Source organism: Eucalyptus grandis, chromosome 8, assembly GCF_016545825.1.
Source record: "Eucalyptus grandis isolate ANBG69807.140 chromosome 8, ASM1654582v1, whole genome shotgun sequence".
NCBI classification, from domain to species: Eukaryota; Viridiplantae; Streptophyta; class Magnoliopsida; order Myrtales; family Myrtaceae; genus Eucalyptus; species Eucalyptus grandis.
In genome coordinates, this window is record NC_052619.1 from 51,026,422 (window position 1) to 51,098,510 (window position 72,089).

Sequence of the window (72,089 nt, forward strand, 5' to 3'; positions counted from 1 at the left end):
ATCATCAATAGACTTAAATCTAATTCCATTACCTTTCTCATTCTTCAGCTTCAAAAAATTCCTTCTAAAATATCCCCTCTTGCCACAATTTTAATAGACCATACCATTAGTCCTAGATTGATTTCAACTATTCAAGTTTATACTACTTCTACTACTAACATAAGTAAGAGTTCTTTTTCTACTTTAACCTACCAAAACATTAGACATGGGTTTATCAAATTCTCTTCTATGGATGTCCTCACTTAAAATTAAATCTCAAATCCTATCAAACTTAAACTCAAACTCATCGACCCAAAGGAATTGCTAACAATAGTATTAGTAGTATTCCAATTATAAGGTAATGAGGATATTAAAATCAAATCATTTACTTCATTTGCAAAGTCAATGTCAACTAAACTCATATGACAAACACATTGAATTCATTGAGCTTATCAGCAAATGACGCACCTTCGTCCTTCTTTGACATTAGACACTGCATCAAGTAGACATTGTTTATTGTAGAGAGCTTCTCGTACATGTTCGAAAGGGCTTTCATCAAATTCATTATGGTCTTCTCTTTCATAATATGAAATGCAACATTATGAGCTCATGTCAGCAGAATAACACTCAACACTTGTATATCCAACAATTCTCATTCAATTCATCGACTCTAGTTTTTTTCTCAAATAGGGGTAAGTGCATATTCTTCTTATACAAATAATCCACAATTTGCATTGTCTAGAAACTAAAATCATTCTCATCAAATATGTCCATTTTTGCTTTTCCTTCTTCTATTATCATCTATTTGCTTTAACTCAATCGAGTCTAACTTTGATATCAATTATTGTATAAAGAAGCGATCGAAAGGACACCAAGTTTAAGTAATTCAGCCTAGTGACCTCCATACTATAAATGAAACAATACAATGAAGATCACAACCACGCTCAAGTAACCCAAACATTCTCAATATTTCATAGCTCCAATTATACTTAATAACTCACATATTATTTAGCTGCAAAATTCTTTCAGAAATAATCTCTTAATTTTATAAGGGAATTCACAAATGTTACTCATGAGATTTAATTGGTTTCAACCCTTGAATTACTGGTGTAATCCGTGAATAAAACCCACCAGGATTAACTCCTGCCAAGCACTTGAAACGGCACTTCAACCTCTTCACCAGGAATCCCATATAAAAATGCAAAAGAAATCATTCAGTGACCGATTTCCGTATATTTGGTCAATCAAGTCCAAATTTGAAGTTTCCTCTTTTGACTTTCCTTTGGCCGACGTCAGGTAACATTCAGTTTTGTGCCCCCTTATCTTTTCTATCAAGTTCCACAACATGAGTTCATGTATGACGTGATCGATAATATTATTTGGGCCCAGTTTTCATCCAACAAGCTCAAACTAGAAGCATATTATCACCTTTGGCCAACTTGGCTCGATATTTGAGGCAACTCTTAATCACTTTTCTAAAAAAATCTGGACCATTAACTCCACTTGCCCCTCATAGGCTCAACCGCCGTAGACATCTTTCAAGTACAAGCCATGCTTAAACTTTGCTATAACCAGGAACCTCATCTAAACGCCTAACTCCACTTGCACCCTTAACTACTCCACCAGAAATTTTAGACAAAACCTCCTCTACCACAAGTAAAGCAAACCCATCAATGCATCTTATATCCACCATGAGATCAAAGACATACCTTGTCAATATTAATAGTTACATATATTGTTGGCTCTTTAGGCTCCACTTCATTACAAGCACCATCTATGTCAATTACTCCACTAGTACCCACTACCTTAGGAGTTTCTAATTGTAACTCCACCTCGAACTAAACATCGTCAAAATCTGTATAAAAACTACCACAACCACTCCTTCCCATAAGTATTGGAGACTTGTCAAACGTAACTTTTCTGTAAACAATAAGTAAATTTAATTCCAAACACCACAATAGCTAACCATGCTCATCATGTGCATAGCTTTAAAACATGCGCTTTTTTACTCTTCCATCAAGTTGACCATTACTCGCTCTAACAATTCATGGACAACCAAATATTCTTAAAAATAGAATAATTAGTAACATTATCTTATCACATTTCTTCCGGAATCCAGCATCAAATCGTAGTCAATAGGTATCTATTCACCAAATAGCTCATCATACTATGGGCATCCGCTAGTCACTTCTTAGCATATCATCACTAGCAAGCATTTTGTGGACTATCTCTAATATTGTTATGCTTATAAACTCTACAATTTTTTGTGGTTCACTGACACTAGTGCGGTGTATCACTATACCTTCTTCACGCAAGAAATCCATATATTCGGTCAACTAAGTTCAAATTTAGACTCCCCTCTTTTGACTTTTCTTTGGCCGACTCCAAGACCGCTTGGACTAACAAGATATATATTTTGTGTAACCCTTTATATTTCTTTTCAATTTCCTTTTCAATTTCCATGACAGGAATCCACGTATGAAATGACCGATTAATATATTCGGGCTGGGATTTTGTTCAACTGGCTTGCACTCAAGACATATTATAACAACTTCATCATGGCACCAATTACAGGGCCCATCGCGGGTGCTTTTATTTTGTCTTGGGGGGAGGTTTCCAGCTTTGCTACATCTTCTTCTAATGCCGGTATGCTGATCTACTCTCAATAGGCCCTTTGATGAATCGGTGGGGAGAGGGAATGGACACCGTAATTGTAATTTTGATATAAACTAGGTTAAGGGCTGTTCAACTGAAGGATATTCAGTTATCCTTGTTGCCTGTCGGGTACTATAAGCGTCGATGAAGTTGCAATAAATTTGCAGAAAGAGGTTATTTATTTATACTGCCGAACATTTTATCTTCATCCGTGCTTAGTCCAAACATTGCAGCAAACTAAAAAGTCAAACAGACGTTCATGATTAAACAGGACACTGACCCAACTGAGAATCATCGGACAAACTAGCGAATGCAACAACCTCCATCCTCGACCTCAAGAGTGGGAGCAACTGGTGTTGCGAAGCAGGAGCGAGTTGCTGAACCTGAACATCAACGAAGCCGCGTCGAACTCCACCAGATTGTCCTCCATCTGGTGCGCCCCGATCACGATCGCTGTCCTCGGCCTTGACCCCCCCTCCACAAAGCCCAGGCACATCACCTCCTTGCTTACCCTCACCATCGAATTCGCCCCTTCGATCCTCCACTGTGCATCGCTCCGGAGCACCAGCACAATCACCGGCACATCCGGCCCCGCCACCCCACTCCTTACGCTCCTCGTGTCAAAGCATGCCCCGAACGGTGCAATCGGCTCCACTCTCCTGATCTTCTTCTCCGCCGCCTGCCTCGAAAACTCCGCAACCAGAGCTTTATAGATGGTCGAGTGGAGGACCGTGTACGGAGTCAGGGTACTAATTTTGGTCCCGCCTCTTCCGTTCTTGTCGATAGCTAACAACGATGCCTTGAAATTGACCGGAGCAAAATTGACCTTGATGGCGGTCACGTCAATGAAGTACTGGTCGGACGGAGATGCGGAGCCGTGAGAGGGCGGTTGGCTGACTGGATCGATGAGCAGCAGAGTGACGAGGAGCGACTTCGAGATGTCCTCTTTGATCGGAGGCCTAAGGTACGGGCCACCGCCAAGGTAGAAGTCGCCGTGGCCGGAGGAGGAAGAAGAAGACGGGAGGCAGAGAGCGAGCTTGTGGGGAAGGTTGAGGTCGGCCGAGGACTTTGTAGCGAGCGAGGTTGGAGCGAGGGAAAGCGCGATCACGCCATTGCCGGCTCCAGAGATGCCGCGCATGAACTCCGAAGGCACGCAAGAGAAAGGAAGTTGCTGCGGAAAATGGAAGACGACGATGAGTGCACCGTTAAAATTCGTTCCATTTCTACATCACAAAAAACTGACAATATACCAAGAATATACGATTTACGACATTAGAAATTGAGTCCTATTCAATGTGATATCTCCAAATATATATACACTCGGGTATTCAAATAAGAATAAGATAATTTACTAAACTTAGTAAGCTTTTGATATTGATTTCCAGTTGTCTATAATATCATATGCACTTCTTGTGTTCATTCCTACTTTTTTTTTTTTTTTTTTTTTTTTTTTTCTAAAATCACACTTACTATTACTCCTCGCGACGTGTACTTGATCCCATCGGTGTGGTGCACCACCGCCACGTCCTCGCCAAGCCCAGCTTCGATAACCACGTCCGTCAGCGGGTTGTGCACGAACACACTGCACGTGTCATTGAAGCAGCCGCCACCGCGGGCGGCCCTGCACCTGGCCGAGCTGCAGAGGATGTGGCGGTGGGACGAGGACGACGACGGGTTGTAGTGGGCAGCACAGTCGAACCAAGAGTATGAGCCCGAGAGGTCAAGCACCGCCTTCACGGGGGAAGGCGGGGTGCCGAGGGCGATGGTGGTGTAGTATTGGCGGGATGCCTCATCTTTCACGACGGGGAAGATAAGAGAGGAAGGAGCAGGAGGTTGGGTTCCAGAGGACGAGAGGGAGAGGAAGGAGGCGATCAAGGGGAGGAGGAAGAGGCGAGGAGGAGTCACCATCTCTGACACTGAAGATGATGGGCTTGAGAAAGCTTTGAAGAGGAGCAACTTCGCACTAAAGGAACGAGGTTTTTATGTACTTCAAACACAACGTCCAACCCCACTTTGGCCTACTGTCTACGTAAGCACTTTTGCGCGTGTAGCATTGCTCTTCTCCTCCCCCAGTCAAACCTCCTCTCGATAAGGGCAACGTTGCAGACTTGGAAATAGACACTTTGACTTCTGCAGCCTACTATGAATTGAATTGCATGCACGTAGCTCTGGCTGAGATAATCATCAAAGAGGATGCATATCCTCTCTCTCTCTCTCTCTCTCTCTCTCTCTCTCTCTCTCTCTCTCTCTCTACTGCAAGTCAGTCAATGTGCTTTGTTCAGACCAGCAGACTTTCGGGAATCACAGCTCATCCGGGCTTCTCGACGACGCAGAAGATGTCGATGCACGCCGCTTCATAAATGGCGACGTACCAGTACCGAAGTTGACGTCAACTGAATAGAAATGACAGATTCCCGTGCATTCGAGGAGTATTTCATTCATTGAGCAGATGCGGTAAACCAATGCAAACAAGCAACCTATTCACATTTTAGTGACGTTGGAACTCACTACGAGAGAAAATAACCTATTTTATAAGTATGTCGATTAGGCAAGACCAGAACTTTATGTAATTAATTATGTAACGCCAATGATTTTCTCAACAACGCAACTTCCCTCTTCCTCTGTGAGACTTAACAATTCAATTAACAGCAAATTCAACATCACATAAAGATCTGTGTCGATTCAGACATCTAACTAGCACGGCAAATGTGATCTTCAATGAAGAAAAGTTTCATGCGCAAATCGGCAACGTTTTCAAGTGCTTGACACGCATGATTAAATCTCAGACTAAGATCTTTGGCTCATCCCCAAGCCCCTTCAATTTACAAAATTCTAATATTATCTACCTAATAATATTCTTTATCGATCCCACGAAGAAGAAAGTCATGCACCTGGGTATGAAGATCATACCGAGAAGATCAAATGGCGAAAATGCAATGCCCTTTATGCAAGTGTAGATAAAACGAACATGCGCATACTCAAAGACTGTCCCATAACTCGGATTGTCCGGAATCAACTTAGATGGGGGTTCAATGCTTATAGGTTACAGAGCAAAATCCTGGGAATTTCTTCAAATCTTCCTGTGGGGGGTCCCCAAACCTGATCTCCCTCGATCTCGGCTATTGTGTTCAGGTCGAGAACTGCCATTATGGATCGTGAATTCTGAGAAGCAAGGCAAATCTTGTACAGAAACAAATGGATATTGCAGCTATTCTTGTGTGGTTGGTTATCATCGTCCTTCCAATGCAGGAGAGAAGTGGGCTCTGCCGCCAGATCAATGGATCAAGCTCAGCACGGATGCAACTTCCAAGAACGATCGAGCCACTGCAGCAGTCATTGCTCGAGACTCCATGGACAGTGCATCAGGCACTTGTGGAAGATCCCGGGCCAATAATTTAACCATGGACTAAACTCAATCGAGGATCAATTTCTCACTTGAAAATAAATTAATCGAAATTCTCTTAACCCCAGCACCAACCAGCAATATATAACCTCACAATATGCAAATATAACGTCGAAAAGATAAGTAAACAAATCAAATAATGATGCTAATGATTTAACATGGAAAATCCAGTGAGGGAAAAACCACAGACCACCTAAAACATCTACTAATTATCAAAAATAGTAGGATACACAAAGTATTATTTTCTAATCACACAATAGGGACTCAACATCAACATTACAATAATTTTTTTCTTACCACATAAGTAGATACACAAATTCAAAGTAAGAAAGCCCTAACCATGACTGGAGCATTCAAAAAACTTGCAGTCCTTGGTTTCATGAACAACCTATTCAAATTTGAGCCAATTCCGTCAACGTTTGGTCCTCAAATCTAGACCACAGAGATTTTGTCATCTCTCTTCTCCCTTGTGTGCCTATTCTCAATTGGGTCTCTCTCTCCCTCCTTTTCTTCTCTCAGTTTTCTCTCTCTCTCTTCTGGTCTTGCATGAAGCAACTAGACTTCCCTTTTGTCTTTCTCTCTCCTCAACTTTTTCACTCTCTCACACACATTCCCAAAGCAGCCTCTTCCTTCTTCTTTTTGTTATGTTTTCTTTTGTTTGTTTTATTTAACTTATTGGCTGGGCCACAAATGAGGTGCACCCAGCCAACAAATCTCGCCCTTCGCCTCATGTGGGAAGATCCATCATGCCTGCTTTTATTCTACAGGAGTCAAACTTCACCATAGGCAATGATTTAGTCATTATATCGGATCCATTGTTGTCAATGTGGACTTTTTTAAGTGGAAAGAGCTTTTCTTTTAATTTTATCGAATCCAATGATACTTCACATCAACATACTTCGATCTTGAATGAAATACTGAATTCTTACCAAGATAAATAGCACTCATACTATCGCAATATAAAACAAACTTCTCTTGCTTCAAGCCCAACTCTTGTAGGAATTTTTGCATCCATAAGAGTTCTTTACCTCCTTTGGTAATAGCGATATATCCTGCTTTGATTGTAGACAGAGCAATATATTTTTGCAATATTGATTGCTGTGAAACAACTCCCCTTGCAAAAGTCATTATATAACCCGATGTGAATTTTCGAGAGTCAACATCACTGGTGTAGTCTGTATCCAAGTAGCCACTCAACTTAAGCTTCACATTTTCATAGCACAAGCAAAGTCTATGAGTGCCCTTGAAAAACCTCAAAATCCATTTAACAGCAGTTAAATGCTCCTTACCTAGATTTGAGGAAAAATCTACTCACAACACTAACTACGCGAGCAATATATAGTCTTGTACATATCATGGCATACATCAAACTACAAATGGTCGATGCATAAAGAATATTCTCTATTCCTTCTCTTTCTCACTTGTAGAACACTCATTATTACTCAATTTGAAATGGCCCACAAGTGGAGTACTTACCAATTTACATATGCTCATTTGAATCTTTCAAGCACTCTTTCAACATACCTTTCTTGAGATAACCAAAGTTTCTTATTCTTCCTATCACAAGTAATTTTCATACCAAGGATTTGTTTGGCCAGGCCTAAGTCCTTCATTGCAAAAGCTTTATTCAACTCATTTTTCAAACTCTTGATTTTCTTAGTATCATGCCCAACAATCAACATGTTATCCACATAAAGTAGGAGGATAAGAAAATCATTATTTGACAATATTTTCATAAAAACACAAAAATCGGACTTTGTCTTACTATATTCATGTTCTTCCATGATTGATTCAAAAATTCATGTACCATTACCTTGGCGCTTGCTTGAGACCATATAAGCTTTTCATCAATTTACATAAAGATGCTCCTTGCCTTGAACTTCAAAACTCTTCGGTTGCTCCATACATATTTCTTATTCTAGGTCTCCATAAAGAAGGGTTGTCTTTACATCTAGTTGTTTAATTTCTAAATTCAAACTAGCGACCAACCCAAGAACAACTTGAATAGAAAGCATCTTTACAACTAGAAAAAAAATATCTTCAAAGTCAATTCCATTCTTTTGACAAAAGCCCTTCACAACAAGCGTAGCCTTCTATCGTGGTTGAGAATTATTTTCTTCTGTCTTCAACTTGTACACCCACTTATTTGTGAGTGTTCTCTTACCCTTAGGCAACTTCACGAATCTAAATGTGTGGCTCTCATATAAGGATTCAAGCTCTTCTTACATGACTTATGCCACTTATTCTTTTGATCGCACGACATAGCCTCTTCATAAGATTTTTACTCTCCTGCATCAGTGAATAATGCGATTGATTTTTTTGTGAAGGTCTATGCTCCCTTTTAGATCTTCTAACTTGAGGTAAGACTGACTATTCTTGCTCAACTAGCTCAATAAGCTGCTCTTGCTCAATTGGTTGTTCTGGCTGAACTAAAGAATCAACATTATGTGAAGATTCACCATTTTTATGATTTCTATGATTTCCATACACTTCTCCCCCATGATTTCCAGCCACGGCAAGAGATTGGGCTAAAACTAGCAAAACGTTGAGCTATGTTCTTTGGTCTCCCTGGCTTGTCTATGTCTTTAATAGTTTGATGCTCAAAGCACACCACATCTCGATTTCTAACGACTTTCTTTGCAACTGGATCATATAACATATAACCAAACTCTTCATGTTCATAACTCGAGAAGATACACTATTTAGACTTGTCATCATCTAAGGCACCTGTGGAGATCAAATGAGAATCTCGTAGAGAGGAAATATGAAATGAAAATCTATATTGCTTATCTATTTGGCAGTGGATACATTCCTTCAAAGTTTTCTCCTTCAGTGGTAGGAGATTCTTTCGAGCAAGAGTGCAAAGCCCCTTCTCGCTGAGATGATTGAGTCTCATATGCCATAGGTTAACTAAGGAGTCCTCCACTACATTTATCTTTTCCCTGTTCAACTTAGCTTGCATGGTGTAAAGAAAGCATGTCTTCTTGCCCTTAGCCACTATCATGGAACATTTAGTCAATTTCCATTTGCCATCAAAGAAAGAATTGCAATAACCATCATAATCTAAGGCACCTATATAGATGAAATGAAGTCAAATATCTGGAACATGTCTCACATTTTTCAAAAGCAAATTACATTCAACATCAATTTTTCAATAAATATCACCCATGCCAATAACCTTGGAAACACCATTGTTTCCCATCCTAACATGACCAAAGTCAATGCTGCGATAGGAAGTAAAGTAGTCACACCATAAAGTGACATGAAAAGAAGCTGCGGAATTAACAACCTAGCTAGAATCTTAGCACGTAAAATTCACACAACCGTCATCACATATGAAGACAGTATCACCATTGGATGCAACTGCCATGGTAACATGTTCCTTTTATTTCATTCGATCTTCATTTCTATCATGGGATTAATCTCTATTTGGTAATCTACATTCTCTCACATACTGTCCCATCTTACTAAAATTATAGCACTTCAAACTCCTCATCAGCCTTGATTTTGACTTGCCTCTTGACTTGCTCCTATTATCATTTATTTGAAACCTTAATGATTGATTTCTCGCCATGTTTTCTATGACAAGAGCATCTGATGTAAAAGTATAATTCAAGCATTTTCTTCTTATTTCTTCATTGAACAAGCTTTCTGTCACACCCCGATCCTTGAACGCGTGCACATCCCTCACTTAATCGATTTATAGAGATGTCTCAAGACGCATCGCCAACCTTTTTATTCTTAATACGCATGCAGAAGCATAAAATAATCCCCAAATAATAAAACAATAGGATAAAAAAAGTATGGCCATATTTTTCACAACTGAAAAACCACAATGACACTTTTATACAAAGCAAACCTCATAGTATATAATACAATACTATTCACAGAAGTCTGATCTAACATACATCAGTCCATAACTCAGGTTTGCAAACAGGATGGGATCTCAGTCCTCATCCGGGTCGTACTCTAGATCCTCCTTTGGATCATCCTCTTCTTCAGATTCTTCTCACCTTCTTTAGGTTCGTCCTCGAGCTCTTCCTCCTCAAAATTTACCTCAGGCTCGTCCTTAGGTTCCTCCTCTGGTTCCTCCTCCTCAAGTTCCTCGTCTATTGGTTCATCCTCCCGTCCCTCCTCTTGCTCAACGATCTCCCCTTCTTCTTTGCTCCAATTAGCATCTTCAATGGAATACATAGGAGTATGAGAATCGTCCTCGAGTTTAGGATCCTTAGTGTCTACTACCGACCCGTCCTTAGGATATGTCGTCCCTTCTACTGATGCCTCTTCCAATATGTACAAGAGCACATTGCCTTCCGGTATGGGACCCTCTCTTTGCCCATCATGGTAGTGACGGTACCACGATTGATACTCATGGAGTCTCAAGGCATCATTACCCACGTCAACCTAGACAGTTGACTTAATCAATACGTACTCTAGTCCCTCGGGGTGATAATGTATATGGAAGTGATATGTTATTTCTGAGATTTCTTCGGGAATACCAAAATGCATAAGAGGATGAAGAGGTGGAGGTGCTGCCATCTAGGGGTCTGAGATTGTTATACAATAATCAATGAGACAAGGTCTCAGCGAGTTCTACTCTCCTAAAACCCGATTAGGAAACCAATACACTATGAGCTGTCTAAGCCACACGGTAAAAGGACTTACATTGGCCTCAGATTCCACCTATAAATAGTACAGTTCAAACAGGCACCCAATCAAATGCTATCGATCAAAACATCGGTCAATTGACCTAGTCAATTTACATGTCAAACAGATCATTCTTGGTCATTTCAATCAATACTGTCCATTCTCCAAAATAACACATCGAGTTACCGAGCCAGTATTTTATACGATTCCTTCTCCGAAATGACATATTAAGTCACTGAGTATATTCATCATAACGTCATTTCTCCAAAATGACATGTTAAGTCACCGAACCGATATTGCATACCATCCTTTCTCCAAAATGACATATAGAGTCACCGAGCCGGTATATAATATGGTATTCTGATCGTACAATCAATTTGTCATTTTTATCATACCCGATAAAAATAACCGTGTGTGAGTACACGATCGACCTTAGCCAAAATATAATAATTTCCTTTCCACAAATCCAACCATTTTCTGTAGTCCACCAAAACATTTTTGGCGCTATCAACCGACGCCCGGTTATTTTCCAATTAATTATTCAAAATTAATTAATTTAGGAAAATAATCATAAAATCATTAATAAATCAATTCAGCACAATCTAGCACTCAATAAATTAAATAGATTGCATCACAATAATCAACATAAAATTTCGGTCATTAACCATCTCGGTCGAATTTCTGCAAAATAAATAAATAATTAATTAATTAATTTCAAATTTTAATTATTAAATAGCAATAAATCTAATTTAGGCCCGGAATGCCTAATTGGAAGCCAAAACGAGCTTGGAAAATTACGAAGACTCGGTCAATAAATAATAGGACTTGTCTACTTGCTAAGTCTACTAACCATTTGCCTAACATGCATAGATAAATCCCTAATTTAATTATTTTAATCTAATATATCCACCTAATTGCACTTAATTAAATATAATCAACCACTAAGCATCATTAGCATACTAATAAAGGATTAGTGAGCAAAACTCACCCATTTAACAATCTATTCGGATCAAAACATCAGGAACGTCGCGGGGGACTTTTTCTCCAAAGCGGGCCTAGGATCCAAGGACCAGAACACCTCAAATCGAGCCTAGAAACCTACTGGAAACCCACAAAAAACCTGATCTGTTTTAGCTGCAAAAACATAAGCAAATAAGGTTAAGATGGGCGGCAGGGCTCAGGGATGGACAACGGTAGTGGTTTCGGTCCAAACGGGGACTCCGGCGGGCTTCCTCAACCACTTGTAGCACTGAACAAAAGGTTGGATAGCAGGACAAAGCAGTTGGACAGACCCGACTGGGCGAAGAGGAGTGGACGACGCGCGCGGCCTGACGCGAGTGGAGGCGGACGGCGATGAGCAACACAAGTCCGGTGTGGGGCGGCTATAGCTGGTGGCGTTTGCTGGCTCTTCTACTTGCTGGTGGCACACGAAAATGAAGGGGAATGGGAGGTTCGGCCGGCCAAAGGGAGAAGATGAGGGAGAGAGAGAAGTGGAGGGCCCCTTGGCCTTATTTTCCACATTTTTGTCCCCCTCCCAAGCTTGTCCATCAAGCCAAAGTTCCTTGGTTGTCAATGAGCCACCAACACACTCCTCACAACTCATGAAATGGTCCATTTGGCTAAAGGGAAGGGTGTACACAAATTTGTAAGGTTTTAGCTTCAATTGAACTCAATTCCTTCACAATCCAACCTCATATGGCCTTTACAAAAATCAATTGGCACCTCAATTATTAAATTGATAATTTTCCTCACCTATATACCCATCGTGCTTACCAAATTTGCAATCAAAATGATCCCCGGCCTTTTCAAATAAAAACGGTCCCGTGACGACTTTTCCCAAAAAGTCTTGGGTTGCAAAAAAATCTTCTAAGACTGAGTCGACGTTCCTAGCATTTATTGTGATATATGACAGGATCTTCAATTTTTGAAATCAAACTTGAATTTGCGATTAATTTCCATTCGGCACGTTTTTAATGTGACATAGGCTATCAGGTAGTTTTCAAAAAAATTTAGTGCAAATGACCCATAGTCAATTTTCTTCGAGCCACAATAAACCCACTTGACTCAATGGCGACTCTTGATTATCGTAAAAATCTCGAGAATTCAAATACGGACACAAGATACCAAAATGACAAAAGAATCAATTTAGGGCTGGTCGACGAGAATTTTCCAATTTAGTAGTATTACCCATGATTAGCCACACATCTTAATCAAACAGACTTATCTCTAATCTCAAATCGATTTTTAACTGTGTTATAATGGCCTCTAAAGATAAATACGGTCGAGAAGTCGATTCCTAGTTGAATTATCAAGTCTATCACATTAAAATTCCTTAACAGCTCTCCTAAATAGTCTAGTCATCTCGAGAGTGATTGGCTCTGAGAACAGCTCTATAGGTGCGTCAATGAAATACCTGATTTATTCAGTAGAAATAGAAGCGAAAATCCAATATGTCACACTTTCTTTAACAACACTCATAGAAAAGCATACCATAAGGAGTCGAATTCTTTAACGCCATAACCAAGGTATCCTAACTATCCAAAAGAGTACCAAATAATAAGCATGCTTGCAATTCATCATCAAGGTCAATCTTAAGATTTGTCAATTGATTTATAGTATTTTGAAATTCACTCGAGTACTCTGATATGCTACTTCCCTCATTATATCTCAAATTCACAAGTCATTTAATTAGAAAAGCTTTATTTTATGGAGTTCTCCTCTCAAAGAGATCTCGTGATTTCTTCCACAAAGTATCCGTCTTCATTTTTTTAGCTACACGATAAAACACACTATCATCAGTCCATTGCCAGATAAACTTAACCATTTTCTGATTCATTCGCTTCCATTATTTGTCTTCCTTATCACCTTTAACCCCATTACCCTCATGGGATCAAACAAATCTTTACAACATAACATGTCTTCCATTCGAAACTTCCAAATAGAATAATTCAAGGCATTTAACTTAAGCATGGTGCCGCTAGTCTCTTCCATTTTACACTAGAATTTCAACATTTATTCTAATACCACTTTGTTGGGGAGAACCCATGCAACAATTCAACCACGGACTAAATTCAATCTAGGATTAATTTCTCTCCTGAAACTAAATTAATTGAAATTCTCCTAACCCCAGCACCAACCAACAATATATAACCTCACAATATGCAAATATAATGCTAAAATGATACGTAGACAATGCAAATAATGGCACCAAAGATTTAACGTGAAGAACCCAATGTGAGAAAAACCATGGACCACCCAAAACATCCACTAAACATCAAGAATAACAGTATACACAAAATATTATTCTCTAGTCATAAATTAAAGGCTCACTATCAATATTACAATAATATTTTCTCATTACATAAGTAGATAAATAAATCGGAGCAAGAAAACCCTAACCGTGATTAGAGAAAATGAAGGCGGTTCTTGACAAATGAAAACCATTAGCTCATGGCCCTTGGTCTCACGAACAACATACTCAAATTTGAGGACCACAAAAATTCAGTCATCTCTCTTCTCCTTTGTGTGCTTCCTCTTAGGTAGCTCTCTCTCTCTCTCTCTCTCTCTCTCTCTCTCTCTCTCTCTCTCTCTTGTACGAAGCAACTAGACTTCCCTTTTCTCTTTCTCTCTCCTCACCTTTTTCACTCTCTCATGCACATTCCTGAAGCAACCTCCTCTTTATTTCTTTTCACTTTTTCACTTTTTCACTTTTTCTTCTTTTTGTTTTGTTTTCTTGTGTTTGTTTTATTTAACTTATTAGCCGGGCCACACAAATGAGGCAAACCCAGCCAACATTGGGTTCGGCATCAAGTTCTCTTTGAGAGCAAATCTCTATCCAGTTAAAGTTACCACGACTACAAATGGCTCCCCTACGTAGATTATGGTAGGGATCATCTCTATCGAAAAGAATTAGTTTTCCCATTAGTCCTGACTTGTCGAGGAGTTGGATGGGGTCACCCGGCTAATCAGGTGGCACGCCGCTTGGCCAAATGGGCACTCTAGATAGCTATAGACTCTCCACGCTTTCTGCTTTCGTCTCCAACTTATGTGAGAAAGGATCAACGCATGCCCTACCCTGTGAGATGCACGAGATTCCTTTTACTTTATCTATTGTTGCAACATTTCTGGTATCCTTGGTAAAACAATGTAAAATTTAAAAAAAAAAATAGATGCTTTCTCAATTTCCTTTTCTTTTTTTCTTTTTCTTTTGTAATGTTAGAGGTGGGGAAATTTGTTTATGTGATTGCTAACAATTTTTTTGGTGTTAAATATAACCAAATGGATCATACATAATTGGTTACCCTTTTATTGTCAAATAATGGAACAAGTATCTTCCTTTGGAAAGAACCTAATCTAAAATGACCCAGTCCTACTCATCGTGTCATAAATCTTTAATGAACAACTAGCTTATGAACATTTAACTTTCACAAATTCCTTCGTATTTCTAATTAATTCAACGGTCCTCTATTCAGCAATGAGTTCTTGACGATAACTTCTTTAAATCATTTGGCAACATGAGATTTTATGCAAACAGACAAAACATGTTTGGCATCAGTCAAATCATAATAAGAATATTTAATTTTCCTTTTATGCACAGATACTTCATCATCATTAAGCTCATTCTCAAAACTACCACTCTCATCACCGCCACTTTCTTCAAATTCATTTTGATTACCTCTAGTTGGACCTCCTTCATCACTATTTATTAGCTCGGATTCATGTCTTTTTCCAAATGCTGCAAATTTATTTCTCACAAATCCCCTCTGCTTTTGTCTTAACTATGCAAGTTCATCATCATTTTCATCACTTGGGAAATTTACATTTTCCAAGGTTTCATTATCTAATTTACACAATAGAGCTACTTCACATCCTAATTCAATCAATTCTTGATCAACTAAGTCTTCACCAAAGATTTTGGACGTCTCCCTATTTGCTGACCTATTTCTATAATACTTGCTTCCTTCTCCTCCCTCACTTGCCTCTCATGTTGCCCTTTGTCTAATGTAAACTCATTGCCAACTTGATTACTTGGTTGAATACGATCTCCTACTCCTATTTCAGTGCTCTCATCAACCTCATCATCTCCATCATCCTCATAATCATTATAATACTCAATATATAACTTAACTTTATTGTCATGAAAATAATGGTAAATGATATCCCTAATAGCATTATCATCACTAAAGTATCTCAAACCCTCCTTCAACTTTTTCCTAGGAATACAATAATGCAATTTTTGCACTTTGCATCGTAAGTAATACACTAAATCCCTCATGAAATCAATACATGATGACCTCCTAACATCGATATAGATAGTACCTTCATTTACACTTATTTTGGTGCCAATAACAAATTCTCTATCATAACAAACAATGACGGCTACAAGATTCTCCCCCATGCCAACGGTGCACCCAAGGTTAAAAAAAAAATCCATTAGCTTTCAAGACCACAATGTAGAAATGACAACAACTTCACATAAGGGTCCCCACAATCGCAAGTAACTAATTAAAGAATTCATTCCATGGTTGTCGTTTGGTGGAAAGAAACCAACGAAACTAATTTGATCAATTCGGTCCCCATTTGGTCCCACAATAGCACCCAAATTGATTAATTAAAGTGAGGTCCCCACCATTATTTTGCGATCCCTACTCTAGTACCAAAAACTCTTTTTGCCTCTAAGCTGAGCCCTAATTTTGCCCTCGACACCCTAATTTTGCTATCAATGCCTAAAATTTTCCACCTAATTGAGCAAGGGAGAGAAGAGGACAAACTTGAGTGAGTAAGAGTTATGGAGATAGCTAGCAAACGACAGTAAAACGGCAACAATGAGCAAGCGAGCGAGCAAGCAACAGTCAACAAGGAGTGTAGCTTGTATGCAATAACAGGAGATCAATGGGCCCCAATTTTCATCCACCTTATGCAACATCGTTTTGACCAAAGGAGGCTTGTGACATGCTTTCTTTTGTTCAAGCCACATAGGACAAAAAAAACGACGTTCTTTATGATGTCCTCATGGATTGCATAAAAAAAAAAAATATGCCACATTAATTTTTTTTTAATTATGAAAGTTAAGTAATCAATTTGGTTGAAATGTCTCGCCGATGGCACTAGAGTGATAGTTTTTTTCCCGATTTAGCACTTAAGTGAATTGGTAGAAACTTTTGACAACAAAGTGAGTGTTGTTCATAATTTTTAGCACTTATAGTGTACCTATCCCTGACAAGAGCAAAATCCTGAGAATTTCTTCAATTTTTCCTCATGGGGGTCCTCAAACCCAATCTCCCTCGATCTCAATTGACAAGTTCAGATCGAGGACTACCATTATGGGTCGAGACTTCTTAGGGACAAGGCTAATATTGTACAGAAACAAATGAATATTGTAGCTATTATGGTGGGGCATAACGAATTTACACCGAAGGAAATGAATTGTTTATCATTATACTTCCAATGCTGGAGAGAATCGGCTTCCCACCAAATCATTGGATCAAGCTCAATATGGATGCAACCTTTAAGAATGATACTGTAGCAGTCATTGCTCGAGGCTCCATGGATAGCTCATCAGGGACTTATGGGAGGGTAGCAAGGCAATCCTTGCATGGGCAAAAAGCATTCAGTTTGGTGTCAAGTTAATCTTTGAGAAAGACTCCATCGCCACTTAAAGTCACAAATGCTGCAAATGGCTCCCCCTTCTTGGACTATCATAGGGATTGCCTCTGTTGAGAAGAATTCGCTTTAACATAGTCTTGACTTGTCACGGAGTTGGATGAGGTTGCTCAGCTGATCAAGTGACATGCCACTTAGCCAAATGGGCACTCCGGTTAGCTACAGACTCTCCATGCTTTCTACTTTCATCTCCAACTTATGTGAGAAGGGATTGACACAAGCCCACCCTGCGAGACACACAAGATTTCTTAATGTTGAGAAAACTCCTACTAGGTTTTGAAGTTAACAAAACTCTCTTGTTATTATTCTTAGGCTGAAGAATAGTAGACTTATGAAGTTATATCGCAAACTCTTGTCAAAGTCTATTCATTCCAGAAGTCTTTCCCACTCTGATGCAATCCAGACTAAAACTAAGTCCAGAATGAAGATATAATCAAACTTCAGATTTGTTGATATTGCAACAAGGATTCAATATGAACATAACAGGGATTTATTCTTTAATATCTAGCTTTCTAGTGAAGAATCTCACTTACCTTTTATAATTACATTGATGAAATCAATCACAAATTGATGAAATCAATCTTGAAGACAAGTTCTTTTTTGGGAAGCATCTACTTATGGAAACTTAAATTTTGATTGTATGGGCGACCAAAATCAACGGATACTCATCTCAATTTTCAAACAATTACAAGATTTCCTTAATCAATTATGTCCAACGGATTGATTGGAAGAAATCCTCTAGAAAATGCCAATGGCTAGTAAGGTGTTAAGGAGTATGTAAGGAGGTCGTTCGGTCTATTTAAGATAGTACGTGAAAATTGAAATTCCAAAGTCTGAAGCCTTTGCAACCACTTGTTCTTCAACGATAGTTCTTACACATTGTATTCAAAAGAGAAAATTACAAGAAAAGTGACTTAGTGAGGGAAAAGAAATCTTCCACTAAGTGTTTACACTTGAAATATTGTAATTCTCTATTGATACTATAGTGAATTCCAGCCAGAAAGCTATCGGTGTGGGAGAGTAGACGTAAGCTTAAACTAAGTTGAACCACTATAAATCTTGTGTGCAATTTTCTCTTCCCTTAACTCTTTTCATTTGAATATGTTGCATCATTTAAGTTTTACAAAAATTTATTCCATTTATTATCTAATTCTGAATTTTCATTAGAAGTCTGATGACTTGCTTATCAGACTCTATTTGATTCTCAATCCTTGTTCAAAATTTATTTACTTCTAAAAATTCTTTAAAACACCTATTCACCCCCCCTCTGTGTTGTTACTAGCTTTATAAATTGGTATCAGAGCCCTGTGCTCATCTGTTGAAGTGTCTATACTTCTAAGTTAAAGATCTTCAATTGCTAATTGTTTAGTACCAGGACTTGTGGAGGGGCAGAGAAATTCTAGTCCACCTTATTTTGATGGTAAAGAATATAACGTGTGGAAGAATAAATTGAAGGCATTTCTAAGATCCATAAATCTTCTAGAATAGGATGTTATAGAAAGAAGAATCAACCCAAGGCAGCTTCAACATCTGACAAGGGAAAAGAAGTCGTAGATAAGGATGCTAAGAAACCAACCCAGCAGAAATTACTAAGAGACAGGCTCTTGATGCAAAGGTCATCTATTCTTTATACTATGCCTTGTCTCCTACTGAATATAATAGAAATTATTTATGTGAAACAATTAAAGAAGTTTGGGATAGACTTCATGTCACCTATGAAGGAACAAATAGTGTAAAGGAGATAAAAATAAATATCTTATTTGACCAATATGAATCTTTCATAATGAAGCCTGGAGAATCTATAGGAGATATGTTTAGTCAATTTAAAGGGATTGTTAATGGATTGACATATCAAGGTCAACCAATTTCTACTCCAATGAAGGTCAACAAGCTTCTGCAAGGACTTTCAAAGGATTAGAAACATGTGAAAACATCAATCCAGGAGACACGAAGTATCACGCCTCTTTCTGTTGATGACTGATAGGCACTCTCCAATTGTACGAAGTGGAACAGATCAATGATAAATAGGATCCAAAAGGTAAGAAGTCAATTGCGCTTAAATCTAATACTGATTCCGATGACATAGACACAAATGATGATATGGATGACGAGGAGCCAGCTCTCATGATAAAGAAATTCAGAAAACTCAATAAGAAATGGAGAAGATTGAACTGGAAAAAGCAAAGCAAGCAAAATTTCCAAAAAAAGATTAATGGAAGATGTTGAATCTAGCAAGGATGTAATATACTTTGAGTGCAAGAAAAATGGACACATCAAGCCTAATTGTCCCTTGCTAAAAAAAAAGAAAGGTAAGTATGAAAAATATAATATAAAAAAAAAATCTACAGCGAAAACCTAGAGTAACATAGAATATAAGAAAAGTGAAGAGAAGTTTGCAAATATCTATCTGATTGCTCACTCATAGTCAAACTCTAAATTGGAGTCAGACTCAGACATAGACTCGAAGTCTGACAAGGAATTCAAGGTAAATAATTTAGAAATTCCCGTTAAAGTTTCTAAGTATATAGATAAACTTTACTTAAACCTCAAATCTTCTATTAAAAGGATCTCTGAATTAAAAAAAGAAAAATTCAAAACTCAAGCAATAAGACAATTCTTTGAGAGAAAAGTTTGAGAACTAAAAAATAATTTTGATAATTTGAAAGGAAATATTGATTCTCTTTCAAAAGAAAATGAATGTTTGAAAAATGAGATTTTAGATATTTCTACAAAGTTCTCCAAAAGATCAAAAACTTTAGTGAAAATTCTTTCAACTCAAATACCATATTATAACAAATATGGTTTGGGTTTGATTAAAGAAGGTACTCTTTTGATTGATTTTAAGTCAATAAGAGATTTAGACAAAGACCTCCAAAATCTCCTTACAAAAATCATTTTTAAAAATTTTTGTTAAATATGTTAGATGAAATGATGTTAAATGTTCTGAGTGTAATAGCTCAGAATATTTTGAGAATGAATGTCCTAAAATTTAGAGACCTATTAAGAAAAATTGGGCAAATGTTGTTTTTAAAACTAACTCATTAGGACTCAAGAAAATTTGGGTATTAAAGAAAGTTTGAGATTTCTTTTTTATTGTAGGTTATTGTTAAGAAGAAAAGCAAATGGTACATGGACAGTGGCTACTCCAGACATATGACTAGAGATTCAAGCAGTTTCGTAAAACTAGAAAAACAAAGATGAGGAAATGTTTTGTTTGGAGGAAACAGCAAAGGAAAAATTATTGGATATAGAATAGTGAGGACTAGAAGATTGATCATCAACAATGTTTCCCTAGTGAAAGGCTTGAACTACAACCTCATGAGCATAAGCTAGCTATGTGATAAGGATTCAGAATCAATTTCCAAAAAGATGTTTGTTCTAGAGTTAGTCGAGACTTCTCTCAAACCTTCACTGGATGAAGACATTGCAATATTTATCTTATGGACATAAGTCCAGAGAGCTCTCGCTGTCTTATCTTAATTCAAGATGAAGCAAATCTTTGGCACCACAAGCTTGGATATGTTAGTATGAAACATATTGCTAAACTATCGTCTAAAAAGTTGGTCCGTGATCTTCCCAGAATGATGTATTAAAAGTTTGAGTTGTGTATTTCATATATCTTGGGAAAACAGGTCAGAAGCTCACTTGAGCCTATAAATCGAGTCTCTACTAATCACATCCTGTAGCTTCTTCACATGGATCTCTTCAGACCAACTAGAACTCAAAACATCGGTGATAAGAAATATTGTTTAGTAGTTGTGGAAGAATTATTCAAGATTTACATGGGTTTTCTTCTTGGCAAATAAAACAGAAACCTTCTCATATTTTTCAAAGTTTGCTAAGAAGATTCAAAATGAAAAATATTATATCATTTCAAGTATTAAGATTGATCATGAGGGAGAATTTGAAAATCAAAACTTTGCAAAATTTTGTGATGAGAATGGTCTACACCATGTTATCTCCTCTTCTTACACTCTAGAACAAAATAGAGCTATAGAAAGGAAAAACTGATCTTTACAGGAGATGATCAGAACTCTACTAATTGAAAGTAGAGTCTCTTATCATTTTTGGGCAGAAGCAATTTCCACTACTTGTCATATAATTAACAGAGTATTTCTAAGACTCATCCTAAAAAAAAAAAAAAAAAAACTCCCTAAGAAGTTTACTAAAGGAAAAGGCCAAATATTTATCATTTTAACGTGTTTGGTTGCAAGTGCTTTATTTTGAAGTGAAAATGATTGGCCCGGTAAATTTGAAGAAAGATCAGATGAAGGAATATTTCTTGGTTATTCTACTTCAAGCAAAGCTTACAAAGTCTTCAACAAAAATACACAGATTGTTGACTAATCAATGACTATCAGATTTTAAGAAAATGTCCAGAACCAACAAGACCAAACTCCTCGAAAAGTTTGAGCTAGTTTCAAACTTAATAAAGTCCAATTCCCCCAAGGAACCTCAACCTTCTAGTGATCAAAGTCAGGCAGAAGAAGAGAAAAGAATCAAAGGAAACATATACAAATAATGACAAATTCAATAATAACTGGAAGCACAAATCAAACCATCCTAAAGAGCTTTTTATTGACAACATAGAAGAAGGGATTCCTACCAGATTCAATATAAAAGGAGACTCAGGTGCTCTAACTCTTATTTCTGAGATAGAACCAAAATGAGTAAAAGAAGCCTTATTTGATGAAAGCTGGATGGAAGTAATGAAGGAAGAACATAGACAATTCAAAATTAATGATGTCTGGGAGTTAGTTCCAAAACCAAAAGAAAAATATGTGATGGGAACAAAGTGGATGTTCAGAAACAAGATGGATGAAAAAAGTAAAATAACCAGAAACAAAGCAAGGCTTGTTGCAAAAGATTATACTCAAGAGGAAAGAATAAAATATGATGAAACATATGCACCTGTAGCCAGGTTAGAAGCTATAAGATTATTGCTTGCATATGCATGTTCCCATAATTTCAGGTTATTCTATATGGATGTCAAAAGTGCATTTTTAAATGGTTTCATATAAGAAGAAGTCTATGTGGAACAACCACCAAGTTTCGAAGATTCTAGAAAACCAGATTTTGTCTATAGACTGAAGAAGGCTTTGTACGGTCTGAAATAGGCACCTCAAGCATGGTATGAGAGACTAAGTAAGTTTCTGATAAGCAATGATTTTAAGAAATGAATGGTTAACACAACTTTGTTTATCAAAGGGGAGGGAAAAGACGTTTTACTTGTTCAAATTTATGTTGATGATATAATCTTTGGGTCTTCTAATGAAAGTCTATGCAAAAAAATTTCAAAGTCTATGTAAGAAGAATTTGAAATGAGCTGGGTGAGTTAATTTTCTTTCTGGATTTACAAGTCTGACAATAAAAAAAATGTACCTTCATTTATAAAGAAATATGCTAGAGATGTTATTAAGAATTTGGGATGGAAAATTGTAAGAAGACTGAGACTTCAATGTCAAGTTCTTTCAAACTCGACAAGAATAAATATGGAAATAAAGTAGACCAAAAGACATACAGAAGCATGATTGGTTCTCTTCTTTACCTTATTTCTTCTTGACCTAATATTTTATTGGGATAAGTGTTCCAAAAGTCCCAAAACTTGTCACAAAAATGCGTTTCAGTCCTAAAACTTGCAAAAAGTGCATTTAAGTCCTAAAACTTGTCAAATTATTTCAAATGAGTCCTAAAATCGAAGTCGTTAGCCTTTTTCCATTAAAAATGCTGACATGGCATTTTAAATAATTTTTTATTTTCCACGTGTATTTTTTAATTATTTTTTATTCATTTTTTAAAAATAAATTTTTTAACTTTTTTTAGTTTTTAGTGAAAATAAGATAAAATGAATAAATCTAATCTTTTAATTTTTAAATCTAATTATTTTTTAAAAGTAATTAAAAAATAATTAAAAAATCCACACGGAAAATAAAAAAAAAAATTATTTAAAATGCCATGTCAGCATTTTTAACGAAAAGGCTAACAACGTTAATTTTAGGACTCGTTTGAAACAATTTGACAAGTTTTAGGACTTAAATGCACTTTTTGCAAGTTTTAAGACTCGAAATGCATTTTCGTGACAAGTTTTAGGACTTCGTAACACTTATCCCTATTTTATTCAAGGTGTGTATGTGTGCTAGATTCCAAGCTAATCATAAAGAATCTCATCTCAATGCTGTCAAATGAATTATCAAATATATTGCAACGAATTCAAAGTTAGGTCTGTGGTATCCAAAAGGATGAGACTTTACATTACTTGGATACTCATATGCTGATTTAGCTAGTTGTAAAGTTGACAGAAAAAAGTACTTCAAGAATGTGCCAACTCTTGGGAGAAATGTTAGTGTATTGGTTCTCAAAGAAACAAAACATTGTGACACTCTCAACGGCAGAAGCAGAATATGTTGCTTTTGAAAGTTGTTCACATATTCTTTGGATCAAGCAACAACTAAAGGACTTTGGAATAGAAGAACCTTGCACTAAAATCAAATATGACAACACAAGTGCAATCACCTCACCAAAAATCCTATTCTCCATTTAAGGGCAATGCACATTGAAATCTGCCATCATTTCACAAAAGACTATGTACAAAATGGTGAAATTAATGTTCAATTCATTAAATCGAAAAATCAATTGGCAAATATTTTCACCAAGCCATTGGAAAAAGGATCATTCGAGTTCATTCGTGAAAAGCTTACTATTATTCTTGCATCTAGTTAAAATCTTTGGACAAGCAAACTCATTAGTTCAAACTATGGTAGGAACATCCTTCTGAAAGCTCTTCCAGACTCAGGTAGTTACATTTCAAATTTTGGCATGTAAGTTTCTTTCCTCCTTGAACAGGTATGATTATTTTCGAATTATTGCTTGCCTTTTATATTTTTTGAAATTATTATATCTCTACTGAGTTTTCGAATTAATATTTCATAAATTATTGACAGTTACTTTTTAATTATTTAAAAAAAAAAAACGGTGTGCATGTTCAGTTGCCCCGGTTCAAATTTATTTAAAATAAGTCTTCAGTCTCTTTTTCCCGATATCCAGACTCTTTGCAAACCATAATCTCTCTCTCTCTCTCTCTCTCTCTCTCTTTCTCTCAAATATCTGCTTCTCTTGACTGCTCTCACATTTGCTGCAAAATTTCTCACACGATCACTTTGAACATGCTGTCAAAAATCTTCCAAGTTCATTTCGATGTTTTGATGTCATATTAGAGGAAATCCTCTCGCATTACTAGTTGCGGGCCTCTGTTTGTGGTCCGACGCATTTTGATCTCATCGGAGATGAATCATCTCGAAGTACAAATCAACCATTAGTGGAGGAAGAAGTTACTTAGGAAGCGACTCCTATTTCAGTAAGAAAGCCTGAGGTACTTCTCAAACATTATGAGTTTCTAAAAAAAATGAGGAAATCCTATGGATTTTATAAGTTCATTCTTGAAAGAAAATGGCCATGGAATTGAAACTTTGTTCTTGAGAGCAATGGAAAACTTAGGGCTAGTAAAAGCTAGTAAAGCAGAAAATGAATTTTCAAATTTTCCTACTGATCCTTGTTTCAGTACAAAGGGTCAGTCTGAGAGTAAAAAAGAAGATGATGATGAAAGGGTGTTCAAGAATTTCCAACCAAAAATGGGTGTGGCTGTAGAAATTGCCGAAACAAAAGGGAAGTTGTTTCAAACGAAGGAACATAAGAAAGTCTATGTGCAGATGCTGAATAAAGGGGTCATCAACCCTCGAACGGTAGATTTTGATTTCTTGGATTCCATCAAGGTGAATTTGCGAGAAAAATTTGCCAAGTTTCAAATTGAAAGGTTTTGTGTAGAGTCATTTAATGCTTATCCTGAATTGATTGCTTATTTCTATTTCAACCTGTCAGTTCTAGATCCCACTCGTATTCAATTCACTGTGAGTGATAAAGTTTTTTATGTTGATGTTAACTTGTTGGTTGATATTATGGGCGTAGAAAGAAGTGGATTTTTGCCCATAAATGTGTCCAATGAAAAGGTTACCAAATTTCTAATAAAAGACAGGATTCCTAGAGGAAGCATTACTTACTTCAAGATGTTTGCCTCTAATATCTTGCTCCACAAGATTGTCATCAATTGCATTAAACCCAAGGCTGCTTCCAAAACTGATATCTCCAAATTCAAGGCAAAAATGATGTGGGCCATTTGCAATGAAGTTGCTCTCTCACTCCCTCACACAATTCTACTGCATATGTACAAAACTGTCATGAAGGGAAAAAAAAAAAAACAACTTTCTTATACATCACTAGTGACCAAACTCTTCCAACACTTTCAGATTCAACTGCCATTCAATTTTTGCTCCAAAACAATTCTTCTCATGCAAATTATGCTCAAAATGATCTCAAAAATGAGAGTAAGGGCTCTCTTTAGAGCCTTGAAACTTTTGAAGAAGGAATCTGCTAGCAAAGCTAAGGTAGGATCTGCGGCTAAGAAGAAGCGCAAAGGGAAGAGTGTTGTCTCGTGGACTCCAAAAAGAAAAAGACATGTTCTTCTTCTTCAAGATGAAGAAAGGAAGAAGATGAAGACAAGACCATCTCTGATATTGTGGCAAACATTGCCATGCAAGATCCTGTTGGTGGCATAGTTGATTCTAAAGAAGAAGAAGAAGAAGAAGAAGAGGAAACGAGAGTGCAAGAGAGGGAAGAGGATGACTTAGATGAAAAATGGGAGATGTGAATCAAAACAAGGAAGAGAAGCATCCTAACAAGGAATGAGAAGATATAAGGGAAGTTGGAAAAGAAAATGCTAAAGAAAAAACCAAGGGAACTGGCAAACAATCCAGTGCTGAAAGAGAATGAGTGCAGGAAGAAGGAGTTCTCCCTTAGACTGAAGGCACTATGACAAGGAGACTAGGTGAGAAAACTCTTGACCAGACTATAGAACCAACTACAAGTGATGGTATCAGTCGATCTCCTCAGGATGCTGAGCATATTTATGCATCTCAGTTCCTTGAAGAATTTCCCGGAGGCTAGGATAAAGAGGCTAATGTTCAAGGGGAGCAACAAATCTCTCATGTTCAGGTCAATGTTCCTCACTGGATACTCCACCGGCACATTTTGCTGAAGCTAATGCCCAAACTAAACCAAACTCAAACTATCCTCAAATAGTGGAACTCCTTTTGGAGATTAAGGCACAACAATATGGGATGAATGTTGAAATCTAGAAATTGCATGTTGCTCTAGATACAACCTCAAAAACTCTCATTAATAAGGTACAGTCTCTTGACACCACAGTTCAGATGATGAATCAGTAAGGCACTCAGATTCTGGCAAAGGTTGAGACTATCTTCAATTAGTGCTTGACTAAGCTTGAGGTGACCGTGCAGACTTTGGAGGATTTCCAACTTGTTTGTGTTCTTAGGCAATCCTGATCATTTTTTAAACCAACTATTTTTCTTATTTTCTTTGTGCTTTTTGTTTTTTTTTTCCTTTTTTGCTGTTGACAAAAAAGGGAAGATTTTTGCAAATTTAAAGCTTTAACTAGTGCATGTTTGAGTTTTTCTATGCTAGTGTGGTTGGTGTTTCTTTTATGCAGACTATTGGTTAGTGTGTTTTATGTGTGAAGACTATGTGTGTTTTATGCAGACTTTATTGTGGTTATTGTTTATTATCTCTATCCATTATCATGTGCTGCTAAAGTATTGTTTTGCATGATAACTTTTATATTATGCTTAAATCTACATGAAAGGTTTGTTAGTTTTGTTACCATAAAAAAGGGAGAGATTGTTGAGAAAACTCCCACTAGATTTTGAAGTTAACAAAACCTTTTTTATTCTTATTCTTATTCTGAAAAATAGTACACTTCTAAAGTTATATCGCAGACTCTTGTTAAAATCTATTCATTATAGAAGTCTTTCACAATCTAATGCAATCTTGCGACAAGGATTCAGTATGAGTCTTTATTATCTAGCTTTCTGACAAATAATTTCATTTACATTTTATAAATACATAGATGGAATCAATCACAAATTGATGAAATCAATCTTAAAGACAAGTTCCTTTTTGGGAAGCATCTACTTATGGAAACCTAGATTTTGATTGTATGGGCGATTAGAATCAACGGATTTTCATCTCAATCTTCAAACGGTTACAAGATTTCTTTAATCGATTATATCCAATGGATTGATTGGAATAAATTCTTCTGGAAAATGCCAACAACTAGTGAGGCGTGAATGAATATTTAAGGAGGTCATTCAGTCTATTTAAGATAATACGTGAAAATTGAAATTCCAAAATCTGGAGCCTTTCTAACCACTTGTTCTTCGACAATAGTTCTTAGAAATTATATTCAATAGAGAAAATCACAAGAAGAGTGATTTAGTGAGGGAAAAAAAATCTTCCACTGAGTGTTTGCACTCGAAATACTGTAATTCTCTGTTGATACTATAGTGAATTACAGCCAGAAGGCTGTCAGCATGGGAGAGTGGACTTAGGCTTAAACTAAGTCGAATCACTACAAATCTTGTGTGCAATTTTCCCTTCCCTTAATTCTTTTCATTCGAATATGTTGCATCATTTAAGTTTTTCTCTATTCTATTTCTTATCTAATTCTGAATTTTCATCAAAAGTATGGTAACTTACTTATCAGACTCTATTTGATTCTCAAACCTTGTTCAAAATTTATTTTTATTTTTTTTGGTAAAAGTAAGAAAATGTTCAAAATTTATTTACTTCTTAAAAATTCTTTGAAACACATATTCACCCCTTTTAGGTGTTTTTACTAGCTTTATCACTTAATTGTCTACATTGTTGCAGAATTTCTGGTATTTTTGGTAGGAACAGTGTAAAGTTTCGAAATTTTTTAGATGTGTTTCCCAATTTTTTTTTTTTTTTTGTTCGGTATAATGTCAGAGGTGGCCTAATTTGTTTACGTGGTTGCTGACCATTTATTCGGTAATTGGTTAAATATGACCAAAAGGATCGTACTCGAGCATATTCGCCAAGTCAATCTATAAAGCTTTCTTTCTGTTCAAAAAAAAAAAATCTATAAAGCTTTCTTTATTCCTCTCTGTTTTCATGTCCATTCGTCCACCCAGTCCGAAATCTCTCTCTCTCTCTCTCTCTCTCTCTCGTTTAGAAGGTCAACGGACGGACACAAGTGACTCCCCCCATAATCAATCCTTCTCGGAGGGGAGACTCCATCTCGGCGTTCGCCGGTAAGGCCCAATTCCGACGCCTTCGCTTTCCACGCATGCTTAGTTAGGCTCGTCACTCCGCCCTGAATGCTGGGTAGTCCTCTGTTTCATGCCATCTCGCACCAAATTCAGGCGTACCTGCATTGAGAAAGTGTATTGCGCCATCAAAAGCGCATGTTTTCTTGGTGACGATGCTTATCCATTTGCAGTGATCGCTTCCCGCTTTCGTTCCCGCCTTGTTCCAAACATTGTCGATTACCCACTTGATCTCTCTCCGTAGATGCTTACGGCAGTTCCCCTTGTTATTCAACTCAAATGCCTCCAACCCTCTTTGCGGAATGAACACCAGTAAATGATTTTTTTTGCACCCTTTGTCCTTCCTTTTTTTTTACTTGAACAGTGATGATGGTTCCCTTTTTGTGAGTTGATCCTGGGGTTTTACGGTAGGTGAGTTTCATTGAATTATAATTACTTCAGTACAACATACAAGTTCTGTAAAAGGAAATACATAATGGAGTCCAGGTAAGGTCTTCTGAGCAATATGATTTTTAAAGACTGCCCTGAATTTTTGTTTTGCTTTTTTTGTGCCGATTCCCTTAGAGCATACCGCTAAGTCGGTCGGCTTTCAGTATTTCCTGTCCCAACAGCAAGTAGGTAACTACTGGGGCATAGTCTGGTGTTGAGCGTTAGCTAACATGGCTAACCCTCTGAGGCCTAACGGAGTGTTATGACTGATCAGTGGATGCGGTGTGTCTAAACGAAAATGATTTGGGGTGATTGCTGAATTAGTCATATGATAAATGGAATCAGTGAGGCAAAGAAGAAGGAGAAGATGAACTCGATGAGTGATGGTGGTCAACTCCAGATTCAGCCTTAAAAGATGTACATTTTTTTAGCTCTGTTAAGTAGCGAGAAACTCTCTCTAGCGTTACGTATTACAGTAGAACAGTTGGCATGACTGCTGATGGAATTTTGTGCCAAATTTGATAAATTTTGATGACCTTGGTTAACTTAAGCAGATTATTGTTCATCTCGATCAGTTTTGATTTTCAAATACAGAACCATGTTTATGTGGTTTGGTAAATTTCTTGTAGCAGGTGAGAGATGGCCGTTTCCTTTGTAAATGCCACACTGTTTTTTCATATTGTCCCTTCCCATTTAGGAATTTCATATGTCAAAATTGTGGATTGCTGGATAAAGATTCATCACTATGCTATTTCATGCTATTTTATAGGGGGAAGAGAGAGTAATGCTGGGAACTTCGTCAAGACATCGGATTGGTTCAATGGCCGCAGAATGTGCCAAGTTGAAGAGGTAACTTGTCTTGCCAAGTTAAATATACTAGATCTTGTCAAGCTTGATCCACCCAATGTAGCCATTGCTATAATTTTGAGCTTAAAGCATTTTCTTTTCGTTTTTCTTGATAGACAAGTAGAGAGAGGGGGGGTAGGAATTGAAAACTAGACCAGTTTATTTCTAAACCGTTATCTGTTGTTTCTCAGGGTCTCTTTCTGGGTTCTTACGGAGATGCATGTTATAAGGACAGGCTTAAGAGCTCAAATGTCACCCACATCTTGACAGTGGCTAACTTAGCCCCGGCATTTCCCAGTGATTTTGTCTATAAAGTTGTTGATGGTACCTCTCTATCTCAATGCCAAAATAGCATCTTCCTTTCCTGAACCAGGTCCTTAAGTCCTTTCATATTGGTGAAAACGCAATAGTTGTGTGGATCTTGTATTCTTTTCCTTTATATATGCCATCTCAGTGATTCTTATCCTCTTTACAATAATTTTGTGCTTCAAACATACTGTTAATAAATTTCAATCTATCTCCCCATGTTATTGTTCTACATGCTTCCGGTTTGTCATCTTTGTTTTCTTTCATGACAGTTCAATATTTTACTCCTCAGTGTCACATTATTAAGCTCTGCTGCCTGTCTAAATCAAAGTGTCACTACTCCTTGTAAACTTGTTAAACCATATTGATCCCTGAGACTGGATGCTATTGTGTGTTTTTCTTTCAAGTCACGGACACTGAGGAAACGCACATTGGACAGCACTTTGAGGAGTGTATCAATTTCATCGATGAAGCTAGAAGACAGGGAGGCAGCATACTGGTCCACTGTTTATGGGGAGTTTCCAGAAGGTCGTTTCCTTGCTCTATAGTGCATCTGCATGAACAATTTGATTACTAAGTTATAAGTTATCTCACTGATACTTGGTTTTAGACTGATCTTGTTTTGGTACTTCAATCTCACTGGAGTTCTAGGTTTTTATACCTTTTTTATTTTGGCCAAATTATGTATTAACCCTACTGAGTTTGCACAACTCTAGGTTGGGAAGTGGTTTGGGACAGTAGATTATGCTTCAAAGGGGTTTTAGGAACAAGGCCCTGTTCTTAGAGAGGTTGGAGAGGTAATCTTTTTATGCATTAGGACTAGTCTCTTTCAAATTGATCTTTAACCGTTTGACTGCTGAAGTCCATGTCTAGTAACCATTAGAGCTGGTTCAGCATTCCTTGATAAAACGTTTGTATGTTCCTGCTGGCTCTAAGTGGGGAAGATAGTTTAGTTACTTAAAAAACTAAAATGAGAGAAGAAGAAGAAGAAGAAGAAACTCGGCAGGTAAACACATAAATTTTTAGCTGAAATTTTTTTAGCTGAAACCTTTTTCATATAGCTAGAAGTTTTTCTGCAATGCTTAAAAATATACAGATGCAATATCATTATTCCCCCTGTTGCGTCAAACTATTTCTTTTTGGATTGGCTGTGTCGACATTTAAACTGCAGGGAGGGGGGAAGACGGAAATTTGAAGTGATAAATGCCATGGCATTTTAGCCTAGTGGTTTTAACCTTTGTCGAGAGCAAGTGCGAAATGATTAGTGACAACTTTCTTTTTACTTTGCTTTTTTCGCATGATTGTTGGTCATACACAATTTATTTTTCCTTATTGAGCAGTGTGACAGTGGTCACAGCTTATCTCATGAAGCAGCGCGCAATGCGCTTGTCTCAAGCTCTGGAACACATAAAGACCAGGAGGCATCCGGCAGCTCCTAACAGGGGATTCATTGTACAACTTCAAGATTTCGAAAGTTCTGTACACAGCGCCACAACCATTTGAGCCTGAATTCATCTTAGCCCTTCACATGGTTACTTGGAAAATGTTCAAAATTCATTTCTAGTGGATATGCCTTAACTTCACGAAACTGTCTTTTTCAGATTGAACAATGACCCTTTTTAGACTTAGCAGATACTTGTCAAGTGTCCTCTATTTGGGCCGTGTAAATTTTGTAGTTCTAACCTATAAATCTACTGCACCTGCCTGAAGCAAGTGACCCTGGAAGATGATCTGTGTATGAACAACAATCATGTGAAACTACTTAATCTTAAGGAGAATACATGTACTAGAATTGCATGAATACTAAGTTATTTCAAAAAAAAAAAAAAACGAATCGTTTATTGCTAACAGGCCCAGCCTGACATGACCCCTCACTGAGAGAGGCCGTACCTGGCTCTGTGCCGTGTCCGCAGTGGGACGGCCTGGTTGCCATTCCTAGGGTAGTATCATGTTAATATGCTAGGACGAGCAAAATGCTGAAGTCTTTTGCAAACTTTGGCTAGCCAAAGGCCTTTGAAGGTAATTCATGAATATAATGAGTCAAATTCAAATTTTGAGGGAGAAAGAGAATTTTAATGGTCAATCGCCAGTGTAGTATAAATACTGATAAGTTATGGTCTTGGTGATGAACAAGGAATATGTGATGGGGAGTACCATGGTAGAAAATAAAATGGAGAAAAGGAAAAGACGTTTAATTTGGAATAAATTAAGAATGTTAGTTTCATTTTGGAAAGTGGATAATTACCTTCTTTCTTCTAAGTACTCTTTCCTTTTCTCTTTGGCCAACTCTCCCTCAAAGCTAAACTCCATTACCCTATCAGAGAGATATCAATGTGAGGGTAAGACAAAAAATTTAAAGTGAGACGAGTCAGAATTTTAACTTTGGATGTGTTTGTTTTATGAAAAAGATTGACATGAAATAAATAATTTTTTACACTTTCACGTAGTTGGCTCACTAAAAGCAAATATGGAAACGACTTTATAGTTAAGGAAAATAACTATACTGAAAATTGAGAAAAAAAATTTCTCCATCTTGACAAGAAGTTATTTTCCCTAACTTCTTTTTCACTTGCACACATACATAGAGTTTTATTTTGATAATTAAAAAAAATAAATTTTGCACTTCATATATTAATAATATTTTAGACAGGCATTATTGATATCATCTTAGTCTACTGTACTTATGAATAAAATGTAATTACAATCGAACTGAATAATTCATGAAAGTTAGATCCGAACATCAAAAAAAAAAAAAAAATTGACATCTTACCTTCGAGTACACTATCAAACAATTGGAAACCAATCATTTTCCTTAAAAATCATTTTCGAATAACATTTTTCTCGGGAGGTGAACCGCAAAACACGACAAACTCTCGTTCTACCACCCAATCTCTCTCTCTCTCTCTCTTAATGGTAGAAGGTCAACGGGAGACTGGTGCCGCGCCACAATCATCATCACTCGGGGAGACTCCATCTCGGCGGCCGCCGGTAAGACCCAAATCCGACGCCTCTTGCTTTCCACGCATGCTTAATCAGGCTCATCAGTTCTGCGTGAATACTGGGTAGTCCTCTGTTTCATGACATCTCGCATCGGATTCATGGCTTGTCTGACACCGAGAAAGTGAACGTGCCATCAAATGTGTCCGTATGTATGTCGTCGATGATGCTCATGTATTTGCAGCGGTCGCTTCCCGCCTTTGTTCCCACTCTTATTCAACTTTAAATGCCGCTGACCATCTTTCTGGAATGAACAACCATGAGTTCTTTCTTTTTCTTTTCACCCCTTTATCCTTGCTTTTTTGCTTGAACAGTGAAGATGGCTCTTCTTCGTGAGCTGATCATTGGGTTTTATGGTAGTTCAAATTCGATTGATTCATGATTACTTCGGTACTACTTGTCAATTACTGTCGAAGGAAATATTTTGAGGGAGTCTAGGTAAGGTCCTCAGTGGATAGGGTAGGATCTAAAAGAAAAGGTTTTTTTGGAGGTTGGTTGCTGAATTAGTCGTGTGATAAAAAGAACCAGCGAGAATGCTATTAGTGAAGAAGAAGGAGAAAGATGAATTTGATGAGTCATGGCGTCCGCCTCCAGATTCAGCCTCAACAGATGTCATTTTTTGAGCTCTGTAGAGCATCTGTTGGTGTTGCACAATACAGCAGAACGGTTGGCATGAGCTCAGATGAAATTTTGTGGCAAATTTGCATTAGTCAAGGAGTTTTTTCTGCATCTCAATCACTATTTATTTTCGAAAAAGTTCTTGAAGAAGTGACAGAGAAACGGGTTTAAATGGTTTGGTGAATTTCTTGTTGCAAGTTAGAGATGGCCGATTGCTTTATGATAACCAAATGTTTATTCACATTGTCTCTTTTCATCATGGAATTTTATTCGTGAAAGTTGTGGGTTGTTGAATAAACATTCATCGCCAAGCCATTTTGTGCTATTTTGAAGGGTGAAGAGAGAGTAGGCCAGACAATTATCCTAAATGACAATGAATCTGTTTGATGGCTTCAGAATGTGCCAAATCGAAGAGGTAACTTATCTTACCGAGTTAAACAAACTAGGAAGACTAATCTTGTCATGCTTAATCCACACAACGTTGCAAGTGCTATAATTGCGGGCTTCTAGTATCTTCTTTTCATTTGTCTAGATAGGAATTGAAATGCAGGACCTGTTGATTTCTGAACCGTTCTCTGTCATTTATCAGGGTCTCTTTTTGGGTTCTTACGGAGATGCTCGCAATAGGGACAGGCTGAAGAGCTTGAATGTCACCCACATCTTGACGGTGGCTAACTTAGTTCCGGAATTTCCCAATGATTTTGTCTATAAAGTAGTTGATGGTACCTCTCTATCTTGATTCGAATATAGCATCTTCCTTTTCCTGAACCAAGTCCTCAAGTCCTTTCATATTGGTGAGAATGTGCTCGTCATGTGGATCCCATACTCTTTTCCTCTATCTATGACATTTCAGTGATTCTTATCCTTTTTCAAATAATTTTTGCTCCAAATATACTGTCAATAAATTTTAATCTATGTAAGCTCTATATGTGCAACCTGTTCTTGGTATTGCTCTAGTATGCTTCCAGTTTGTCATCTTCATATTCTTTCATGACAGTTCAGTATTTTAGTCCCCAGTGTCACATTGTTAGCCTCTGCTGCCTGTCTAAATCAAAGAGTCACTAGTCCTTGTAACTGTCTTAAGCCATATTGAGCCTTGAGATTGGATACTATCATGTGTTTTTCTCTGAAGTCATGGACTCCGAGGACACGGACATCCGACAGCACTTCGAGGAGTGTATCAGTTTCATTGATGAAGCTAGAAGACAGGGAGGCAGCGTACTGGTCCACTGTTTTATGGGAATTTCCAGAAGGTCGTTTTCTCGCTTCCTGCATTTGCACAAATAATTTGATTTACTAAGTTATCTCAATAATACTTGGTCTAGACTGTTCTCGTCGGGTACTTCAACGTCACTCTGTTCTAGGTACTCATACCGTTTTTATTTTGGCTAACTCGGCATGAACTCTACTGAGTTTGCACAACTCTAGGTTGAAGTGATTTCGGAGAGTAGATTATGCTTCAAATGGGTTTTAGGAACAAGGCCCGGTTCTTCGAGGGATTGGAATAGTAATTTCTTTAATGCACCAAACCAGTCTCCTTCAAATTGATCTATGTATTTGACTGCTGAATTTCATGTCTAGCATTCATAACAGCTCGTTCCATTTTGTTAGGTAAAACATATCTATGTTCCTGCTGGCTCTATGTAAGGAAGATATGTTAGGTTAATGCAACTTGGGAGTTCAATTACTTATCAAAAAAAAAAAATCAAATGAAAGAAGAAGACACTGGGTGGTAGAGGTATTAGTTCTTGGCTGAAACTTTTTTCGAATAACTTGAAATTTTTCTGCGTTGTAAAAATTTACAGATGCAAATTCATTAGTCCCCCAGTCACGTCAAACTATATTTGTTTTGGATTGGCCGTGTAGCCATTTAAACTGCAGTAGAGAAGGGGAAAGATGGAATCTGAAGTGACAAATGCCATAGCATTTCAGCCTCGTGGTTTAAGTACTGTCGAGAGGAAGTTTTCAATGACTTGTGACAATTTTCTTTTTCTACAAACTTTTTTTCTTTTCTTTTTTTTTGCATAGTTGTTCTTCATAAACAGTTTTTTTTCCTTTGGCAGTGTGACTGTGGTTGCAGCTTATCTCATGAAGCGGCGCGGAATGCGCTTGTCTCAAGCTCTGGAACATGTAAAGACCAGAAGGCCTCAGGCAGCTCCTAATAGTGGCTTCATGGTTCAACTTCGAGAATTTGAAAATTCTCTAAACAGTGCCACGACCATTTGAGCCTGATATCAAATTAGCCCTTTACTCGGTTAAAACTCGAGCAATGTTCAAAATCCATTCATAATGGATGTCCCTTATCTTCATGAATTATTTTTAGCTATTTTAAATTGAAAGGAAACCCTATTTGGACTTTAGCAGACACTTGTCAAGTGTCCTCTTTTTCGGATGGTAATTTCTTTAGTTCTAATTTGTAACTTGACTGCACCTATTTGAAGCAAGCCATTGCCGGAAGATGAACTCTTTATGAAGAAAAATTATGCGAAAATACTGAATCGTAAGGAGAATAGACGTGGTAGAATTGCATCAAGACTACAAAGAAAATACAGAGTGCTTAATCTTAATCCTATAGAGAATCAATTTAGATTTGAGAAGAATAGGGAAAATTACTAAAAAAAAGTCTTAAATCTATTGCAGTTATGTCAATTTAGTCTTAAACATTTTGCATTTATGTCAATTGAGTTCATTTGACCAATTTTGGCTGCTGGCACTAACGTGGCATTACCAGTGTTAACATGACATTTTTAAAATAATTTTTTAATAATTTTTTATAATTTTATCCTCTTTTCTTTTCTTTTCTTTAATTTTTCCCCTTCCCCTTCCCCTTTCCTTAGAGCACGAGGGCTAGGACGCCTTCATCAGCACTGGGCAACCCACGCTGGCCACGCGCGAGGGCTGGGATGCCTTCATCAACACTGGGCAAGCAGGGTGTTCATAAAATTATAAATGCAAGTAAATGTGTCGAACAAGTAATATAATGATAAGAAAGTGTATCATCCCATGGAGATCGATGATTAATAAATTAATTAAATACTAAAATAGGTTAACTCTAAAATTTATCTAACATATCAAAATATAATTGAGAATAAATTAAAAACAAAATTTGGAGACTAAATGCAGTAAATCAATCAAATAAATATTTTAAAACATCCGATTTTACCATAACCACTAGATATGAATTTCAGATTATTGTGAGTACAAGAATGATATCAAACATGTGATAGTAGAATTTCCTAATCTCTTTACTATCATATCTCTAGGTATAGCAAACCTACTCAGTTTATTAATGCACTAAATCTCTATGTGAATTAAAATAAACATGTGTATTAAAAATTATGAATATTCCCGACTTACAATGAATCTTTTGGATCACCTTATCACCAAAAGCTACACAAATAACACGGTATATTTCTATCCACGTTTAATTCATGGTTATATATTATAATGAACAATTGTATATTATTACTTCTCAATCTCAAACATGAACATCAAATCATTTAAGTGGTGGTCAGTCACTCAAAAGTATTATACACCATAATATAAAACTCACATGAATGAAATCAATTGCAAAACATAAAAACCATGAAATTCACATCATCATAGTTAGGCTACATTGTAACCCTAACAAAAGAAAATTAGAATATAGTAAAAAAGGAAATAAAAATATGAATCAAACCCAACATGAACAAGAATTTTGTCACCATTTTTATTGTCTCTTCAAAATACTTGAAAAACTCTTAGAATAATGAAAAACGATCTAACAAAAACTTAGTTGTTTCCTAAGGCTCTCAATGTTCTCTTATTTATAGGATATATCCAAAATCCTTATCTTCAAACAATTGTGCATAAAATTAGGAGTAAACAGAGGATCTTTGATTTGATATCTATTTTCCAATGCTTGTAGATAATATTAGGGAACAAAATCAAGGATTCCCTATATCCATCTTCCATTGCTTTTTTATTTGAATTCCTTAGTTTTTCCATTCTTTTTCTTATCTTCTCCATATCTCATTATTCTGCATAAACAAGAAAAATTCGAATAATCAAAACGAAATCCAAATATTTTCTTATAGATATTACATTAATTGTTGCTTAAAATATGTAAAATAACTATATTTTTATAAACTTATCAAGGGCGTATTGGCCCTCGCCTAGTGCTAGCGAGGGCGACCCTCACCGGCTCTAAGGGAAGGGGAAGCAAAAATGGGAAAAAATAACGAAAAAAGGAAAAAAGAAAAATCATAAAAAAATTCAAAATATTATTAAGATATTTTTTTTAAAATGTCACATCAACACAATAGTGTCACATTAGTGCTGGCTGGCTAAAATATGCAAGATGGACTCAACTAGCATAAATACAAAAGATTTAAAACTGAATTGGTTTAAAAAAAAAAAAGTTTATGATTGAATTAGCACGATTGCAATAATTTTAGGACTTTTTTGTAATTCTCTCCGGAAGAATAAATCATAAATATGGTTCGATACTCTCAAACATGATCCTGTCACAAAATCTGACATCATGCATATTTTGCCGAATGTTTACGGAATCAACGAGACTTCCATGTTCGTTAATTTGCTAGACGACGACAATAGTACCGGAGATAAAAGTCCTATTTGGTATCTTCATTTGGTCCAAGGACGGCAACTTGCACAGGCTGGACATGATCACGTTTCATGATGTTACATTGTTTTAATCAGTTGGGACAATAATGACACTTCTTATTATATCTTTGACTGAATCTTCCTTTTTAACTTCATAATGCGAATCCAGGTGGAATCATTCTTGCAAGAGTAAGGAGACTCCTGTGTTTATTCAAAAAAAGAAGAGATCTGTGAAGTCCTGTTGAAGAGGAACCTCCGACTGATTCGATGGTACCTCGACCTGCCATCGTTATCGTTATATAGTACCAAAAATATCCTAAAACCAAGGGTCTCATCTCGACAAACATTGTCTGGCGACTTGTCTCATAAATATCAAAGCGAGCTGTATGCTGTGCTATGAAGATAGAGATCGAGAACTATGAAGGGCTAAGCGGGAGAGGCATGAGCGAAGGCAATGTGTTTGCGCGCGCACGCGCGTGCGCGTGTGTGAGAGAGAGAAAGAGAGAGAGAGAGAGAGAGAGAGAGAGAGAGAGAGAGAGGCAGTGTAAATATAATGCATGTGCATGGAAAAGATGAAACAACCAGCGAACCATCAGTGTTGTGCTCCTTTTAATCATCACGCGTGTAACGTAATTGACCCCAAGATATTCAACGTGAGAGGCGTAATATTGCATACCACTACCTACACGGAGATAGGGAGGAAGAGAGAGAGAGAGAGAGTAAAAGTAACTTCACGGGAGTGCAGCATATGGCATTTAATGAGAGCACAAGTAGGAGTAATAGTAGTAATTACAGTGTACCGAGTTAGCTCCTTCTCGTCCTCAAAGTTTTCGGCTTATAAATAGTTGAGAGCTTCTCTTTCTGAGTCGGCGCGTTGATAGAACTGCCATTGAAGACCATCAAGAAGGAACAAACAAAGCATGTCTCACATAGCTGTGGAGAGAAACAGGAGGAGGCAGATGAATGAACATCTCAAGGTCCTGCGCTCCTTAACCCCATGCTTCTACATCAAACGGGTAAACCACCCCCCTCCTTCTCTCTCCCCCTCTCCCTCTCTCTCCCCCCGTCCCAAGCGTGTGGACTGTAAATGAGATCATATTACGTTGTCGATGTTGCTGTACATGTTGCTCAAACTTGACTCTAGGCTTGATACCAATTTGCTTGATCTTAATCAAGCTTTTCTGAGTTGACAGGTCGATATCTAATGAAGTCTCAATCTTAAGTCATGCATAAGTTATATCAAAATTTCAAGTTGAGCTCACCAAGAACCCTCGAGCCGCAATAAAAAGATGTTTAGATGAGCGTTAGTACTTGAGATATAGGTACGGGATCATCTTTCTAATTTAAACTCCATCAGTCAATTACCATTGCAACTTTCTTAATTAATTGATTGAAAGTATTAGCAAGTCAAATCTTGATTATTTTCATTTATTCATATCTACCTCACATAAGAAAACTGTCGAATCAAGTTGGTGTAAAGTAATTGAGCTTGAATAGATCATATGATTAAGCATCTCAATTACAATATTTAAAATTCATAGACATGATGATTCAAATCAAATGGGATTAATCTTTATAGGGAGATCAAGCATCCATCATAGGTGGTGTAATAGAATTCATCAAGGAACTGCAACAAGTCCTACAATCCTTGGAGGCGAACAAGAGGAGAAAGAGTCTAAGCCCTAGCCCCAGCCCAAGACCGCTCCAACTGATCAACACGCCGCCGCCGCCGCCGCCCCCTGATAGTCCCTTCAGTTTCGAGAGCATCACTGCTAATAAGGAATTAGGTGTGTGCTGCAACTCCTCGGCAGCCGATGTCGAGGCGAAGATCTCAGGATCAAACGTGCTGTTGAAGGTAATTGCTCGGAAGATACCAGGTCAAATCTTGAAGATAATAAGCGTCCTTGAGAAACTCTCGTTTCAGATTATTCACCTCAACATCAGCAGCATGGAAGACATGGTTTTGTACTCCTTCATCGTAAAGGTACTAAAAGTTGAGGTTTCTCAATTGTCATCTCAATTCTATATGTTGAAAGAGATTCAGTTATATCACTGAAGTTTCAAGGTTCTTGGTTCACAACGGGTATTATCATTCTTGTTTTAGAAGCATTATGATATAACATGTCTTTCCTAAGAATTGTCAAACGGATTCACGAGAATTCTGCGTAAGCCAATCTGAGTTTATATACATGAAGATGTAGGATTTCTATTTACATCTGAACTTCATGGTCTTGCCATTGCCCATGGAGCGAAGTTGTTCGAACTCACTTGCAAAAACATAGTTAATGGCTATTGCTTTCCATCTAGAGGTTCGAACTTCTCATTACTCGCAGATGGACCTTGTGAACTATCTATGGCAAGACTAATTCATATGGTATGAGGGAAGACTTCAAGGGCATTGAAGCAAATGCATTGTGATATACGTCATCAACTCTAGAGCGAGAATCACGCATGGGAAAACTTGTTGGTTTGGATTTGCCAGTTCAAACCCATTCATGCTTCTCTATTCATAGTTATAGATCTCAGATTATGGCGAATGTGTACATGATTTATTCATGCTTCTCTATTCATAGTTATAGATCTCAGATTATGGCAAATGTGTACATGATTCAGTATGTATATATATATTAACACATGTACTTAGAGTAAACTTGAGTTTTTCTTGTTTGTATCATAGTAAGACGGTTTCTTTTATGTAACAATTTACTTTAGTACGATATTGGACCTGCACATAATTCATACCTCGAAGATGCTAAGGGTGATACAGAAACCAAATTATGATGGCACATCAAGCTTTATCTGTAATATGCATCTAGCATCAATATGTATACCGGAACCCCAATGTCTATGGCAATGAAGTCCACAATGAAAGAAATTTCATATGATTTCTTGATTCGAATAATTATGACAATAATTGAAACTTTGTGATTTTATTGCAGATAGGGTTTGAATGTCGGCTAAGCTTGGAGGAACTAGCTCTAGAAGTTCAACGAAGCTTCTCTTTGGACCCTTCGTGTACTGCAGAAGTGTAAGTTTTTATGGGAGTTCAATATAGCCTTGCGTTTTAGAAACCCTAATCATCTTATAAGAAAAAGAGGAGGATTTAAATGTTCCCTCTTGTAATACTTCTTGCTACCTTTAATATATTACGCAAGTTTAAGTCTGGTATAATCTGCTGAGCTTTCTAATTTGCATAGTTCTCACATGATCTTTCCTGACCTTTGGGACTTTTTATTTGCTCTATCCTCATAGATCTACATGAAATCTACATAGGTCACATGATCTTTCAGAATCTTTTGGACTTTTCATTTGCCCTATCCTCATAGATCTACTGATGTGTTTGTTCCACACAAATGCCCGAGCAAAAACCTCATCTTCTTGATGCAGAATTTACATTTGAAGCTGTCTACAACCAGTCTGTAAGCCTAATCCGATTGTTTGTCCAAGTCGGAATGCTTCTTATTAGCGATCACGGTGTCAAGCATTTGGGATTGGACCTTGAAATTTTTCAAGGTTCTAGCTAGTAGTTCAGCAAAAAACATCAAATGGATTATCAATAGAATTTGAATTACACTATGCCTATGGAGACTAAACCTGGGAAAGTAAATACTTTATTGGAGTGCATATAGCCTTTCGAAACTATAGAATTTTGAGTTGAATCTAAAGATACGATCTAACGAATCAAAGTCAATATAGATCTCATATATACATGAAACTAGAATATGGAATCAAGACTTTATATGATTTGACAAACCAAACTGAAATAAATTAGAGACTCTGTATGAAAATCACAGACAAGATCGATGGGATGTGCCGATTTTATGAATTATTCTGTTTGGATGTGACTTCGTACATATGCAATCAAATGACATCCTTGTTAAGATTTTGATTATTTATATATTACAGTTGAGGTTTTTATATATCAATTGAATAATTCTCAACTTATATTTTCTCTTAGAGCTCATGTATACTTCAATCGACTTCCATAACTTTCCTCAAACACAGAAGAAAGACTACTTGTTTGTGCCAGAACCTAATGAACACCAAGAGCTCTTCTATATGCTCAGAAATTCCAAGACAAAATTTCATTTAGCCCGAGATCAAAATCCGACAGTTAGTTATTTATTCTTGATAATCCAATTTTCCATTTTTCGTGAGATCAAATGAAACATGAAATTTGATTTTGCTTCATGTTTACAGAGTGTACAAGGAATTTCAAGAATGCCAAAATCACCATGGTAGAGAAAGCTTTTGCTTTTGTCAGCGTAAAAGCCCTGCGGGCCTAAATGCCTCGCTTCGGCTCCCCAACCCAAACGGTATATGATTTAATCTAGTGCAAATGAAATGTGAAGTTGAAGGTGAGGAAAGATAATAGTTAAACACGTATAATTAATCTAGTAAAAGGAATAATTATAATTTTTGCTTGTTTGGAAGTGTGCGAGTCAACGCAAGACTAAGCACAATTTGGTTTTGGACTTTGGATGCTATACAGAATCAAACCAAACTAAATCAATTTGACCCAGAAAAAATTGATTAGCCAAATTAATTGATAAGTGTGGAATAAATTTAAGTTTCATTTTGAAATTCTATTCAACTTATTATCAAGTAATCAGTGAATATATTCAAGATTATTTATGTGCTCAATTTTAACTCTTACATTTTTTTTTCATTACAATAATACAATAAAGCTTGAAGGAAAATTTAAAAAAAAAAAAAAGATGATTGTTTTCTATAACGTAATTTAGTTAGGTTTGATCTCAAAAAATTTAGACCAAGCATTCAAAGTAGCCCCTCAAGATGATCCACACTGGCAATTTGAACTTGATTCAATCCAGTTTAACAATTTCAACTTGACGTGGACACGTTTGCTAAAAACTTTGTGGAGCATTCAGATAAACAGAAATCAACAGGTGGAGCTGGGACAGGAAGTGGTATAACACAGCGTTAGAAGGGTCGTAACATTCCTCTAAATATTTTATTGAGTAGTAATTTATGTTACTCTAATGTGCAGTCGGATTATTTCTTTTCTAGTTACTTCGATGTGTCCTAGGGTCAGGCTTGAGACACTATCTATTTGTAATACACCAAAAATTGGAAGATTCCTGTCTGTGCACTTTGTGCGTGTACGTTTGTGAGTTCATTTTTGTTTATTTATTTTTCAACATTGAACCGAATTAGGTCACCCTGAAAGAGAGTAGGTGAAAAAGATAAGTATCGATGTTCAACGCATGAGCAAAAAAGGTTTTCACTTTTTGTCAAGGACATCAAGAGCCTCCACTTCCTTTCACCAGAGTAGAAGAAATCAAGGGGGGAAAAGTCTCAAAAAGAAATGAACAAGTAACACATCATTTTCTTCCCACTGTTGGAAATGGCTAATATTGGAGGGCTAAAGATGAAGACTTCCATTAACTCGTTCCATCTCTTTCCTACAGATCTCCACTAAAATTTTGCTAACAGAAATCAGATCGTTTTCCTTCCTTATTTCTTGTCCACACCCTACTTTTGCGCCTAGAGAGCATAGAGGAATAGCAAGTGAAGCTGTTCTAGAGGCACGAGAGTCTCAAACAAGGACATTCCACCAAAGTTGTTCAGGAGCTTTTAATGATAGCAGCCACTTTCGGGACCAGGGAAACGACTATTTAAGTTAGATGCCATTCAGTTTGAAACAGAAATAAAAGTGATCCATCCAGCATGGTTGAGTTGTCTGTTCCTTGAAACCCCACCCAACTATGTCCTAACAGTGCCACACCAAAGTCCGCATAATCCGCATCGCCAGGAAAAGGAGTTCCCACAGAATTTTCTTTTAACATAGTACATGTTCGCTCTAAATCTTTCGGAGGATCTTCTGTTGATCTTGTACAGTAGATGGAATATGATCGTTTTGATTGTTTTACAGTGTTTTATTGTTGAATGTCCAAGTTTGATGGGTCTTCAACATTGCCGGAATTGGATCTCAAACGCCTTGAACTCGGACTCTGCAAAGAAAGTAATTACATGGGTTGTGACCTCGATGTAACAAGCGATAGATAAACACGAATTCATCGATCTGCAAACACACACTTAGTAATACACGCTCAGAGGTGCAACAATAGAATCTCTTTTCTGTATCCTGTTAAATATGACGCAAAAATGTCCGATGCATAGAAAAAATCAAATAGATACCTTGCTAAACCTAGATGATAGTAGAAAACCAAAAATATATCCTTAAGTAGTAAAGAATTCAGAAAAAAAGAACAAAAGCCTAGACTGACATGAATAATTGACATAAAATTAGAAAAGTGACTCTGTATGGTTTTTGAGATCTGACTGATTGCGATATAGTGCTCGGAAGGAGATGTCCATATGGGTATTACGAGGCTCGGGCTCGTAGCTTTTTTGGGTAAAAAATTATGGTTGTTTTCTTGCACGTTGTGTATACTATCATCCCCAGCCCACCTCTTGAATGTTGGAATGCTCTAGAAAGTCATCAGCAATGGCGTCCGCATCAGACTTGTTGGAACCTTCAATGCATTTTATTGTTCACGGAACCCTTCAATACTTAAGTTGTTATAATGATAGACCACAAAAGGGGACCCAATGCAGAAAGGGATTTAGAGAGTGAGAGAAAATAGACGGGCTGACTTATGGGCCTAAAACTTTTGAGCTTTAGCCCTTTAATGAAAGCTTACTCTTGACGGACCTATTCGATAGTCCATTTACCCTTAGTAGGTGAATCGAATAAAACCATGCCCATCTCTCTAAGTTGATTTTTTTCCATGTGTCTAATGTCTAGAAGGTTGCTTAATTGATTCATTAATCAAGGGTTAAGTTTCAATGATGTCATGATTAGTAGAAACCCGAAATGGTGGAAGGAATGAAATTGATTACTGATGAGGGCGTGATGAATTAGTTATTGCGATTGAATCTCTACATGGCTAAGGGGTTTTCAGTAAATTGCTTTTCTACAAAAAAAAAAAAAAAAAAACTTGCAGATTCGGAAGAAATAACTAATATGATAATTGTTGTTAATAAGTCACTGGACGATCCTTTATTAGCCATTATGTTGGATCAACCCAAATAATAATGATTTCTTATGCACGTTTTCCTTCTTTTAGGTGCAGTTTAGCATGTATTTTTCTTGAAAATCAAACTTTTTTTTTTTTTACTATGCACATGGGTCTTGGCCCTCTCAATATGTTATCCCATAGAGAGATAATGGGCCAAAGATGATGGACGAAAAGACTCAGGGGATTCGAGTCCAGCATATTCATTAGACAAATTGATATTTCTTAACAAATGTTATGAGGAAATATTAAAGCACAAGAGTTTAAATAACCATCCTGTCATATCCATCCATAATCTGAGAACTGCAACTACACGCACTCTCGCTAACCATCAAATCAAAAGGTAAAGAAGACCACTAGCGAAAAAGCTCTTTTACACCTGCAATGTATGCTATAATTCCCATAAATATATATAATGCCAAATTTAACAGTCTCGTGGGGTCGACCCCTACTAAAAACTCTGTTGCCCGTCGGCGTCCGCGTCCCCAATTTTCCTGGGGTCGCCATCGATGTTGTGGCGACGACAACCATCATCACCACGAATCATCACCACGAATGATTGTAGTAACAGGAAAAAAAAAATTCAATAGAGTCGATCTATGTGATATTTTTCTGAAGTACGATACCTCACAATGCCACGTGCATGTCCTTGAAACGACGAAGCACCCCTTGCTCCCTTTTTGGTTTGTAAGTTACCCTTGTGGCCTTTTCTAACTTCGTCGACATATGCACTTCAAGTTGATCTTTGCTTTCATCTAATCTCTAAATTTAGTGGGGCGTTTCAAAAATGTATGACTTATTAATGTGACGGTGGGTTTGGTTCCAGTCGCGAGAAATTATTTTTCAAAAAAAAAAATTCATTTCATATTAGGGAATTCATTTTCATAACTTCCAACATACATATTTTCTTTGATCATAAATATTTTTCTGTTGACTAATCATTTTCAACAAACCAAACAAGTGACAAACGCAGAGGAACACATCTTGAAGATGATTTATTTCATTAAAAAAAAAAATTCTAACCATGGACTAGCATAATTTGTTTCGTACAAAATAATGGGAATCACTTATTAGTTTTACAACTAGGCATTACTATTGACTGAATCTAGCCATTTAAAAGCTTGAGTATGAAGACAATCCCTCCTATGGTAAGTTTCAAAATTTCTCCTGCCCATTTCTTAAGCTCTATTTTGATGAAAATAACATACCCGGGGGCCGGCGTAACTTTGCATTGTAATCCGATAGTTTACTCTTTTGTATCTTTCAGATTATATCATATAATTCATGAAATAGCTACGGATTTCACATAATTAATCTTTTCTAATGAGTAAGCGGTGTCAATAAAAGGGCCCCAAAAGATTTACTTATGACTAAAAAACCCGCCTTTTTTTTATATATATTAGCCTTGCGAAGGGAAAAGTTAGGCGTTCGTCCTTGAACGGCGCAAGAACATGCTAATTTGCTACTCCAAAAAAACTTCTTATCTAATTAAACTTTCCAAAAAAAAGAAGAAATCGAAATAGGGGTTGGATGGCATTATGGAGTGAATTATTATTTTGCACTGTGTTGTCACGGTCGGGGGTTTTGTCCCGGTGCCTTGTGACGGCAAAAATATCTTTCAGAACATTTGCCTGAAAAGCTCAAATCGACCGAACGGAATCATAATAATATTCATATGCGTACCGCGAAATTCAGACCGTCGTTTTCGCAATCGCTTGCGTCCACTGCCGCCCGAGGCTGTGTCGAAATTTTAGACTGACAGTTTCCCCTTCCGTTCAAAAAGAAAAAAGGAATCGTCGGCAAAAAATATATATATATGTTGTACTCTGGTTGCAATAATTCATGTGATTAACCTGTCCAGGAGTACGGCGGTGGAACGAACCTATCCATCGCGTCGAATTGGCTCAGACAAGGTTTTTTGTCCTATTTGACACGGCCAGACTGAGAAGCATTCGAAATGGGGTCAAGTCACCGAATCGATCCCCCGTGATGGATTGGCCCGGTCCATCGTGGTTCCTGGATTTGAGCGTAGGTTGTCGGATCTCCTAACTTTTCTCGAAAGTGAATGGTTTTCATCTCAAAGTCCTTCCTGGCAAATTATCCCACATTAGGAATACACAATCAGTTAATAAGTGTGTGGGAAAATTTTAAACTAATTTTTGAGATAAAGAGAAATTCAAGATCACCTAACATCAGTATGAAAGCCCACATTATCAATAGATGTAGACTAATAAGTTGATGCAAGAGAATATCTGAATTAATTGGAGCAAACTTAACTCCATGAAAGCTCTCAAGTAAGGGGAAAATAATTAGAATGCACATGTAAGTTGTGTTAAAAAAACCTGACATCGAAAATTAGTTCATTTATAACTTATTGACTTAAATTTTAAAATAAATTTGACCAAAAATACTTTTAAATAGATATAGGTGTAACTAGATATGTTAATGGGCTCGTACTGGACTATTTCTTAATGATCTTCCCTAGTAAAGGTATTGGATTTTTACTAGGCTCTGTCCTGATACTTCTCTTGATATAGTCCTTCATTTATTGTTTGACCGATGGATATTAAAAGCCACTGGTAGTTGTCTTCTTTTCTTTATCTTTTTTTTTTTTTCAAAAATAGTCTTTTATTATATTATTTGCAAAAATAAGATGCTGGCACGTATCCTCTTCGTATATTTTAAATTTTTGACAGGACTATGAATGAAGGTGCCATGTCGTACCATTATGCTCCTAAAATTATCTGTTTCCTTTAATATTTTTAAAGTATCATTTGCGTATGGAGAAAGAGCAAATGCATCGAAAAGTGATAAAAAGATAAAAACAAATTCTCGAGCAGACCGGCGACCGGGGGTCAGACGAGCGGAGCGAGGCCACCTATGTCCTTGGTACTGCGGCTTCGGGAACAGGCAATAGCCGGTGGCCAGCACGACCAAACCTCGTCCCTCCCCACCGTGTGATATTACTGCTACTAACCCACGCCTTGGTCTCAGAGCTATGAACGTGGGGATTCCTCGCCTTGACTTTCTCTCATTCCATGCTTTCAAATATCAATTGATTTGAGGCAATTCATGAGACATTTTTCTAAGAGGGGGGACCAAAGTTCCACGAAATGCTCACTTTTCCGACAGCTCGCACGGAATCTTATATAGTGCCTTCCACTAGTTTACCATATCAACAACTTTTTTTATTTTTTTATTCTTAGCTTTTGGAACCTTAGGTTAATTAATGAAATCCAAGTCCGGATCGAGAACACATTTGAGACACGCGTGTAAGTTATGAACTGATTTCGATGATACAAAAAAGTTGACCAAGTCTTTTGGAGCTTAGGGGTTCAGTTTCTAGAAATCAGTGGCATGGCGAGGGCTGGCTATCTCATCAAAGATGAGAACGGAAGGTGAGTCTAAAGATTCATTAGTGTTGAGATGCACGTGTTGTGTTAAAAAAGTCTCACATCCAACATTGGTGTGGCCTGAAATAGTTGACATATTTCAAATGACCTATAATTCATTAATTTAAACTTTTGAATGAATATATGTCAACTCGATATGTTGACGGGGTCGGATTTGAGCTTCATATTAGCAATTTTCCCAAGTGAAAGGAACAAGTTTCTACTTCTCACATCCAACAATGGTATCAGAGTTGATGGTCGATTCGTAGTCCACTCTCAATATGCAACCTAAGGGAGAGAAAATCTAAGACTAAGCTCACACATGAGGGGAAGATTATTAAGATGTGAGTGCCAATTGTATTAGAGAAAGAGAACTTGTGTGGTGTGGAAAGATAATACTTAAGCTTTTGAGTAAAGATTGGCTTAACAAGATTTGTTGCTAGACTCGAACTTGAACTCCCTCTCAGCAATTTCCCATGATGAAGTATCAAGCTTCCATTATGCACATTACAATAAATGGTGTCAAAACCAATGGCTAATTATTGGCTTACTCCTAATATGTATTTGTATTTAGTGAATATCTCAAGAAAGAAATCTCCTGACCAACATGGTTTCCAAGTAGCTTTCATGGTTTAGTTCGGAGAAAGAGACCTTGGAGTGAAAGTGGGCGTTATGGTGTAGCAATGCAATTCCAATGACATCCTTCATGGTTTGGTTTGGTGAAAGAGATCTAGAGGTGAAGCTGTTGGTATAGAAAAATACTTGAATTAAGGGAGGGCAAACCTATTATTGAAGTCATACATGATGGGATGGGAGATTGTTGAGATACACATACAAATTCATATTAAAAAACTTTCACATCAAATAATTGATATGGTGTATAACAGTTAATGTATCTCAAATGACTCATAACTCATTAGTTTAAGCTATTAATTAAAGATGGATCAAGTTGATATGTTGGGACTTTGGACTTGGACTCTCTCTTGACAATCTCCCCAAGTAAATCTCCCCAAGTGAAGGTCTTGAGCTTCCGTTATGTGCTTTAGTTTTTCTACTTTAAGTACAATTGAGGCTGAGGCCAGAGCGTTGCCAGGTGGGGTGATTCTCGAGAGAAAGATTAGGAAGCGTGAAATTGAATCTAATGATATGGTGTCGACTATCGGAGTGGCGCAGGATTCGATAGAAAACTCAACATCAACTCCTATTATGTTAGAATGCAGGATATCGCTGCTACGGCTGCAGCAGGTTCAGATGAAGTTCTTGTTTCAGGAAGCCAGATCGGTTCGTGGGTGCTTTGACAAGCTAGGTCGACATCAACGCCAGGAAATGTAGCTTTTTTAACGAAGTTCCTATTTGAATTATGGGCTTTTGTACGGCTGATTTTAAAGGAGTGTGGACTTTGCGTAACGTGGAAGTAAAAATGAGCCGAGGCATTGGCTGGTTTGTAATTGAAATGAGTCATCAGAGTGTTCATTATCGTAGAGACATTACTTAACATTAATAATACCCAATATAAAAAAGTTAAGGTCAATACGGACCTTCTTGACGAACTGCAATCTAAGCCCGTCAACTTAAGAACTCCCTAGTTTTCTCAATCTAGCATGCCCGATCCGACAATCCAGCTTCCCATGCATGCATAATACTATAACCATTGTCCATACAATATGAACTATATGCTAAGCACCTAACTCGTGTTAAAATAATCGGTGATAAAGATCAATTATTTGCGCCCTTTATCGGTGTCGCAGACAATCGCGTAATCATTCAACGCACATCGGGGAGACACTACGACATAGAAGCGTATAGAAAATGCTTAAAAGGAAACGTGAAATAATGAATCATCATGTTATTTAATTGCTAATGCTTAGTGCCAATTATGTGTGTGTGTAGTTTATGTTATCTCATCCTTCACGTTGCATTCAGAAAAGCCTTATCTTCCTTTGGTTCCATATCTAAGCTAGGTTAATTCTCGAGGGTAGATTGTCATTCGAGAAAGCTATACTTTAATGTAGTTATTTTGTCTTTAGTTAGATGACTGAACTTTGATTTTGATCTTTGGATGCATTCAACTTTTATTTCTTTTGTAACTAGCGCACTTTGGCCGTTCTCCGAGTAGCTTTGTTGCCAAACTGAAAAGTATAGTGACTTGCCATGCAATTAAAGTGAAGTACGTAACTATTAGAAATATATTATCCGATGTTGTGTATCTCTCGTACCATAGTCTCGCAATCCTGATTCATTATAATTTATAATACTATACGTTATCTTAGATAGTCATCTTATAAAACCTATAGGTATATATAATTCATTAAGGTCTATCGAAATATACAAAAATACTCCAAATTTGTTTTCAGGTTTTTTTATCTTAGTATTAGAGCTAGTCGATTTGCACCCATATAGGAAAATATCTTAATTATCTAATAAGAAAACCTATAGAAATATTCTAATTTCATTAATATAATAGAATATTATAACTATCTCTCATAGTGAACAATTGAGAAACCCTTAAAGATCAATCATGTGTAAATTAGAACTAAATTATTTGGATTTCCCAAGCCAACTTTTCGGTAAGTGTAGAAAATTTGGATTTCAACGCATTTGGTGATTAAAAGTCATATTTCACTAAAGTGCATATATCGTGTTTCCTGGGTCCTCTACTTGAAAATGAGTGTCGAAATGCACTTGTACATATCATTCATCCTTGACAATTTTTTTAAATTGATTAATTTAAATTTTAGTGGTATTTGGTGACGCATTCCTCAACAAAGTCTCTCCACCTACGAGCTCCTTAATAAGCTACAAACGAGATAGAAAAGGCAATTGGATAAGAAGAACAGCCAGTGAACGTAGACATCAATTAGTGGGGGACTAGAAGTCCATTTTTTTTTCTCCTCACTTTTACAATTATAATTTATAAACTTCCCTCTTTTGGGCTAAAATCGTAATTATAATCTTTTGGGGGCAATTCTACCTAACCAACTTGTCTTAGTTGAGTGGAGGACCTCGACCCGTCTCACCAACTCACCGGACCTGCCGTCGGCGCCATTCATGGCCCTGTTGGGTAAGCTCTGACGGACCGATCCAGTAGCTTAGAACACGCTCAATCAGCGTTCGATGGGATGCCGATACGGGTAGTCAAGCCGATATCATCTATAGAACTGATATTACAATGAATAGAATCTTTGTTTTATAGTTTTTGAAGAATTTAGACTAGCTAGCACGTCATAAATTCAAATAAACCTCGTCAAAGCTCTACTTGATAAGCGTAATTCCAAAATTATGTTCATCGCTCCTTTCCAGAGTGAAGAACGTTAAAATATTCAAATATTAAATCGCATATTCATCTATCAGTTTTAGTTTTTACAAACATTAACGGTAGTCTTGAAAAAAAAAATTACATGACACCAAAGTAGGGGATTCTGAGTTTCAATCTTTCACAATACTTTATTTGTTACTCTTATTATATATTTTCATGCTTTAATCTTTGAATACGGACGTTAAAATACTTAAATAACAAACTAAGTCTTGACCTATCGTTTTGAACTTTTAAAATAATTGACTGCAATCTCACGGAATTTTGCAAAACAGACCGAATGAGAAACGTCCAGGGGAAATTTTGGAAGCAGGCTCATGTGGGTCATGATTCGAAGCGATCACATGAAAAGAATTTGGAGCCAACAAAAAACAATGCAATTGGAGCCCTACCGAACCCACTGCCAGGCAGTGGTTCCATCAAATCAAACCCATCCCTTTCATTAGCAAAAACCGTGTCGAATGCGTCGAATTTTTCCATAAGAGTTTTCAAATCATCCAATGACATCGCGGTCTTCCAATCTCGTGACCCTCTCCTGATTAGCTCTAACTCCTAACTCCACCAGCCCACCACACCAGGAACCCTACCCTACCCACAACCACTCCCATTCTCTCTCTCTCTCTCCCCACATTGGATCTGATTTCTCGAATGACTTCATTTTCCATTAGCATTCTCTATTTTTCCAGCAAATATGAAATATTTGGGTGCATACCTTATGCAATAGAAAACTTTGCACAAGACTCCTTATGTAAGTACATATAGAGATTGAGTTTATCTCCATACCCTAGCTTTGCCTATACGTATGCACTTGCATACCAATTAAAAAGAATACCATCGACACAATAGACCTCATAAAAATCCAATATATAAAAAGATAAAAGAAAGATGAAATGGCTTTAGCGTGAATTCGTTTGTTCTCGTTCCATGTGAAAAGGATGATGGTAACCCATTGAGCATAGTCAAAAATGCTGTTGGAAATTTGACAAGTTCGAATTTTATATTTGGTGACAAAAAATTCAGCCTGAATTATTAAGATTAGGCGATAGGGATGTGAGTGGAGAGGACTGTGCCTAGTATAGTATGCAAAAGATGGACAGTCCCTTTCTATCTTATCTAGGATCTATAAGAACTTTGGCCAATCGACGATATGAAATGAGACTAGTATGGAATCCGAGTCAAGAACCAATTTGCCAATTGGAAGTATAATCTATGCAACTATGATTGCGCACAACAATAAGCAGAAAACAATGAGAGTCTGTTGTTTAATAGATGAAAAGTGAATCCGGTATCTTGATGAAATGTATATTATTTTTCCCCAAGTTTGGCTTCTTTTTAGGTTTTAGCTTTTAAGTGAAGTTTACATGGAAATTGAGACTTAAGATTTTGGACAGTTTAGGGTGAATGCCTAGTAATTGTTGAATGAGTGATATGTGCGAGAATTTAGAGAGGTTTTTGAAAGTGTTGCGGATAGGGTAATATCGATAAATGAGTCCACTGAGAGGAAAGTTAAGATGACAACGAAATAAGAAATCTTGAAATGATTGAGATTAACATAACTTTGGTGCTATGATTAATGAAGAACTTGTTAAGGAAAATATTTTAGTCATGGAAAAGTTACTTTGAGTGTGAACATGATATCATGTAATATTGTAATTTGGGATAATGACACAAATAGCTCTTGAACTTTAGCATAATATATAATATGGTCCCTGGTCATTTAAATATGTTCAATGCAATCATTGAATTTTAAGCTAATATTCAATGTAATCACTAAATTTTCAATTTACTCAATGTGATCCCTAAATTTTTTGTGTATATTCAATGTAATCCCCAAACCATACCAAAATATTTAATGCAGTTCTTCCATTAATTCAAGATTAGGGATAGTAATGAACATTTTCATATAATCTGGGAACTAAATTAAATATGTACTAAAAGTTCAAAAATTACATTAGACAAATTAAAAATTCAGAAACCGCGTTGCACATTGAACTAAAGTGTAGGGACCACATTGAACAAACAAAAGCTGATGGACACATTACATATTGAACTAAAATTCATAGACCGTTTGTATTATTTTCTTTTGTAATTTCCAATGACATGTGGATGGCTCATTCAATACAATAAGAAAAACATGACCAAGGACATTGAGAAAAATAAATCATTAAGATAAGATAAGAAATTAGCTAGATACATATTTACAATAGAAAAAGTCCCCAAATTATGTTTGCTTGACATATTTACCGAACTCTTGTTTTGACATCAAAAACTTTTAACTGTGCCCACAGTAACACCTTTACTTGAATTTTTTCTTCTAACATCAAAAACCTCTAGCTTGTACCTGCATGAGACATGCACCCTCCATCAAGGTTCTGTCAATTTCAGCCAAACAATGTTGTTTAAGCCATATCAACACCGTTTGCCTTCCATCGTCTATGTAAGCTGATTTTTAATGGTGCTTATTGACAAAATCTTGTTGGAGGGTAAATATTTACACAAGTATAAGTTTAAGGTTTTTTATGTTGCAAAAATTTTTGAAGTAAATATATAACAGTTGGCATATTTGAGGCTGTTTTATGATTTTTTTTTTTTTTTTGTTCCCTTTTTACCATTTGTATATGCCTAACTACAAAAGTAAAATAGGAGGAAGACAGGCTAGCGAAGGTCATCACAACCCCAAAGTGGCTGTCGAGGACCATCTATGGCTCTATACTAGCCATAAACGAATCAAAATGGCCACCGAGGCTGCCCATCTTGTATAAACCCTCGGCTGCCACCGGCTTGGCCATAAAGGGCAATCGAGCGATCACTTTAGTGCGTTTGTCAAGGTTCTGCACCAAAATTTGGCTAGTAGCATCGATCATTCGATGTGCCTGGGATAATTGGACCCTTGGATCACGACTAACTTGTTACTCATACCGCCCATCAATCGATTTGGCTCATGCCTAATCGGGTGGGGCCAAACTTCATTATTGAATGGCTTTCCTCCAGCCTGCCCCAGTTCATGTGGCCTTTGGTGGGCATGGGAGTGCACATGGTTTGCCAAGGCCATAGGCGGATACATGATTAGTTTTCAATGCCATCTGCGGCCCTCCAGGGCAACCAGTGGTCTGTCCAGGCCACCCCTTGAGTTATTCTTTCAACCGAGAATGGCCCTCTTGTTTAAACAAGAAAATTTAAATATAAAACTGCACAGAAGCTTACATATCACCTTTAGAACGTTCAAGGGCGGTTTTGCAATGTACCTCTTAAAGTCCGAGGGTTAATCAGGAGGGTAAAATGAAAGTTTTTCCAAAGAAAAAAAGCAAAATTAATGGACTGGTTATGTAATTTAACTAACTTGCAAGAAATGCTTTGCAGTTTCCCTTGAAAACTACGAAAAGAAGATGTACGAGATTTTGCTTCGGGGCTCGTTCAAACCCAAGATCGTTTGCAATGTTCAACACATCGCTGCCCTCCGCTAAAAAAGCAATCATGAAAAGCAAACATCTGCAAATACTCCTTTCCGTTCAAATCCACAGGCAGTGAATGAACAACAGACAACATATCAGAGAAAAAGGGAAAGATTCACGGAAAAAGATTCAAAGACAGACGACAAGAACAAGCCACTCCCCTCTGCTTCGTTTGTCAAATCTCGGTTCTTTAAGAGGGTGGTAATCATTGCGTCTAAGAGCGTTCGACTTTCATTTTAAGCAAAGAGAAAAAGGATAAAGAAACACCTGCAAATGCACAGTCGCTTTAGGTGATGATGATTGATTCCATTCTTGAGAAGGTTTTCAAGGTCCTCTTTTTTGTAGGGTTCATCTTTTATCAAAGCCGTACTAATCACATCCTGCATGGGTCTTCCTCGCGGAACCCAAAGGGCACGTGAACGTGGATATACATGCTGCTGCAGCATTTGTTTATTCACTTTTACTGAAAAGTCATGGAATGAACAGCTTATAATCGACAGCCTTTGTTGAAAAATCTCCATCTTTGGGAAGCTTAAACATGACTTTGCGACTGCTGGAAGCAATCATGCTGTAGCACCTGTCCAATCTGTCAAGCGTACTAAAAGAAGCCTGGGGAAGCTGCTCTCATCTCTTGGGAATTTTTTTTCTCGATGGATCTCGAAAGAAAAAGCGAAAATTCAAGTATTGTTGTTTATTGTCAAGAAAGATTGGACACCTTCTATAGTTTGAGTGATAATTTTTCATTACTTCATATGTTCAAGATTGAATTATTGTCTAAAGACAAAACTGTGCAAATTAAAACAACAAAAATGATAAACGTGATGTCTGACTATCAACTCATTTTCAAACAGTAAAACAAAAGAAATCATTTTTCTCGATATGTATTTGATCAATAGTTTACAAATTGGCAAACATGGCTGTCATCCATGTTGACCTTTAGTTAAATTTGTATGCGTGTAATGTTCATTAGTATAACCCACCAATTTGATATGTTATTGAAGGAAATTTTCTTTATATATAAAAAAGAAAAAGAAAAATATTGTCCTTAGGATGCATCAAAGTGCCATTTTCTATCTACATAAAGAGATTATTTCATGTTTATCGAATAATTGTGACAGATAAATAAATAAATAAATCGCAAAGGAGATTTTCTATGTATCAAATTGAGATGAGTTGGAATGTATTTGAAGCAAATGACACGATATTAAACCGCATCTTTGCGTCAATTTAACAATTGCCACGAGCAAATGCATTCTCCTATTAAAAAAATGATGAAAAGAAAAAAGAAAAAAAAAAAGCTTTGATCCTCTTGAAATATCGTCATGGCCCCAAGTTAAATCGGAATCGCTATGGTACCATTCAAGTCACGATTGACGCCATCTCCCTCGAAAGTCGAGGCCAAAAACCTTTATGAAAAGGAGATTCGATCATGGACAATCAGGGATGCGATCTATCTGAAGGAAACCTCCTCTCCCATTTTGCTTTGCACTCATTAGACGCTACACCTCGAAGCTGTCCTGGAGCCAACCTTTTCAACGAAGCTCGACGTGAAAATGTGACCGCATAAGTATCAAAACTCCAAAAGGACCCTTTTGTGCTGACCTAACAACCGCACTCGTGAAGTACTCCATAAAAAAAAAGGTACTCTTTAGTCATCACGCTCATGACGATGGTTCAATATCAGATCAGACGTTTTAATAAGCATTCATCTCTCGATTAACTTCGTAACCCTAGCGTCACATGTGAAAATCGTACGTAGTTCACAATGAAATTTTCCGATGGCGGTATAAGAACCCTAATGTAGAACTAGTCTTCATCCAACCGTGGAGCAAGAAGAGATTCAATCATGCAAAAAATTATACGAAACAGCAACAAAGTGCAGCTGGACCCGATGTTCTCTTTCATGATTGTTTATCGTCTTTCGATTTTCTGCCCACTCCCTTCTGTTTTCACGGAAATGCACTTCTTTCGTACGTGTCCTCCTGCAAAGAACGATACGAACGTTTTAGCTGACGATGGAGATCGAAGATCGATGTTCCTGAAATGGCTTACAACCCTTGTGCACATCGCAGGCCCAAGCTATCTGCTCCCCTTATCTTTTCGACCCCCTCCAATTTCTTTTTCCAAAACCATTTATTGAGCTGAAAACGGGGACAACATCAACCACTCCTCTTCGCTATACTTAGACGAGGAAATGTTACATTATTTTATGGGCCGAACCATTAAAATAAGAGGGTTGAAGGAGACGTGCACCCATTTATGAATGTCGATTTCCGTACCTTATAAAAGAAAGTAATAATGAGACGCACTTCATCAGAAGTCAAAGGGATGTGGCCACTTGAGACCAAGGGAGATCCACCACCATCTTGTGAATCACGAGCGGGATGGACGATCGAACCCGTCATACTAACTGCCAAAAGGGCACGAGATGTACATGCCCGTGGGTCCTAACTTAGTGCTCCAATTTGCACCAAACCCTTCCATAATTTGCACCTTTTTGACTTGGGAGATTTGGCGTTTTTCCCTGATTAAAACAATTCATTCACATGTATCGTGGTCAAAATAGTCTCGTGAGATCGAACCCCGAAGACACTTCGGCTAGTTTTCCCAATAGTGGAGTTAATGCTACTACATTTGACTTCTGGATCTCTTTGATGGCAACGTGTAGGCGGTCCATGTGCATCGCGGATATATCTACATCATCTTGGACGGGATCCTAGAGATTTGTTTTGGTTCATCGTATCAAAAGGAGGAGTGCGCTGAAGCATGCTTAAGATTTGACTAAGACAAAATTGACTCCGACCAGTCTTACCTACGATGACGACAAATAACACCATAATTGCACCTAAGTCATTTACTCGATTTAAAATGTGTGTTGTGATGGTGACGGCTAAATTGGATCAAGTACTTGGGAAGATCTCCATTCCCCATCTCCGAAAGAAACTTAAGTGTATTCAACAATGTGATTCAAGCTAATTTGCCTTTATAAATCAACAAAATCTTGAATAGGGTAATGTAGACAATTATTGAAAATCGTGGAAATATACTAACTTATCCCCGGTTCTCACCCAAATGTATTTTCATAAAAAAAAATGACCGAACGACTTTCAACTCGTTAAAACTCTTCAGCTTCACGCAACCTCAACACGTTTTCCCATAGCCATCTAGGCATTATGACATTTTGACTAGACTGATGATTCAACTTGGATTTTTTTATAGGTTCCCCACATACTAAACCTCTTCCAATAGGATAATTCATGCTTGGGTTCCCCCTCGCTCTATCTTCAGCGGCTAGACTAAATGCTCTCTCTCTCTCTCTCTGGTTCTCACCCAAATGTATTTTCATCAAAAAATTGAGCGAACGACTTTCAACTGGTTAAAACTCTTCAGCTTCACGCAACCTCAACACGTTTTCCCATAGCCATCTAGGCATTATTACATTTGACTAGACTGATGATTCAACTTGGATTCTTTTATAGGTTCCCCACATACTAAACCTCTTCGAATAGGATAATTCGTGCTTGGGTTCCCCCTCGCTTTATCTTCAGCGGCCAGACTAAATGCTCTCTCTCTCTCTCTCTCTCACTCTCGCTCTCGCTCTCTCGCTCTATAGCTAGGAGTCTCTAGGCATAAGCTTCAAAGACATCAATTAGAAGATCGATTTTTTCTCCATATTAAATGATGTGTTGAGATGTGAACAACGCTAAACTTTACTGAGTCTGATATGTAAAATTGATTTACTAAGTGATGTGTTAATCTATAATAGACTCTTTTGAAAAGTGGATCGTAATTGAGAATTGATGACGAGTCCGATGTATTACTTATTAAGCCAATCTTATAGATCACATTAAGGGCGCATTTGATAACTATTCTATTCCGAAAATAATTTTTTTTATCAAAAATGAATCTTTTTTATTCTATTTAAAGGAACAAATTTTAAGTATTTGAAAATATTTGCTTGTTCAAAAATTGTATTCTCGGGATAGAATTACGTTTAGCACCGTCTTCAAAATTTCTAATCCAAATCATTTTATTCTAATTTTTAAATAAGTTTATTACTTTTTTTCTTTTTCTCTTCCTTTCTTCTTTTCTTTTATCTTCTTCATCAACCGGTCGCCGGCCCCTAGTGAGGCCATGCCTTGTCAGCCGAGCCCTGACTGGGCTGGGCGACCCTCGATCTCGCCCAAATCTAGCAAGGCCGAGCTTGCCTAGCCCAACTAGGGCTCGGCCGAGCCTCGCCCGGCTAGGTGAGGGTCGTCGATGGCAGGGGGAGGCCGGGGCGAGGCTTGCTGATGGTTGGGCAAGCCTTTAACAAGCTCGCTTGACCTCGCTCTAGCCGATCACCGATGACTAGTGGTGATGGACGATGGCGGGACGGTGGAAGAAGAAGAGAGAAGGAAGAAAAACAAGAAAGAAAGAAGAAGAGAAAAGAAAAGAAAAAATTTTGATTCTGGAATTGTTTCCGGAAACAAAAAATCAACTTTTTTTACTTCTCGATTTTACTGGAACAAATTTGTTCCCTGGAACAAAAAATTTACCAGACGAATTTCTATTTCAAATCTAATACTAAAAATAAAATAATAGAATCAAACACTATGGGAGCGGTTGTGAAATGCACCTTAAGCCTTGCATTTTTCGAGGTGCAAGTCACCAGGAGCATGAGCTCTTTCTACTCGTGGTAAACGGACAAGGAAAATGAGTGATAAACAAGAGCCTCATTTCCCAAGAGAACAATTTATTGAGAAGCGTGTTTGGTGTGACAAATTCATTTTACATTTTAGCAAATTTTGAAGGATGAATTATAATGTTTTTAAAAAAATATTCATTTTTTAATCTGACAATAAATAACTAATCCATATAAGATGAGCTGAGCAGTTATATGCATGTATCATATTCAATAAATTGATCATAAATGAATTTAAACATATAGTGAATAGACGTTGCTTTCTCATTCTTCTCACTCTCGCCTTATTTTGGTATGACTTTTGGTAAATGAGGTTGAATATATGCTTATATAAGTTGGATCGTGTTGGATATGTATTGGGTATAGGCCACTAGCTTTTCATTGTACGAATATAAGTCTATTAGGGTCAAATCATTTGTGACCCGATCCAATCTTAAACCAACTCTACCCGTTCAATTAGTCTAATTTGGCCCTAAATGAAAGTCCGATTTCAAGTTCATTAAAAAATTAATAATAATAACGCCGCAAGGGGTACTACTAAAATCCATATTTGAACTCCTTTCAAGGGACATAATTTACTAAATCGAAACGCATTACACTAATTATATACATTAGGGGCATATAAGTAATGTTATTCTTCCTGTTTCTAGAGATATGCAATTTTCTTCCTTGATCTTTGAGAGAGAGAGAGAGAGAGAGAGAGAAGGAAGAGAACAGAGGATTCGCGTGAGCCTACGAAAGTGGATGTTGTACCATAGCCTCTAATAATAATGTCACTGAAGAGTCTCCCACTCAGGTCCAGACTCCCATGCGTAGAATAAAATTCTAAAAAAAAACACATCACGATAGCTCATTGCCGCGTCCATTACGAATCCACCACCGTTCAAGAACATTCCCCGGGAATACCGTCGTATTGGCACGAAAACATATTTTGTAAAACCTTTTTGATTTGTACTTACTATTCGTATATGGGTCTCAAATCTAAAAAAGAAGATAAAATATATTAATTAGATACATTGATGTGGGGGCCGATGGTGAGAACATTAGCTTGAAACTCGCAAACTGTCTGCATTCTTTTCGCTATTACTATGCAATGGTAGATATGGTCGAGCTTATGGGTCCAGCTCTTGCCAAATCGAATTTTGAGTTGGAAGTTTGGAGATTGAGATTGGAGTCGTGCTTGGAAGTGTCGGGGTCTGTAGCTAGTGCGCATGGAGTGGGCTGCCTGCCACCTCGGCCACATATGGCCGAAGTACCGTACAACTCCCACGTTCTTTTCTCTTCCTTGTAAATTTCTCTTGCGTACTCTTGCGTTTGATAATTGCCAAACTCATAAGTTTCCCCGTGAGTTCACAACGGTTGATATCGGAGCTCGAGTCGAAATATCTAAAGTTGATTCGGGATATGAAAGTTTTGAGTAGCAAAACCCTCCTAAAGAGCTCCACAAGCATTTACCTATTCTCGCATAAGCAGACATCACAAAGTATATTAAGATGGCATCATCTAGAGACTATTACAAATAAGAAAAATGAAAGTCTGAAATATCCTTAGGGTTCATGGATGCTTGCTTAACCCGAGTGACCACGGACAGTATGTCTTGGACAAGCCTACATCAAGGCACTCACAAAGACTTAGGAATCGAGCAAGCACCCGGTTATCGTGATCCACACACGGCAACACGTTTTTCAAGTCTTATTTTGACCTATTTTGTTTAGAATACAAACGTGGATATGCGAGGCTTTCTCTTAGGTTTTCGAGTGAAACACATGAGTGATTGGTTTTCAAGAAACGTATGAAAAACGCATGAGTGATTGATTGTGACTTTGTAACTCCTCGATTAATAGCGGATTCCTTTATGGGTGGCTTTTTCGTGTGGTAGGTATCAATGCTCGGATGGCAACATGCGAATTTCTAATGCGCGTTATGATTTCTCATTGAAATCTCCAATAATTTCAACATTTTGCATTTGATATGTAATTACAAGATACACGTTAACTTTTGCATTATTTCACAACAAATATATACATGTAAACATATAAAAGTACATATATATAAACATACACCATGAGCGAATCTCTAAATGACTCATATTACGTTATCTAGTTAGAGCATAACTCGTGCGAGAAGACTTCATGGCTTGCTTAGGATTATGGTAACGAGATTTCTAACCTTATGTCTTGGGGTCGTAGGTGATGTGGATTAACTATTGCTCAAATTGAACTTTTCATAGTGCAAGTGGAACCTTATGACAACGCTCACGGAGATTACTAGTACTGATTGCCCCTTCTCACCAATTTACTAATGAAAAAGAAGCTTCACTTATTCATTGTTTACTTTTGATTTGGCAAGATTCCTTTGGCGGCAGCTTAAACGTGATCATATTATAAAATTAGCAAGCACAAGAAGAAACTATTATCAATGTAAATAAATGGCCAGAGGCCGACTGCATCATTCATAATTAGTATAGGCAAGGGACTTGAATCCATCTTATAATATCTCAATTTTGATAAGTTTCAATTTGTTCGTTAATAGATGTCATATGTAGCAAGAAAGCATTCTCAATTCACCTATAAATGGAGAGGACGCATGTCTTAATAAAGAGTTTTGGCCGTACATTTAAGGTATACTTGTTTCAGAAAAAAACTTTCCTCATAAACAAAAATACTTTTCGATAAATCATCATATAGAAAGCTACTTTCCCATTTTGAAGTTAGGGAATTCAATTTCCTAACTATAAATACGCATAATTTCTTTAACCATAAATGGTTTTCTGTTAACTAATCGATTTCAATAAACCAAATGCATGAAAGTCTAGAAAACTAATTCATGGAGAATATATATTTATTTAAACAAACACACCCTAAATGTCAATTCAAAGAGATTTGAGGACGACATGCCTTTTTCTGTTGTGATTACCTGAATTTTTAAATAACTCATATGGTACTAGGGAAAACAAGTCTACCTTTTCCCCTTAAATCTTGGTACAATTTAAATCTACTTTTTCCCTTAAACTTTGCCGCAAATCTAAGATTCGATTAATTAAGTAATATATAAATTTCAGATTTTTTTCCAATTTGACTAAAATATCTTGTCTCCATCATCAAACAGAATAATTTGATTATGCCGATGCATTATACAAAATTAAATGAGGCTGAGTGAGCCTAGCTAGGCAAGTCGGGTACAATAAGTGAATGGTTTCTTGAAACTTGCCCAAATTTATCCTTTTATCAAATTAGGGCTAGTCGAATCGAATGGACCGCTGGGCTCTTGATCAAGTCCACTATTTGGGAACTCTTAATTTTCTTGTAATATTTGAAATGTAACTTTTCTTCAAAATCATATGCATAAAATCGCACATCTCTTTGTACCAATTTTTTTAAAGAAATACTGAAACGTAGGATTCAGACTCTTATATAGTTATCCAAAATTAAAATGTTTAGAGGGGAAAAATGCTATAAAAAAAAAAACCGTTTCGGCGATATTAAATTAGAGATATTTACAGGAAAAAGAAAAAGAAAAAAAAAAGGAAGAAATTCTTCGCGTGGAAAAACGGATGGGGGACGGGAGGGGCAATTGGGTAAATCCGCGTCGCGACAGCCGAGGCTGGGGTACAGTAATCCCGTGTGGTGGCGAGCACTGAGCAAGAGAGGGAATCGAGCCCCTTCCCGCCGTCCAATGGACGCGGGATTTGTTTTAATCGTCCGATGGTACGAAAGAAGACGCGTCCTTCCCGCCTTTCGAATTCGGCCGTCATCATTCGAGCACGATCGATGATCATGATGACAATTGACAAACGCCCGTGTTAACGGCGTCGTGTCGCCTCCGTCCCCCGCCGTCGGTGGTGGTAAATACTATATCCCCACACGGCTTCAGAATTTCTTCCTTTCAGGCTCCAAAATTCTCTAAGGCACAAATAATATTTTGGCAAAATTTTATGGGGAGTTTTGAGGAAATATAATTACATTTTCCAAGATCTTTAGCCCAAGATAGGTTGGAGGTGCTTTAAGATGCGAATTGACTTCCGTTGTCGATATTAATTTTGCGCTCACTATAGTTTTTGTAGTTAAAGAAATGTGCTTAAAAACTTTAATGGTGCTAGCAAAGGCCTGGCAAGCTGCCGCCAGCTAGATATGGCTGCTGGCGGCCGATTTGGCTCTCTAATAGTGGAAAGGGTTGATAATTTTTTAAAAGAAAAAGCTAGCGAAAACCCTTTGCAAATGATAGTTTTTCTAAACAGCATTTAAGTCAAAGTTATTTCTCATGCGTTTTTAAATTACACTTTACCAAATGAATTTTTACATTTTTAAAATTATTTTTATCTAAAGTCCTTTCCAAAGCCAAACCCGATGCACCCAACTGTGGGAAGTGAGACCGTGACATTTGTTGAGTGGTTTACACCTGTGACCTTTGATCGTAACAGCGCCACACGTGACGCTTTGAAAAAGCCATTTTGCTTTAGAGCTGTTTTTGTTGGCTGACACTTGTGCTTAAGCTCGAGTGCCTTTTCTTTGAAGGGAAGACATTATGATTTGAATATGAGTTCACTTATTTAAAATAAAGTGATTTATCACTCATAATTTTTCAAGAATTTACGGTGATCTATATTAATAAATCTGAAAATGCCATGGATATCCCTTTAAACAAATCAAACCAATATGTAAGTGGATAAATTTTGTTAGCGCGTGATCTAGGAAGGTCGTCAAACAAAATCCAGAGGAAATATTCGATCATCAAATTACTAGCTGCACATGTTTCGGGGACATGTCGGTGGATTGATAATTATTACATTTCTTTATATAATTGTTTAAAAAAGAATATGCCAAGGTACTTTTTAGTAAAACCCATAAATGTATGGACTCGATTCAAATTCAAGAATCATTTTGCCGTAGGCGGGGCCATGTCGCGTTAAGGGATAAACTTTGGTGAGCGACCAAAAAGAAAAATAGAAAAGAAAAAGAGAGACTCACGAGTGGGCCCCACGCGCTCATCTCGGCCGTCATAGCATAATAATGTTACGAGCAAATTGGAGTTGATTTTCCGTAGATTGGGCTGAAAGATTAAAATCTTGTTGGGAACGTTTTCTCTATACATTGTTTTTTTTTTTTTTTTTTTTTTTGGGCAAGAACTATTAGCAGCCGCCCTAAGGTGTCGCTCGTTTATTGGTGGTTCCCATCGTTCACTTGCACGTTTAGCTACATGCTATAACTCAACAGCCTTCAGATTGGGCACTAAATTTGCACCGCAAAGAAGTTCATAACTATTTTTTTTTTAAAAAAAAAGGGAAACCCTTCTCGAACCTCAGACCATTGGTTGTAGTAGAAAAACTTAGGAGGAGAAGTAGATGAAAGAGAAAGATTGGTGGAGAGGTTTGTATTTGAAAAAATTATATTGTGTAGTACAGTTAATAAGTGTAGACATTATTAGGAGTGAGCATGGTAGGTTTCAATTCAAAAAATGAAGAGTGTGTTTCGATTAATAGGTTTCAAGTTCTTAGTTGGAGGAAATTATAACTTGGATTTGAAACCTAGAACCTGTAACAAGTTTTAGTATTTTTCTTAGTTCATATTTTTGTATGATCCTCAGATATTTCATACTTTGTTCAATGATAAGTGTATAATCTGGAAGTATTAGTCTGAGTTTTCATTTTATAACTAAGATTTTTACTTTATTAATATTCATATTTTTCATATGTCTAAATATAGGTCATGATTAATGAATAATAATATATGTAGAATCTAAATAGATTCTCGAATTAACCTTGGAACTTGTAACAATGTAACTTCCAGATTTTAGGGTATGTAGGATAGGTTCCAAGTTATAAAATTAAAAAAAAAATGAGAAATTTGTTCAAATGAGTAAATTTCAAGTTCTAAGTGAAACATGTATGGAACTTGGAACCGTTTATCTCTAGACACTACCAATAACCTACTATCACCCGGTGAACAGTAGCTAACTCCTGTCCATTTTTTCATTTAACATTGTGAATGTCCTTTTGGACCCGAGAGAGAGAGAGATCGAGATCAAATCTTTTGAGAATTCTCAATCCATGTTTTTTATATGATGAAAGTAGCAAAAGAAAAGGAAAAAGAAAAAGAAATTATGCTATGGGCTTGTGATTTGATTACACGGAAATCTTTATAATGTTATGGTGATGGCTAGTTGAGTGGACTCATGATAATTCAATAGGGAGAACATTCAATGGTGTTTGCTTGTGGGGCGGTACTCATTGCGTGGCTAGACTAGAGCTAAACCACGCGTAACTTGCAATGGTGGGAGAGATTTCAAATCGAGACTATGGACAGTGGTCAGGAATGGAAAAGCATGACCAAGTTTGCTTTTCTTACCATAAACCTAGTTTTGACTTTTGACTGCATAACCCAAAGCTTCACGAAGTAAAGAAGGGTTCGATTCTAAGGTTGAACCTGACATTGCATCTTTAAGACAAAACAAGAAGACCTTCTCGAGAAAAGGGTCTTCCACTTGGAAAAGAGAGAGCCCATTTTTTTTTTTTTTTTGACAATTAGAGAGCCCATTTGAGAAGGTAAGAAAGTATCACAATCCCCTCCAAGAAACGTAGAAGCTACTTGCTTATTGGAAAACCCTAATAGAAGCTAGCCAATCTGGTTCTCGAGAGTGTAATCAAGTAATCGATCGGCATGTTTGCTTTTTCTCGTTCAATTCATATGCTCAAATAAAGTGGGAACTTATGATGTGTTTGTTTTTCTCTCTTTCCATTTTGGTTCTTATTATCAACTATCCAGACGCCGCTCCTACAGATCAATTGTATTCATCCCCTTTGCATCACTCATTTTTCACTTGATAACTCCAAACTTCATTCACAAGGGTTTACGAATACAGGAGGATTAGGAACCGTGACATTCTCTCTCATTTAATTCCGTAACGCCCTTGTTGCAAGCTATTTTGTTGCTTCCTTCATTTCCTAACCAATGATGCGCCACTATGGACCATACATCAAATGACAATACTTGCCGAATAAAACAAGCTGCTCCATTGGTAGCTTCTTTTGAACGTAGCTGTTCGGGCTCCTTCAATCACTTGTCAAGTTGTCCTTTCCTTGCTTGACAAGTGTGGCATTTTTCACCAATTGCACCTTTTTGGCAGCATCTTATTTCGCCTAGTTTGCTTTTCTTGATCCTAGTAGACCAATGGAGGTTTCTTTCTTGATTGAAAACGTGGCAAGTCTTCTTGAGATTCGCCAATTGATTCAGGAATATTTTCCCTATTTGGTGAGGAATTAGTTATTTTCTGTACGGAGTTTGAAACTATGGACCGAGACTACACTAAGGAACAAGGAAGCTTGACTGATCCCAAAAGTTGGTCGAGAGCCACAATTTGTTCGAACACCATTTGCCCCCGCAATTCAGTCTTTGCCTTTGTAAGACCAAGTAGATCATAGGTTTTTCTTGACTCAACTCACTTACTAGAAGGATTCTACTTTAATACCATCCGTCATGATCGATAACCCTTGGCCGTGAAATAGCTTGTGCAATGCCTGGTGAGTAGATAACACGAGGCCAACCTTTGTTTTATAGTTGTTTCAGAAAACAATACAGTGAATTACTTTCTCATATCAAATTGTACCACGTTCAGCTTAACTTGAGCATCTAATTCATCTAGCAAGATAGCAATCACTATAGAATTAACAACTAGTTTCGATCTGCTATGATCTCATCAAGAAAGCAACATTAACTCCTTATCAGTTTGTACATGGAAGATCAACCACGCCTTCAAAGTTTTGTAGAGATATATTTGTTATATCCTGAAACTCCTAGCATCAACCGTTTGACGCCACTTTCATAAACCAGTTATATTATCCCCTTTGCATCACTCACTTTTCACTTGATAACTCCAAATTTCACTCACGCGGGTTCACGAGTATAGGAGGATTATGGACCATGACAATTGCCTGTCAGCTATAGTTGTCTATGGGGCTCCCGGCCTTGGGTTGAAGAAGAAGAAGAAAAACTAAGGAGGGGAAATAGATAAAAGAAAAAGGTTGTTGGTGGGGTATTTTTTGGAAAAAAATTATACGGTGCAATGGGGTTGATAAGTGCACTGAAACACTACCGATAATTCAATGTCACCCAGCGAATAGCAAATAACTTCTGTCGTTTTCATTTAATTTAGTGAATTTCCTTTTGGAAGAAAAAGAAAAGGAAAAGAAAGAAATGACAATAAACTCTTTTGACAATTCTCAATCGGTGTTTTGTTATTGAATGAAAGCAGGGAAAAAAGAACGGAAATTATGCTACGAGCTTTCGATTCAATTATATTTAAATTGTCATATTGTTACGAAAACGGCTAATCGAGTGGAGTCGCAATAGTTCAATAGGGGGGACAATCGATGGTGCTTGCTTGTGGGTGGTACTTATTGCGCGACTAGACCAGCGCTAAACCACGCGTAACTTGCAATGGTGGAAGCGATGAGGAATCGAGGGACTATGGACAATGGTCTAGAATCGAAAAGCATGACCAAGTTTGCCTTTTCTTACCAGTAACCTAGTTTTGACTTTTGACTACATAAACCAAAGCTTCACAAAGTAAAGAAGGGTTCGAAGCTTGGGTTGAACCCAAATTTCATCTTTAGACCAAATTGGCTCAGAAGATATTAACCTTCTTGAGAAAAAGAAAAAAACAACTTGCCATGATTTCATCCGAAGATTAACATTAGCTCTTGACTAGTTAGGGCATGAGAGGTCATTTTGCCTTCAGAGTTTCTAAATAATATAATTCTATTCCAAAACTCCTAACATCAACTATTCTAACGTCATTTTTACGGATTAGTTATATTCATCTCCTCTATATTATTCACTCTTTACTGGATAACCCCAAACTTTACCCACAAAGATTCATGAATATAGGAGAATCATGGACCGTGACACTTGCTCGTGGGGCAGTACTCATTGCGTGACTAAACTTGCGCCAAACCATGCGTAACTTGCGATGGTGGGAGAGATGGAAAATCGAGAGACTATGACCAACTTGCTTTTCTTACCATAAACCTAGTTATGACTTTTGACTGCATAAACCAAAGCTTCATGGAGTAAAAAGGGGTTCGATGTTTGGGTTGAACCCAAATTTCATCTTTAGACCGAACCGTCTTAGAAGATATTTACCTTCTCGAGAAAAAGAAAGGGGTCTTACCCTTGGAAAAGAGAGAGCCCATTTGAGAAGGTAAGGAAGCATCACAATCCCTTCCAAGATGGGGAGAAAGCTACTTGCTTTTGGAAAAAACCCTAATAGAAGCTTAGCCAATCTCATTCTCGATGGTGTAATCGAGTTGTGGATAGGCGGTTTGGCTTTTTCTCGCTCAATTCATAAGATCACATAAAGCGGGGAATGGGTCGGGTGGAGTGGAATGAATGTCTTCGTTTTTTACCTCTTTCGAATCAGTTCCTTATCGGCGAGATACTTTGATGCCGACGAGTCCTTTCATCTCTAATGAGATCGAGTGCATAACTGTTCATCCTAAAACTTTAATATGCTAAAGCATGGGTTGTATTGTCTGTGCTTGACCCGCCCTCTCACACAAAGATTAGTATCACGACCAAAGTATAAAGCATTCAAACCCTTTATTGTGAATTGGATTAGTATCAAGATCAAAGAATCTGTTAAGCGCTCAATTATTCAATCTAAAACCTCAATTTATTAAAGCATGGTGCATGTTGTATGTGTCCAACACGTGCTCTCACATGAAAATAGATACCATGAGAAAGTCTAAAACGCGTGAATTGAGCACGTGTAGATTTTGGATGAAAGAGTTGTCTCCTAAATGAAGAAGTAGTTGTGGACAATCTAACTCGAGGTCTTTAAATCAAATGACGCATTAAAGTGGAGCACTCAATAATGCATTTGAAAATTCAAGCTTTTAAAGTCAATAGCCAGACTAATCTAGGCATCGAAATCAGGGACTATACTTAGGGGATTGAAGTGATCTTGCACCAGTGATTGATCGAGATTAGAATGAGGGAAAAAGCCGCACTCAAGTCTGATTTTCTTACCGGGATCCATTTCGGTAATTTGCAAAATTGTACTAGGCAGTTGGACTAATTTGTGTAGAACCGCAAATGTTGGAAGTCCTTTTCAACTATTTCTTGCCATGTCATGAATTTTTGTGGACTTAATTAGGTTCTTGTCAAGACCCGTCACCGAATAATGAATCTAGTTTCTTGTCAAAATCTCGAGCTCCCCAACAAGGCCAAGAATAATGCTCGAAAATCATAAAATCGGACGCCTTATTACCACATGATTGATCTTCCGACATCAAATCACGTGAATTTCATATAAAACCCAATTTAAATTGGTGGGCGATAAGCTTGGGGATCTATATGTACAACACTCGCGCGAGCGACTCCCTTCAAGGTCTCTTCTCCAAGATTGACATGGCGACTCGGGAGTGACAAATGGGTGAAAAATCGAAAAGTCGGGGGGACCCACGCGAAAGGAAAAAGTTCAGGAGGGGGTCCCGAATTTCTTCGGTCAAAAAGGGGTTGGGGGTGCCAGAAAAGAGAAAGGGAAAGCGAAAGCGAGGGGGGAAAGAAGGAACATCCGCCTGTCACCTTGCTCATCATTATGTTGCCTAATGCATGATTGTTGCTTCGATTCTCATCTTCCTCCTCCCTTTCTCCCCCTTCCCTTTGACTATACAAATAAAGAAAAGCTAAATTTCAATCTCGCTTTTTTTCCTGCAAAATTGCTGGCTTTTTCTTCCCACAAAGTCAGCTTAGAGTGGTTGAAAAACATTCCGCAAGATACAAAAAGCAAACGGCAGTAACTAGTGAAATGCGTGCTTGCAGTCGGCAAAAGCATTGTTTACTCTCCCCCCCCAAAAAAAAAGGCAAAAGTCACAAAAAAATTCTAAACCGTGTTATAAACCTTTTTCTTCGAAGCTGAAAATTCTAAATTTATATATGTGTAACACATTTATCCTTTAAATGTAATAAAAATATATTATTTTGACCGAAAAAATCATAGATACAAGCTAGGGTCATAAGAAAAAGTTTAAAATAAATATATCACATAGTAAGCATATTTTAGAATTTTTTATGTCCAAAAAGGTTAAGGTAAACATGTTGTGATGGGCTAAGCGCATCGATACTTATATGCAATACGATATGACATGTTGATACATCGTTTCTCAAAAATTAGAAAATTCTAACATGTTGTGACACATAATATGTTAAACTAATATTTTTACATATACATAATAAATTACAATTTTTATGATTATTTTAATCAAATCAATTTAATTCAAATTCACAAATAATCAAATAATAGAAAAAGAGCCTAGAATGAATTTACACTAAAAATATTAATCCACCATTTATTAATATCATTCATTATTTCTATTGGACAAATTCGAGTCTATCCTAATAATTCATAAAACTTAGAGGAAAAAAAACAAGCAAAACTTTTGACCTCTTATTTATTGAAATTTTTTAAAAATTGACCCCGTGTTTATCGGAAATCTAAACTCACATGTCCTAATTATGAATTCAAGTGTTGGAGAGTGTTAGGAAAGTTGAAATTTCGACACATGTTATTTGAATGTTCAACACAAGACAAAAACTTTCGGATAGTATCGGTGCTCTTAGGCAGTAGGCATAATTTGAGATTTTTGATGATTTTTTTCAAAGACGAAGCATTGGGACAAAACAAAAGCCAATAGCGATGGGTTAAATTTGAACAAGAAATTCGATATAATAAGGGGCACTAGTCTATTTCTTGTCTGTTTTGTTTGGTTTATTTCAGTTAAAAAAGTTATTTGTTAATTTAATTTTCCTACTAAAACGCAAAGACTATTTTGATGTTAAAAAACTATAACGCCCCCCACCCCCCTCC

At 37.1% G+C, this 72,089-nt stretch overlaps 5 protein-coding genes across 13 annotated transcripts in view; 3 read left to right on the plus strand and 2 right to left on the minus strand.

Annotated features, from left to right (window-relative positions):
• Nucleotides 1–517, minus strand: part of LOC104417402 (probable aspartic proteinase GIP2) — a 3,936-nt gene extending 3,419 nt beyond the window's left edge. Inside the window, exon 1 of the mRNA XM_039300094.1 lies at nt 448–517. Coding sequence (XP_039156028.1) covers nt 448–517 — 70 coding nt within the window. The remainder of the gene's footprint in view (nt 1–447) is intronic.
• Nucleotides 518–2,849: 2,332 nt separating this feature from the next.
• Nucleotides 2,850–4,559, minus strand: LOC104417403 (probable aspartic proteinase GIP2). The gene is made up of 2 exons (XM_039298934.1): nt 4,105–4,559; nt 2,850–3,805 (listed from the first exon to the last, which is right to left on the minus strand). Exons 1-2 carry the CDS (start codon nt 4,540–4,542, stop codon nt 2,969–2,971), a joined length of 1,275 nt encoding a protein of 424 aa, XP_039154868.1. The 5' UTR covers nt 4,543–4,559; the 3' UTR covers nt 2,850–2,968.
• Nucleotides 4,560–28,380: 23,821 nt separating this feature from the next.
• LOC104414886 (dual specificity protein phosphatase 1) lies at nt 28,381–31,903 on the plus strand. Of its 6 annotated transcripts, none has more exons than XR_005545235.1 (7): nt 28,381–28,527; nt 29,246–29,388; nt 29,741–29,820; nt 30,009–30,141; nt 30,531–30,651; nt 30,840–30,920; nt 31,472–31,606. XR_005545235.1 is itself a non-coding variant. In XM_039298883.1 (6 exons), the coding sequence occupies exons 2-6, from the start codon at nt 29,355–29,357 to the stop codon at nt 31,560–31,562; spliced, it is 459 nt and encodes a 152-aa protein (XP_039154817.1). In that variant the 5' UTR covers nt 28,381–28,527; nt 29,246–29,354; the 3' UTR covers nt 31,563–31,607. The 6 variants fall into 6 exon arrangements, 4 of the variants coding, with proteins under 4 accessions (XP_039154817.1, XP_039154819.1, XP_039154818.1 ...); XR_005545234.1 differs by having other exon boundaries at nt 31,464–31,593; XM_039298883.1 differs by lacking the exon at nt 30,840–30,920 and having other exon boundaries at nt 31,472–31,607.
• Nucleotides 31,904–32,963: 1,060 nt separating this feature from the next.
• Nucleotides 32,964–36,195, plus strand: LOC104414887 (dual specificity protein phosphatase 1). 4 transcript variants are annotated; one of them, XM_010026103.3, is made up of 5 exons: nt 32,977–33,111; nt 34,072–34,153; nt 34,328–34,460; nt 34,871–34,991; nt 35,802–36,195. In XM_010026103.3, the coding sequence occupies exons 2-5, from the start codon at nt 34,106–34,108 to the stop codon at nt 35,962–35,964; spliced, it is 465 nt and encodes a 154-aa protein (XP_010024405.1). In that variant the 5' UTR covers nt 32,977–33,111; nt 34,072–34,105; the 3' UTR covers nt 35,965–36,195. The 4 variants fall into 4 exon arrangements, with proteins under 4 accessions (XP_039154849.1, XP_010024405.1, XP_010024408.1 ...); XM_010026106.3 differs by lacking the exon at nt 32,977–33,111 and adding an exon at nt 33,117–33,185; XM_010026105.3 differs by lacking the exon at nt 32,977–33,111 and adding an exon at nt 33,145–33,272.
• A 2,900-nt stretch (nt 36,196–39,095) lies between these two features.
• Nucleotides 39,096–41,949, plus strand: LOC104414889 (transcription factor MUTE). Its single transcript, XM_010026108.3, has 3 exons — nt 39,096–39,359; nt 39,923–40,327; nt 41,283–41,949. Exons 1-3 carry the CDS (start codon nt 39,264–39,266, stop codon nt 41,373–41,375), a joined length of 594 nt encoding a protein of 197 aa, XP_010024410.3. The 5' UTR covers nt 39,096–39,263; the 3' UTR covers nt 41,376–41,949.
• The last annotated feature ends 30,140 nt before the right edge of the window (nt 41,950–72,089 follow it).

Coding starts and splice junctions, on each gene's coding strand:
- LOC104414887 (XM_039298915.1), top strand. CDS start 33,034: ATGGTAGAAGGTCAACGGGAGACTGGTGCCGCGCCACAATCATCATCA. Junction 34,461..34,870: donor TGTCTATAAAGTAGTTGATG/GTACCTCTCTAT, acceptor TTTTCTCTGAAG/TCATGGACTCCGAGGACACG. Junction 34,992..35,801: donor TTTATGGGAATTTCCAGAAG/GTCGTTTTCTCG, acceptor TTCCTTTGGCAG/TGTGACTGTGGTTGCAGCTT.
- LOC104414889 (XM_010026108.3), top strand. CDS start 39,264: ATGTCTCACATAGCTGTGGAGAGAAACAGGAGGAGGCAGATGAATGAA. Junction 39,360..39,922: donor CATGCTTCTACATCAAACGG/GTAAACCACCCC, acceptor TAATCTTTATAG/GGAGATCAAGCATCCATCAT. Junction 40,328..41,282: donor TGTACTCCTTCATCGTAAAG/GTACTAAAAGTT, acceptor ATTTTATTGCAG/ATAGGGTTTGAATGTCGGCT.
- LOC104414886 (XM_018859934.2), top strand. CDS start 29,355: ATGGTGGTCAACTCCAGATTCAGCCTTAAAAGAT. Junction 29,389..29,740: donor CAGATTCAGCCTTAAAAGAT/GTACATTTTTTT, acceptor GCTATTTTATAG/GGGGAAGAGAGAGTAATGCT. Junction 29,821..30,008: donor GAATGTGCCAAGTTGAAGAG/GTAACTTGTCTT, acceptor GTTGTTTCTCAG/GGTCTCTTTCTGGGTTCTTA.
- LOC104417403 (XM_039298934.1), bottom strand. CDS start 4,542: ATGGTGACTCCTCCTCGCCTCTTCCTCCTCCCCTTGATCGCCTCCTTC. Junction 3,806..4,104: donor ACACGTCGCGAGGAGTAATA/GTAAGTGTGATT, acceptor CATTTTCCGCAG/CAACTTCCTTTCTCTTGCGT.